This window comes from Carcharhinus amblyrhynchos, chromosome 19 (assembly GCF_965287045.1).
Source record: "Carcharhinus amblyrhynchos chromosome 19, sCarAmb.v2.hapA, whole genome shotgun sequence".
Lineage (NCBI taxonomy): Eukaryota > Metazoa > Chordata > Chondrichthyes > Carcharhiniformes > Carcharhinidae > Carcharhinus > Carcharhinus amblyrhynchos.
Window position 1 is genome coordinate 1 of NC_137342.1, and position 72,089 is coordinate 72,089.

The 72,089-nt window shown below is 44.5% G+C and overlaps 2 protein-coding genes and 2 non-coding genes across 5 annotated transcripts; all 4 read left to right on the top strand.

Annotated features, from left to right (window-relative positions):
• Positions 1-7,850: 7,850 nt before the first annotated feature.
• Positions 7,851-31,841, top strand: LOC145355576 (lamina-associated polypeptide 2, isoforms beta/delta/epsilon/gamma-like; the record flags this gene model as incomplete). The annotated part of the gene is made up of 5 exons (XM_080207826.1): positions 7,851-7,977; positions 10,173-10,292; positions 13,766-13,851; positions 17,554-17,633; positions 30,295-31,841. Coding segments are annotated over 5 exons (702 nt in total), but the record flags the coding sequence as incomplete, so codon positions are not given.
• Positions 31,842-39,923: 8,082 nt separating this feature from the next.
• LOC145355248 (solute carrier family 25 member 3-like) lies at positions 39,924-50,080 on the top strand. 2 transcript variants are annotated; one of them, XM_080207113.1, is made up of 7 exons: positions 39,924-40,150; positions 41,157-41,287; positions 43,635-43,814; positions 45,573-45,754; positions 48,159-48,331; positions 49,550-49,660; positions 49,746-50,080. In XM_080207113.1, the coding sequence occupies exons 1-7, from the start codon at positions 39,979-39,981 to the stop codon at positions 49,898-49,900; spliced, it is 1,104 nt and encodes a 367-aa protein (XP_080063239.1). In that variant the 5' UTR covers positions 39,924-39,978; the 3' UTR covers positions 49,901-50,080. The 2 variants fall into 2 exon arrangements, with proteins under 2 accessions (XP_080063239.1, XP_080063240.1); XM_080207114.1 differs by lacking the exon at positions 41,157-41,287 and adding an exon at positions 41,485-41,609 and having other exon boundaries at positions 39,925-40,150.
• On the top strand, positions 45,793-46,039 carry LOC145355678 (small nucleolar RNA SNORA53). Its single transcript, XR_013889029.1, has one exon. It is a non-coding gene; the product is annotated as a small nucleolar RNA SNORA53 (small nucleolar RNA).
• Positions 50,081-50,352: 272 nt separating the features above from the next.
• LOC145355679 (small nucleolar RNA SNORA53) lies at positions 50,353-50,604 on the top strand. Its single transcript, XR_013889030.1, has one exon. It is a non-coding gene; the product is annotated as a small nucleolar RNA SNORA53 (small nucleolar RNA).
• The last annotated feature ends 21,485 nt before the right edge of the window (positions 50,605-72,089 follow it).

Genomic DNA, 72,089 nt, shown 5'->3' on the forward strand with positions numbered 1-72,089 from the left:
TATATCCCTCCGCCTCTTTAATACATTCAATGTTTTAGCATCAACTACTTCCTGTGGTAATAAATTCCACAGGTTCACCATTCTTTGGGTGAAGAAATATCTCCTCATCTGTCCTAAATGGTCTACCCTGAATCGTGATGTGGAGATGCCAGCGTTGGACTGGGGTAAACACAGTAAGAAGTCTGTCAACACCAGGTTTAAGTCCAACCGATTAATTTGATAGTAAACTCTCAAGCTTTCGAGGTTTCCCTTTTTGTCAGGTGAATGGAGAGCTCTGGCCTCAGACAGAGCATATAACAGTGCAGACAGTTTATAGATTACTGATTAGAATGTGAATCTTTACACCTAACCTGCTATTCAAGTCTTAAAGTGGCTAACAATGTGAGTGGAAGGAGCACCGAGCACAGGTTAAAGAGATGTGTATTGTCTCCAGACAGTACAGTTAAGTGAGGTTTTGCAAACCCAGGCAAGTCATGGGGGTTACCGATAGTGTGACATGAACCCAAGATCCCTGTTGAGACCATCCTCATGTGCGTAGAACTTAGAACATAAGAAATAGGAGCAGGAGTAGGCCATCTAGCCCCCCGAGCCTGCCCTGCCATTCAATAAGTTCATGGCTGATCTGTCGTGTCTCAGTTCCACATTCCCATCCTCTCCCCATAACCCTTAATCCCCTCGCCTATCAACCCGCGTCTTAAATATATTTAGCGAGGCAGCCTCCACCACTTCAATGGGCAGAGAATTCCAGAGATTCACCACCCTTTGAGTGAAGAAGTTCATAAGAACATAAGAAATAGGAGCAGCAGTAGGCCATCTAGCCCTTCGAGCCTGCCCCACCATTCAATAAGATCATGGCTGATCTGTCGTGGCTCAGTTCCACATTCCCGCCCTCTCCCCGTAACCCTTAATCCCCTTGCTTATCAAAACCCATCAACCCACGTCTTAAAAATATTTAGCAAGGCAGCCTCCACCATTTCAACAGGCAGAGAATTCCAGAGATTCACCACCCTTTGAGTGAAGAAGTTCCTCCTCAACTCTGTTCTACACCCCCCCCCCCCCCCCCCCCCCCCCTTTATCTTGAGGCTGTGCCCCCTAGTCCTACTGTCCTTTCTGAGCAGGAAGAGCCTCTCCACCTCTATCCTATCCATCCCATTCATCATCTTATATGTCTCAATGAGATCTCCCCTCATTCTTCTATACTCTAACGAGCACAAGCCTAGTTTATTCAGCCTCTCCTCATAGTTCAACCCCCTCAACTCCGGTATCAGCCTAGTAAACCTCCTCTGCACTCCCTCCAAGGCCAAAATATCCTTGTGTAAGTGCGGCGACCAAAACTGCACACAGTACTCCAGCTGCGGCCTCACCAGTGCCCTGTACAGTTGCAGCAAGACCTCCCTACTTTTATATTCAATCCCCCTCGCTATGTAGGCCAGCATCCCATTCGCCTTCCTGACCACCTGCTGCACCTGCAGGCTGGGTTTTTGCGACTTATGCACAAGGACCCCGAGGTCCCTCTGCACCGTCGCATGCTGCACTTTTTCGCCATGTGGCTAACTTGGCTATCAGTCTCTGCTCAGCGACTCTGCGCTGTCGTGTGTCGTGAAGGCCGCCTTGGAAAATGCTTACCCGAAGGTCAGAGGCCGAATGCCCGTGACCGCTGAAGTGTTCGCCAACAGGAAGGGAACAGTCTTGCCTGGTGATTGTCAAGCAATGTTCATTCATCCGTTGTCATAGCGTCTGCATGGTCTCCCCAATGTACCGTGCTTCGGGACATCCTACCTTGCAACATATTAGGTAGACGACGTTGGCCGAATTGCAAGAGTATGTACCTGGTGGATGGTATTCTCACATGTGATGATGTCATCCATGTCGATGATCCGGCATGTCTTGCAGAGGTTGCTGTGGCAGGGTTGTGTGGTATTGCTGTCACTGTTCTCCTGAAGGCTGGGTAGTTTGCTGTGAACAATGGTCTGTTTGAGGCTGTGCGGTTGTCTGAAGGCAAGAAGTGGAGATGGCCCTGGCGAGATGTTCGTCTTCATCAATGATATGTTGAAGACTCTGAAGAAGATGTCGTAGCTTCTCTGCTCCGGGGAAGTACTGGATGACGAAGGGTACTCTGTCCATCGTGTCCCATGTTTGTCTTCTGAGGAGGTCAGTGCGGTTTTTCGCTGTGGTGCATCAGAACTGTCGATCGATGAGTCAAGCACCATATCCTGTTCTTATGAGGGCATCTTTCAGTGTCTGGAGGTGTCTGTCGCAATCCTCCTCATCTGAGCAAATCCTGTGTGTACGGAAGGCTTGTCCATAGGGGATGGCTTCTTTAACATGTTTAGGGTGGAAGCTGGAGAAGTGGAGCATTGTGAGGTTGTCTGTGGGCTTGCAGTACAGTGAGGTGCTAAGGTGACCGTCCTTGGTGGAGATGCGTGTGTCCAAGTATGCAACCGATTCTGGAGAATAGTCCATGGTGAGTCTGATGGTGGGATTGAACTTGTTGATATCATCGTATAGTTGTTTCGGTGATAGTTCACCATGAGTCCTAAGGAAGAAAATGTCATCGATGTATCTAGTGTATAGCATCGGTTGAAGATCCTGTGCGGTGAAGAAGTCTTGTTTGAACTGTGCATGAAGATGTTGGCATATTGAGGTGCGAATTTGGTCCCCATGGCTGGATGAAAAACTAGTTGTTGAAGGTGAAGACATTGTGGTCCAGGATAAAGCAGATGAGTTGTAAAATTGCATCTGGAAACTGGCAGTTGTTGGCGTTGAGTACTGAGGCAGTCGCAGCAATGCCATCGTCGTGGGGGATGTTGGTGTAGAGCGCCGAGACATCCATTGTGACGAGGAGTGTCCCTGGTTCAACTGCTCCATGTGTGCTGAGTTTCCGTAAGTGTCACGACAAAAGCTGGGGGTTCTTTGTACAATGGGTTTCAGGATGCCCTCGACAGAGCCGAGGTTTGCCTGGGTTTGCAAAACCTCACTTATTGTACTGCCTGGAGACAATACACATCTTTTTAACCTGTGCTCGGTGCTCCTTCCACTCACATTGTCGGCTACTTTAAGACTTGAATAGCAGATTAGGTGTAAAGATTTGCATTCTAATCAGTAATCTGTAAACTGTCTGTGCTGTTGTATGCACTGTCTGAGGCCAGAGCGTTCCATTTACCTGATGAAGAGGGAAACCTCAAAAGCTTGTGAGTTTACTATCAAATAAATCGGTTGGACTTAAACCTGGTGTTGTCAGACTTCTTACTGTGTCTACCCTGAATCCTCAGACTGTGACACGTGGTTCTGGACTCCTCCACCATTGTGAATATCCTCCCTGCTATCTTGTCTAGCTAGACCTGTTGGAATTTTATAAGTCTCTATGAAATTCCCCCCCTCATTCATCTGAACTCTAATGAAAATAATCCTAATCTAGTCAATCTCTTTTCATACATCAGTCCCACCATCCCTGGAATCAGCCTGGTAAAACCTTTGCTGCACTCACTTGAGAGCAAGAACGTCCTTCCTCAGAAAAGGAGACCAAAACTGCGCACAATATTCTGTAGCCTCACCAAGGCCCCGTATAATTACAATAAAATATCCCTGCTCCTGTACTCAACCTATTGCAATGAAGGCCAACATGCCATTTGCCTCCTTTACCACCTGCATGCTTATCTTCAGTGACTGGTGCACAAGACGACTCAGGTCCCACTGCACACTCCCCTCTCCAATTTACAGCCTTCCAGATAGTAATCTGCCTTCTTATTTTTGCTTGCAAAGTGAATAACCTCACATTTATCAAAATTATACTGCATCTGCCATTGATTTGCCCACTCGCATAACCTGCCCAGATCATTCTGAAGTTTCATAGAACCCTACAGTGCAGAACGAGGCCCTTCGGCCCATCGAGTCTGCACCGACCACAATTCCACCCAGGCCATACCCCCATATCCCCACATATTTTACCCGCTAATCCTTCTAAGCTAAGTATGTCAGGACACTAAGGGGCAATTTAGCATAGCCATTCGACCTAACCTGCACATCTTTGGACTGGGAGGAAACCGGAGCACCCGGAGGAAACCCACGCAGACACGAGGAGAATGTGCAAATTCCACACAGACGGTGACCTGAGCCGGGAATCGAACCCAAGTCCCTGGGGCTGTGAAGCAGCAGTGCTAACCACTGTGCTTCCGTGCTGCCAATCTCTTCATCCTCGTCACAGTTCACTCTCCCACCCAACTTAGTATCATCAGCAAACTTTGAGATGTTACATTTTGTTCCCTCATCCAAATCGTTAATATATATTGTGAATAGCTGGGGGTCCCAGCACTGATCCGTGTGACGTCCCACTAATTACTGCCTGCCAATTTGAAAAGCACCCATTAATTCCCACTCTGTTTCCTCTCTGCCAACCAGTTTTCTACCATGTCAATACACTTCCCCCATTCCCACGCACTTTAATCTTGCATGATAATCTCTTGTGCGGGACTTATCAAATGCTTTCTGAAAGTCCAAATATCCCACAGTGGTTGACTCCCCCTTGTCAACTTGTTACATCTTCAAAGAATTCCAACAGATTTGTCAAACATGATTTCCCCTTCAGAAATCCATGCTGACTCTGTCTGATCCTGCCACTGCTTTCTAAATGCTCTGCTATAAAGTCCTTAATAATGGAGTCAAGCATTTTCCCCACTACAGACATTAAGCTTAGTAGTCTGGGACTACTACTGGAATGCCCTGCCTGCTGCAGTTGTAAATGCGCCTAGTTTGGGGGCGTTTAAGAGATTGGTGGATAGGTTTATGGACGAAAAGGGATTGGTTTAGATTAGTGGGTCAATGTTTTTTTTTAAAAATAAGACTGGTCGGCGCAACATTGTGGGCCGAAGGGCCTGTTCCGCGCTGTAATGTTCTATGTTCTATGTCTATAATTCCCTATTTTCTCTCTGCCTCCCTTTTATAATATTGGAGTGACATTAGCTACCCTCCAAACTGCAGGGACTGTTCCAGCGTCTGTAGAATCCTGGAAGATGACCACCGATGACTGGCCATGCTAAAATCATGGGATTATGGGGATACATTTGAGTTTGGATGTGGTAAGATGCTCTTTTGAAGAGTCAGTATAGACTCGATGACCTGAATGGCCTCCTTCTGCATCACAGGAATTTTACTCAAGTTGAGGGTGACTTTGAGGTTTGGTTACCTGACAGGAAGCAGAAGGACAGGGGAATAAATGGGACATATTCAGGTTGGCTAGCTGTAATTAGCGGAGTACCACATGGTATCTGAATTAATGACTTGGATGAAGGAAGAAATAACGTATCTCAATTCTCTGATGATACAAAACTAGATGGAATTGTAAATTGTGAGAAGGACATTGAGCAGCTGCAAAGAGATACAGACAAGTTAAATTAATGGAGAACAAAGTGGTAGATGGTATATAATGTGGGCAAATGAGGTTATTCACTATTCATAAGAAATTAAAAATCAGTAGTTTTAAAAGGTGTGAAACTTGTATATGTTAATATGCAGAGAGAACATACAGTCAGCATGCAGGTATAGCAAACATGCCTGAACGGGAAGCCGGGGTGGTAAGGGAATTGAAGCTCTCGCCAAAAAGATCACCGATATTCAGGTGGTGAAATTCTCCCACAGTTATCAATAGGTTTAATTTCTATAGCTGTTTGCACACATGAGAACTTCGAGTGGAGAAAACATTGGACGTAAAACATGAAGGAAATGAGGATAACAGAACAAAAAGAGCATAAATAAAGGAAAAGTTTTTAGAATCTCCCAATGTGTGGAGGAAGATAGCAGACTGAGGAGAAGGTTTGGAGTGAGAACATAAGAACATAAGAAATAGGAGCAGGAGTAGGCCATCTAGCCCTTCGAGCCTGCCCCGCCATTCAATAAGATCATGGCTGATCTGTTGTGGCTCAGTTCCACTTTCCCGCCCTCTCCCCATAACCCTTAATCCCCTCTCTTATCAAGAACCCATCAACCCGCTTCTTAAAAATATTTAGCGAGGCAGCCTCCACCACTTCAACGGGCAGAGAATTCCAGAGATTCACCACCCTTTGAGTGAAGAAGTTCCTCCTCAACTCCGTTCTCAACCGCCTCCCCTTTACCTTGAGGCTGTGCCCCCTAGTCCTACTGTCTTTTTTGAGCGGGAAGAGTCTCTCCACCTCTATCCTATCCATCCCATTCATCATCTTATACGTCTCAATGAGATCTCCCCTCATTCTTCTAAACTCTAACGAGTACAAGCCTAGTTTATTCAGCCTCTCCTCATAGCTCCTCATAAATGACCTCATAAATGACCTGGATGAGGAAGTGGAGGGATGGGTAAGTAAGTTCGCTGATGACACGAAGGTCGGTGGTGTTGTGGATGATCTGGAAGGATGGCAAAAGTTGCAGCAGGACATAGATAGGATGCAGGACTGGGCGGAGAAGTGGCAGATGGACTTCAACGCGGATAAATGTGTTGTCGTCCATTTTGGCAGAACCAACGGGATGAACGAGTACACTATTAAGGGCAGAAGTCTGAGTAGTGTTGAGGAGCAGAAGGATCTTGGGGTCCGGGTCCACAGGACTCTTAAATCGGCCTCGCAGGTGGAGGAGGTGGTCAAGAAGGCGTATGGTGTACTGGCCTTCATTAATCGAGGGATTGAGTTTAGGAGTCGGGAGGTAATGCTGCAACTTTATAAGACCCTTGTCAGGCCTCATTTGGAGTATTGTGCGCAGTTCTGGTCGCCTCACTATAGGAAAGATGTAGAAGCTATTGAAAGGGTGCAGAGGAGATTTACAAGGATGTTGCCTGGACTGGGAGGCATGCCTTATGAAGTTAGGTTGAGGGAGCTGGGACTCTTTTCCCTGGAGAGACGAAGGTTGAGAGGCGACCTGATAGAAGTTTACAAAATGTTGAGAGGAATAGATAGGGTGGACTCTCAGAGGCTATTTCCCCGGTTTGAAATGGTCGCTACGAGAGGACACAGATTTAAGGTGCGGGGAGGGAGGTTCAGAAGTGATGTTAGGGGTAAGTTTTTCACTCAGAGGGTGGTGAGTGAATGGAATCGGCTGCCGTCAGTGGTGGTGGAGGCGAACTCGCTGGGGTCTTTTAAAAGACTTCTGGATGAGTATATGGGGTTTAATGAGATTGAGGGTTATAGATAGGTCTGTAGGTTGGTAGGTGATGTGGTCGGCGCAACTTGTGGGCCGAAGGGCCTGTTTGTGCTGTAGTGTTCTATGTTCTATGTTCTATAGCTCAATCCCCTCAACTCCGGTATCAGCCTAGTAAACCTCCTCTGCACTCCCTCCAGGGCCAAAATATCCTTGCGCAGGTGCGGCGCCCAAAACTGCACACAGTACTCCAGCTGCAGCCTCACCAGTGCCCTATACAGCTGCAGCAAGACCTCCCTACTTTTATATTCAATCCCCCTCGCTATGAAGGCCAGCATCCCATTCGCCTTCCTGACCACCTGCTGCACCTGCAAGCTGGGTTTTTGCGACTCATGCACAAGGACCCCGAGGTCCCTCTGCACCGTCGCCTGCTGCAGTATTTCGCCACGTAAGTAATAGTCCTTCCTACCATTCTTCCTACCAAAGTGGACCACCTCACACTTGCCAACATTAAATTCCATTTGCCATTTCCTGGCCCATTCACCCAGTGCTCAGGCTGAGCTGCAAACTCGGGTTTAAATGTAACTTCAGCTGATGAAGTGGAGAGTGCAGAAAGTAACCCTGCAGTGGACACTGGGGAGAGGAATACAGCCTGGGATCAGTGCACCAATGCTGGATCTTTAAAGAATCTATGACTTAAACATTTTCATTTATATCAGTTTGTTGACTTTAATGTTGCCTTCCTTACACAGAAGGCAACGAGGAAGACGGATAAAAACAATGAGGAAGAGAGAGATTTCGTAGATGTGACTGAGTTGTCAGATGAAGAGTTAAAAGAGCAGCTTATAAAATATGGATTTTCTGCAGGTCCTATTGTGGGTGAGTATTAATACTGAATTGTGCAGTTATGCAGTGAATGGCTCAAACAGGCTGTCTTTCTCTCTTCCAAGTGTTGAGAGTCTTGACACAGATAGTTGGCAGGAATTATGGATGAGAAAAGCCATCCAGCTGACTTTGGTATCTCCAACAGAAAGTTATCCATTGAAACATCCAGCTCTGTTTTAGATTATTCCAGAGCTTTCAGTTCCACCATCCAGAAACTCTTTCATGATGTAACCTGAATTAATCTTCTGTTTGTTTGAATCTGCGACCCTATTATTCTCTCTCGGTTCCATTTCATACATTACTTGGAATCTCTTTCTGCCATTTCCTTAATTACCTTGTATCCCTGTCTTAAGATCTGCTCTCAGGTTCTTCCCATCAGTGTGAAAAGCTCCTGCCTTTCCTCAACTCAAACTCCAGACACTATCCACTTGGGTGAATTTGTTATTAATTAGTACATGAATTGTGTTTCCGTTGCAAAGCAGTTATTTCCTGTGGGGAAACTGAATGTTCAAATGTTAAATGCTATCCGTGTCAATCCTGTAAATGACCTCTTTGTAGTGTTATTAATGTCAGTAAGCATAGCAGTTATAGTCTGAGGTTACACAACTAAATCACCTTGAATCATTCATTAACAGCTCTCTAAGTAACGCTTTAGAAGTTTTAATTTCTACGTACCACTCCTGTTATAATACATAAGGCATGTATTCCATTTTTACAGACAGGATTTTCCAGCATTCATACTTGTATGCTCATAGAATCATAGAACCCTACAGTGCAGAAAGAGGCCCTTCGGCCCATTTGAGTCTACACCGAACACAATCCCACCCAGGCCCTACCCCCACATCCCTATATATTATTACTCGCTAATCCCTCTAACCTACGCATTTTAGGACACTAAGGGGCAATTTTAGCATGGCCAATCAACCTAAGCGCATCTTTGGACTGTGGGAGGAAACCGGAGCATCCGGAGGAAACTCACGCAGACATGAAGAGAACGTGCAAACTCCGCACAGACAGTGACCCAACCGGGAATCAAACCCAGGTCCCTGGAGCTGTGAAGCAGCAGTGCTAACCACTGTGCTACCATGCCGCCCTGATCATGGCCTGATCCTTTGCAGATGATGGTAGTCACTAGCGGTTAAGGAGTTGTAGAGTAACTCCCTGGGTACCTAGTTCAGTGCTGCTCATGAGTAGGATTGATCCATCTGTGTACCTATTAAGTAACTACTAGCCAAAACCTTGAAATGTGTGGTGAAATTACCATTATTGCAACAATATTTCTTTAAATGCCATGCCATTCCACACAGTGTCAGCCATTTCGCAACATGTACATCCCATTACTTTCATCTTTCTCATATCGTCATTCCATTGATCAGCCCACCCCTTTCTAATTACAAACCCCATCCCGTTCCACCCTTTCTACATATCCTCAACCCCCAGTAAAGATTTCCAATGAGTGGAAAATCTTCCCTCATATCTTCAGTAGATCTTTTTGCTGTTTGGTTGTGTTTGGTATCCAGAAATTTACAAACTTTGTGGGGTAAAAGGCGAAGTGCCCAACATGGTGCATGTCACATCTGACTCTCCGTGCACTGTGTGTTATACTTCGGTCTGAGGAAGCAAGTAACAATGGACTGGTCTTGCCTTCAAGAATACATGTCACAATGCTGGGATAATGCTAAGTTTGAATGCTGTGTTTTAATTACTGCTCAGGAAATCTGTTAGGACAAGCAAATTGTTTAATTCCACAAGCAATACCCCAGACCACAACTGTTGGCAGCTAGCTCTTGGATATAGTTAAACGTAACCTGATGGAAGCAGCCTTTGCCTTTTGTGAAAAATGCCTGATCTCCTGTCACTATCACTTTGTGTTGTGTGGTTGAGATTGGGAATTCTGTTTTTCATCGTGTACCCATGGTTCACTGGGTGAAAACCCAACTGATGTGCAGATAACAAAGGGCTAAGTAAAGGGGAAAAACAGAGTCCCATTCCTGATTGTGCAAGTTATCTTTCCACTTAACACTCCGCTACCGAGCTGAAATAGTGTTACATATACTGATCAGTGTTGTATCTTCCAATAATGCGCTTCTGTGTTGTACAAAGCAGTTTTGTCAAAAGGCCATTTTGCTTTGAAAAGTTGCTGGTGAGTTGAATAACATGTCCTTATTGTCACCCTCATTGTTGTGCAGCTACCACTAGGAAGATTTATGAGAAGAAGCTGGAGCAGCTGATGCACCAGCGCTCAGTAACTGAGGAAAACCAGCCAAATGGGAGCACGGATTCTGATCAATACAGTGACACAGAAGAAGGTGAATAGACCCGGCTTAATGGAAACTTTCTTCTTGTAAATAAAACAGAAAGTTACTGGAAAAACCCAGCAAGTCTGGCAGCATATATGGAGTGAAATAGAGTGGCACAATGGCACCGTGGTTAGCACTGCTGCCTCACAGAGCCAGGGACCTGGGTTCAGTTCATGGCTTGGGTCACTGTCTGTGTGGAGTTTGCACATTTTCCCCATGTTTGCGTGGGTTTCCTCTAGATGCTCCGGTTTCCTCACATGGTCTTTGCTGGTTGGATGCGTTGACCATGTTAAATCCTCTCTGTGTGCCCGAACAGGCACCAGAGTGTGATGACTAGGAGATTTTCACAGTAACTTTATTGCGGTGTTAATGTAAGCCTGCTTCTGACACTATTAAATTAACTTTAACTTTAAAAACTTTTAGACTGCAGTGAAAACAGAGTTAATATTTGTAATCGGTATGACTTTTCAGAGCTAAAGAGAGCAGGGAGGTCAGTGATTGGAAGGATTTCCCAGTAGTCACAGACTTTCTACTCTGTTCCAGCTACTCCACAACTTATTTTTCTCTCTCTTTAACTCTGAAGAAGAGTCACGCAAATTTTAAGTGTTCATTCTGTTTCTCTCGTCACAGATGCTGCCAGACCTGTTGAGTTTTTCCAACATGTTACCTTGCTCATAACTGCCAGTTTATGGAAAGAAAACAAGGGATGCTCTGTGGCACTGCTACAGTGCAACTCGCACTCAATTTAAAGGCTTGGATTCCTGGACTTCCATTCAAAAGGGAAATGTTTACCATGAGCTTTCATTCTTGTATTACATATATTTGAAATATGAATTCCTGATGCTTACAAAAGTACTTGAGAACAGAAAAACTGCTTCTAATACCCATCCCATAACAAAGTTTCCATCTCCAATATTAGTCATACATTTCACTCTGATTCTCTCTCTTCTCCTGTTAATCTGAGTTTGTATTTAACTGAATCAAATCAAAGGGATCTGAATCTTCAGTTTGGATCAGAAGATCATCATGAACCAATCTCTGTTCTAGTGAACGGTGACAGTCCAATTCCTTTTTTCAAAAAAACTTCCGTACTATTCTGTCATCATTGGCTGTTCCATATCTTCCATATCCATATAACAACCCTGTACAGTTAAACAGTCTTTGAACCATTTATTCTTATTTCATACCTGCCTTAAATTTATGAGGAAGATGGAGGAACAGATTTGCAGTGAAGTTACCAAAAGGTGCGTGAGTAATAGGAAATGTGTTGACAGGAGATGTTAACTGCTCCAATAGTGAATGATGGAGTCATTTAAGAGCAGAGATGGGTGCATACATCTCCCATTCTTTTTACTGTTATGAAGAGGCCAGTTTCTATAATCCCTTTTTATAACAAATTAGTTTCACTTCTCCATTTGTCTTTAGTGAGCCTCTGCTGTACTTTTCCCATCTGGTCTGGAGGAGGGGACCGAGTGTAAGGTGTTGAAATTTGCTGATGACACAAAGATTGGTGGAACGGCAAATTGTGCGGAGGGTGTGGAAAGTCTGCAGAGGGATCTAGATAGGCTGAGCGAGTGGGCGAGGACCTGGTAGATGGAATACAATGTTGGCAAGTGTGAGGTGGTCCACTTTGGTAGGACGGACTACTACTTACATGGCGAAAAGCTGCAGCATGCTACGGTGCAGAGGGACCTCGGGGTCCTTGTGCATAAGTCGCAAAAACCCAGCTTGCAGATGCAGCAGGTGGTCAGGAAGGCAAATGGGATGCTGGCCTTCATAGCGAGGGGGATTGAATATAAAAGTAGGGAGGTCTTGCTGCAACTGTACAGGGCACTGGTGAGGCAGCAGCTGGAGTACTATGTGCAGTTTTGGTCGCCGCACTTAGGCAAGGATATTTTGGCCTTGGAGGGAGTGCAGAGGAGGTTCACTAGGCTGATACTGGAATTGAGGGGGATGAGCTATGAGGAGAGGCTGAATAAACTGGGCTTGTACTCGTTAAGAGTTTAGAAGGATGAGGGGAGATCTCATTGAGACATACAAGATGATGAAAGGGATGGATAGGGTAGAGGTGGAGAGGTTCTTCCCGCTCAGAAAGGACAGCAGGACTAGAGGGCACAGCCTCAAGATTGGGGGGGGGCACAGTTTAGAATGGCGTTGAGGAGGAACTTCTTCACTCAAAGGGTGGTGAATCTCTGAAATTCTCTGCCCGTTGAAGTGGTTGAGCTTCCTCGCTAAATGTATTTAAGATGCGGGTAGATAGGTTTTTGGTAGGCAAGGGGATTAAGGGTTATGAGGAGAAAGCGGGAAAGTGGAACTGAGCCACTTCAGATCAGCCATGATCTTATTGAATGGCGGGTTAGGCTCGAAGGGCTAGATGGCCTACTCCTGCTCCTATTTCGTATGTTCTTATGACATCCTTCCTAAAGCAAGGTGCCAGTAATCAAGTGCTGTGTCATAAATGTAGCCTAACCAATAATTTATAAATGTTAATAAAAGTTGGAGTATTTCTGAACTTTAAATTTATTATGATACCACTTTTAATGGAACTCAGTTGAATTGATGGATCGGCACTGAAGCAGTGGTTTGTGTTTAAAGCTGGTTCAAGTACAAATTAACCATTTATTTTGACTCCATAGAATTTTGATCCCTCAAGAAAAAGCAGAACATGCTGGAAATACTCAACATGCATGTTATCTGTAAAGTGAGAAATGGAGTGAACCATAGAACACCACAGCACAGAAACAGGCCTTTTGGCCCTTCTTGGCTGTACCAAACCATTTTTCTGCCTAGTCCCAGTGACGTGCACCTGGACCATATCCCTCCGCACCCCTCTCATCCATGTACCTGTCCAAGTTTTTCTTAATTGTTAGAAGTGAGCCTGCATTTACCACTTCATCTGGCAGCTCATTCCACATTCCCACCACTCTCTGTGTGAAGAAGGCCCCCCTAATATTCCTTTAAACTCTTCCTCCTTCGCCTTTAACCTATGTCCTCTGGTTTTTTTCTCCCCTAGCCTCAGTGGAAAAGGCCTGCTTGCATTCACTATTTATTATACCTATTATAATTTTATACACCCCTATCAAATCTCCCCTCATTCGTCCACGCTGCAGGGAATAAAGTCCTAACCTATTCAACCTTTCTCTGTAACTCAGTTTCTCAAGTCCCTAATATTTTAGGTTGATAAAACCTACCAACTTTTAATTGTACACAGTACACTATAAGCTTTCCCATTGACACAGTTCACATTAGCACTGCCAAATGTGTGTTCAATGTCAATTAAATATTTTTAAATTTATCCTGTCGGTTGCCTAGGTTGGACTGGTTCAGTGCTGTGTAACTGCTGTCTAAAATTCTGCTTGTTTTTTCTCTCCGTGATAGATCAGGTGTGTTGGAACCCAAGAAGATTGTAGATTTCTGTGATCAGAAAGTAGTTCTAAAACTTAGTGAATTACTTAACTTTGTAATAACCTTTTGATATTCAGAGATCATAAATGAAAATAAGGAGCTGTTTACAAGCAAGGTCAAGACTCCCGCAATAACCAGGCATAGAAAAACTGAATACAGTCGGGTAAGTGATTTAGATGGATTATTGCAGAACATTTTCAGCCATGAATCTTTCACTGTCAAAAACCCAAATATAAATTTCAATAATTATATACAGAGTAGAAATTGATAAATAATTTGAATTAAGCCACACAAATAACAGAATGGGATTTATCGCTAAAAACAATAATCTTTCAGGTCATTTAAATTGAGAGAAATACATTCTGATTAGTGTTTTTTAAAATATTTTGTGCACATCTGTGCTATTTGAGAGTGAGTGTAAAATAGCTTGCAGTAGTTTGTGAAACAGAATCATTAAGAATGTTTTATTGATGTCTTAATGAGGCACTACATTCTTTGTGGCTATAATTAAAGCATTTGCTGGAGCAACTCAAGTAGAAGTTTCTAGGGTATCATTTAGTAATTATTATTAGGATGTTTTTGCAGAATTGAACTGCTTTTAATATTAGGGATTTGACTTTTACAGCATACAAGTAGAAGTGTTCCTGATCTGTTATCACTTCAAAGTCTGGAAATGATTCAAGGTGATCTCAGACAGTGAATGTGCTTATGTGGATTCATTTATTTACTTTTGTTAAGTTAGCATCTGCTACAATAGAAGAGAGAAATATCATTAGAATGCTACTTAATAATCAGCTAATTACTAAGACCATATAACCATTTACATGGAATGTTCAGCATGTAACAGACAGTTGGTTAATCCGTTGTTAATGCTTAATATAAGCTTCCCACCACACTATTTCATCTGACTGTATGAACATGTCCTTCTATTCCTTTCTCCTTTGTGCACTAACCTAATTTGCCCTTAAGTGCACTTGCACTTTAAACATGCATAGTGTACTACACAGTGACTAGTAGATTAATTACACATGGAGCGTGGTCTGCTGAATTATATGTAAATATGTTAAAATGTGGAGCACTAGTGCATGTAGCAGGAGAGAGAGCACATTTCTACCAGTAATATATGTATGGGTGTATTTTATATATTGTCTTTCACAACCACCACACATCCTAAAGTGCTTTTGAATTATTGTCACTGGTGTAAATGTAGGAAATGTGATGACCAATTTGCACACAGCACACTACAAGTTTGTGCATTTTATTACTGTTTGTACTATCAGATCATTGTCTAGTTTTGTTTTAGGTTTATGGTGAATAGATAACTATTAATCAGAACAACAATTTGGTTGCAACCAGTTAAAAGGACATTCATGCTTTCTGAAATAAAAATAAAGTACTAGAAATGTGAAGCAGTTCAGGCAGAATCTGTAAAGTAGCGATGTGGGTTACTGACAATTGTAATAGCATTGGAAAGGGCACAGAGAAGATTTACCAGGATGTCCCTTGGGCTGGAGAGCTTTAGTTATGAAGAGAGATTGGATAGACTGGAGTTGTTTTCCTTGGAGCAGAGGAGACTGAGGCAGCGGGTGGCATGTCTGAGATGTGTAAAATATGAGGGGCATAAATAAAGCAGACAAGAAGAAACTTTTCTCCTTGATGGGGGATTAATGACTAGGGGCATTGTTTTACGGTAAGGTGCGGGAGGTTTTGCGTGGTTGTGAGGAAAACATTTTCAGCCAGAGGATGAGGGGAACTTACTGCCTGAAAGGGTGGTGGAGGCAGAGACCCTCACAACATTTAAGTATTTAGATGTGCACTTGCATTGCAAAGGCATGCTATGGGCCAAGAACTGGAAAATGGGATTAGAATAATTAAGCAATTTGTTTTTAACTGGTGCAGATATGATTGGCCTTCAGCCTATCTTTTCTATGCTGTATCATAGGCACCTTACTCATTAACTTACCAAGGTAAATGCTGACTTACTTGGACGTTTCCGGCATTTTGGATTTTTTCCTCTTTGCTACAGTTGAGGGTAGCTCTCACTGAACCAAGCCAGAACTATCTGGAACTTCCTGGTATAAATGTGATATTTAGTTGTGACTTAAACTGGTATATGTACAAATCTTGCACGTCAATTTACCTTTTTGAAAATGAGATCACAGCATCACATTTAATAAATTATCATTCTTTAGATTTGCTTTATGTTTTTTCTCTGTCTCCTGGATTTCACAGAATCCCTACAGTGTAGAAGGAAGCCATTTGGCCCATTGAGTCTGCACCAATCACAATCCAATCCAGGCCCTATTCCCGCAACCCCACACATTTATCCTGCTAATCCCCCTGACACTACGGTCAATTTATCATGGCCAACCAACCTGACCTGCACACCTTTGGGAGGAAACTGGAGCATCCAGAGGAAACCCACGCAGACATGGGCAGAATGTGCAAACTCCTCACAGACAGTCGCCCAAGGCCGGAATTGAACCCTTGTCCCTGGCGTTGTGAGGCAGCATTGCTAACCACTGTGCTGCCCAAGTATAAATTTTTTGTTTTGTTTTGTTAGGGATTTGGGCACTGCAAAGCTTCAAAGTTTATATTTGTTATACTTGAATGATAAACTGCAAAATTTGAGGCTTTTCTGGAAAACGTTCTCTCAACTTTAGGGATTCAAATATTTAACTATGATTGACAGGTGTAACAAGTAGGGAGAGCTGACAGTGATCCCAGTTTCAGGATCATTAGTAACCCTGAAATCATTTTTTTTTGTAAGTACTCCTTTAATCCATTGCTAGTTCGAATGGAGTGTTGGAAAATTAACTGCATGCAATTATTGCATTCTTTACATCTTTCATCATCCATTCCTTTGACCTTGGATTGATTTATTTTAATTTCTCGAATCTTGCTAGTGTGTGTACTCTTGTTTACCTTTTGTTTTGAATGCAGTTTTTCCATATAAACTTATTTAAATCTTGTTGGGATTGGAGATAATTGTGTACAGGACACTGGAACTGAGGTGAAAAATAAACTGAGATCCTTATGTGTAGAATAGTGCATTGGAGTTCAGGGAAAGCAGTATTTGGCAACTAGTGTGAGGTCATGCATTTTGGTAGGAAAAATGGGAAGGTGACTTATCTAAATGGGGAGAGACTTCAGGATGCTCCAGTGCAGAGGGATCTTGTAAATGGGTGACAGAAAACAAGCATACAGGTAGAGTAGATAATAAAGAAAGCAAATGGAATGTTGGCATTTATAGCTAAAAGAATAGAATATAAAGGTAAGAAAGTATTGTTGTAACTATACGAGGCATTGATGAGGCTGCACGTGGAGTATTGTGCAGAGTTTTGGTTCCTTTATTTGAGGAAAGATATAGTGGCATTGGAGGCAGTTCAGGGGAGGTTTACTAGATTGATTCCAGAGATGAGGGGTTTATCATATAAAGAAAGATCGAACAGTTTAGGCCCATACTCACTGGAATTTAGAATGAGGGGAGATCAAATTGAGCTGCCATGATTAATACTGGTCTTGTATCCCAGCCTTGGTAGAGGAAAAGTGATTTAATTTTGTTTTTTTCTTTGTATCAGAATGCTTGAATAGTATGTGGGATAACTTCTGTAAATCTTAACAAATGTTTTCTGCAGGAGAAACAGAGCAGAGGAACTGTTGAACTGCTGTACCGAAAAGCAGCCATTCTGGTAAATGAGAACTCTGAGCAGGGAAGTTGCTAACTCCTGTATCGCAGAGCGGACTCTCTGCTCCTTTAATTGCACCTCCCTGGGGTTGTGGATCTTTTGTTTTTATTGCTTTAAGTTCACTTACTGCATCTAAATTTGCAATGAAAGCTTTACAATCATGTTTCATTTTATAGGTTGAACAAAAAGAAGTAATAAAGGACAATCTGCTGGAAGAAATGTTCCCTAATCAGGCACCAACACCTACTGGAATCAGGTAGGCTAGAGAATAAAGAAAGGATATTACAGCACAGGAACAGGCCCTTAGACCCTCCAAGACTGAACCCGGTGATAGTGAGCAGAGCACTGTGGAAAACTAGTGTCCCATGCTGCCTGTCTTAACTAAATCCCTCTATGCTTCCGGGGACCATATCCCTCTATTCCCATCTCATTCATGTACTTGTCAAAACACCCCTTAAAAGTCACCTCCGTATCCACTTCCACTACCTCCCCTGGCAACGAGTTCCAGACACCCACCACTCTGTGTAAAAAATCTGCCTTATACATCTCTTTTAAACCTCGCACCTTAAACCTATGTCCCCTAGTAATTGACTCCTCCACCCTGGGAAAAAGCTTCTGACTATCCACTCTGTCCGTGCCTCTCATAATCGTTTAGACTTCTATCAGGTCGCCCCTCAACCTCCGTTGCTCCAGTGAGAACAAATCAAGTTTCTCTGACCTGTCCTCATAGCTAATGCCCTCCATGGCAACATCCTGGTCAATCTTTCCTCTACCCTCTCCCTCTGAATGACATTATTGTTACTAGAGAGGCGGTGCTCGACAGACTGGAGGGACTGATTGTGGACAAGTCCCCAGGACTGGATGGAATGCATCCAAGGGTTCTGAAAGAAATGGCGGAGGTGATAGTGGATGCCTTGGTGATTATTTTCCAAACGTCGCTGGATTCCGGGGAAGTGCCGGAAGATTGGAAAATGGCTAATGTTACGCCGTTGTTTAAGAAGGGTGGCAGGCAAAAGGCAGGGAATTGTAGGCCGGTTAGTTTAACGTCTTGTAGGTAAAATGTTAGAATCCGTGATCAAGGAGAAAATAGCGAGGCATCTTGAGGAGAATTGTTTGGTAGAGCAAACGCAGCACGGTTTCGTTAAGGGGAAGTCGTGTCTGACAAATTTATTGGAGTTCTATGAGGATGTGTCGAGGGCGGTGGATAGAGGAGAGCCGGTGGATGTAGTGTTTCTTGATTTTCAGAAGGCGTTTGACAAGGTGCCTCACAAGAGGTTATTGTAGAAGGTTGAGGGACATGGAGTTGGGGGTAGGGTGTTAGCGTGGATAGAGGATTGGCTGTCAAAGGAGAGCATCTTGGGAATGGTGATCATAATTCTATCTCCTTCACGATTGCATTGGAACGAGATAGGATCAGGCAGGCTAGGAAGGCGTTTGTCTGGAGTAAGGGGAAATACGAAGACGTCAGGCAGTTAATTGGACAAATAAACTGGAAGGAGGCATTCTTGGGGAAAAGTACAGAAGGAAGGTGGCGGATATTCAAGGAATGTTTGTCTGGAGCTCTGCACGACAACGTTCCGATGAGACAAGGAGGTTTTGGTAGGTCGCGGGAACCGTGGTGCACAAAGGCTGTGGTGAACCTAGTCAGGAAGAAAAGGAAGGTGTACAAAAGGTTCAGGGAGCTAGGAGATGTTAAGGATCTAGAGGAGTATAAGGATTGTAGAAAGGACTTAAAAGGGAAATTAGGAGAGCCAGAAGGGGTCATGAGAAGGCCTTGGCGGGTAAGATTAAGGAGAATCCCAAGGCCTTCTACAAATATGTGAAAAGTAAAAGGATGAGAAGAGAAGGGATAGGACCTATAAAAGGTGAAGGGGGAAAGGCCTGTGTGGAACCAGAAGAAATGGCGGAGGTGATAATGAGTACTTTGCCTCAGTATTCACGGTGGAAACTGATCTGGGAGATTTTGCTACAGGTTTGCAGCAGATAGAAAAGATTGAGTATGCGGATATTAAGGAAGAGGATGTGTTAGAACTTTTGAATTCTATCAAGATAGACAAGTCGCCGGGACCAGATGGGATGTACCCCAGGTTACTGTGGGAGACGAGGGAGGTGATTGCAGAGCCCCTGGCGACGATCTTTGCGTCATCGATGGAGACGGGAGAGGTTCCGGAGGATTGGAGGATTGCGGATGTGGTTCCTATTTTCAAGAAAGGGAACAGGGATAGCCCGGGAAATTACCGACTGGTGAGTCTGACCTCAGTGGTTGGTAAGCTGATGGAGAGGATTCTGAGGGACAGGATTTATGAGCATTTGGAGAGGTTTAGCATGATCAGAAATAGTCAGCATGGTTTTGTCAAGGGCAGTTCGTGCCTTATGAGTCTAGTTGAGTTCTTCGAAAATGTGACTGAACACGTTGACGAAGGAAGAGCAGTGGACGTGGTTTACATGGACTTCAGCAAGGCGTTTGATAAGGTCCCCCATGCAAGACTTCTTGAGAAGGTGAGAGGGCATGGGATCCAAGGGGCTTTGGCTTGTGGATCCAGAACTGGCTTGCCTGCAGAAGGCAGAGAGTGGTTGTGGGTGGGTCTTTTTCTGCATGGAGGTCGGTCACAAGTGGAGTGCCCCAGGGATCTGTCTTAGGACCCGTCCTGTTTGTCATTTTCATAAATGACCTAGATGAGGAAGTGGAGGGATGGGTTAGTAAGTTCGCCGATGACACGAAGGTTGGTGGTGTTGTGGATAGTCTGGAAGGATGTCAGAAGTTGCAGCAGGACGTAAATAGGATGCAAGACTGGGTGGAGAAGTGGCAGATGGACTTCAACGCGGATAAATGTGTAGTGGTCCATTTTGGCAGGAACAATGGGATGAACAAGTACACTATCAAGGGCAGGAGTCTTAGCAGTGTTGAAGAGCAGAAGGATCTTGGGGTCCGGGTCCACAGGACTCTTAAATCGGCCTTGCAGGTGGAGGATGTGGTCAAGAAGGCGTATGGTGTACTGGCCTTCATTAATCGAGGGATTGAGTTGGGAGGTAATGCTGCAACTTGTCAGGCCCCACTTGGAGTACTGTGCCCAGTTCTGGTTGCCTCACTATAGGAAGGACGTAGAAGCTATTGAAAGGGTACAGAGGAGATTTACAAGGATGTTGCCTGGATTGGGAGGCATGCCTTATGAAGATAGGTTGAGGGAGCTGGGACTCTTCTCCCTGGAGAGGCGTAGGTTGGGAGGCGTCCTGATAGAGGTTTATAAAATGTTGAGAGGAATAGATAGGGTGGATTCTCAGAGGCTATTTCCCCGGGTTGAAATAGTCGCTTCGAGAGGACACAGATTTAAGGTGCAGGGAAGCACGTACAGAGGTGATGTTAGGGGTAAGTTTTTCACTCAGAGGGTGGTGAGTGAATGGAATCGGCTGCTGTCAGTGGTGGTGGAGGCGAACTTGCTGGGGTCTTTTAAAAGACTTCTGGATGAGTATATGGGATTTAATGGGATTGGGGGTTATAGATTGGTCTATGGATTGGTAGGTATTGATGTGATCGGCGCAACTTGTGGGCCGAAGGGCCTGTTTGTGCTGTAGTGTTCTATGTTCTATGTTAAATAGGAGGCAGAGAGTGGGGGTCAATGGGTGCTATTCGGATTGGCGGTTGGTGAATAGTGGAGTGCCCCAGGGGTCGGTGCTGGGGCCTCAGCTATTTACCATTTATATAGATGATCTGGAGGAGGGAACCGAGTGTATGGTGTCGAAATTTGCTCATGACATCAAGATTGGTGGAACGGCAAATTGTGCGGAGGGTGTGGAGAGTCTGCAGAAGGATCTAGATAGGCTGGGCGAATGGGCCAGGAACTGGCAAATGGAATTTAATGTTGGCAAATGTGAGGTTGTCCACTTTGGTAGGAATAATGGTAGGAAGGACTATTACTTACGTGACGAAAAACTGCAGCATGCGACGGTGCAGAGGGACCTCCGGGTCCTTGTGCATGAGTCGCAAAAACCCAGCCTGCAGGTGCAGCAGGTGGTCAGGAAGGCAAATGGGATGCTGGCCTTCATAGCGAGGGGGATTGAATATAAAAGTAGGGAGGTCTTGCTGCAGCTGTATAGGGCACTGGTGAGGCCGCAGCTGGAGTACTGTGTGCAGTTTTGGTCGCCGCACTTACGCAAGGATATTTTGGCCTTGGAGGGAGTGCAAGAGGAGGTTTACTGGGCTGATACCGGAGTTGAGGGGGTTGAACTATGAGGAGAGGCTGAATAAACTAGGCTTGTAGAGTTTAGAAGAATGAGGGGAGATCTCATTGAGACATATAAGATGATGAATGGGATGGATAGGATAGAGGTGGAGAGGCTCTTCCCGCTCAGAAAGGACAGTAGGACTAGAGGGCACAGCCTCAAGATAAAGGGGAGGCGGTTTAGAATGGAGTTGAGGAGGAACTTCTTCACTCAAAGGGTGGTGAATCTCTGGAATTCTCTGCCCGTTGACGTGGTGGAGGCTGCCTCGCTAAATATTTTTAAGACGCGGATTGATAGGTTTTTGATAGGCAAGGGAATTAAGGGTTATGGGGAGAGGGCGGGAAAGTGGAACTGAGCCACGACAGATCAGCCATGATCTTATTGAATGGCGGGGCAGGCTCGAAGGGCTAGATGGCCTACTCCTGCTCCTATTTCTTATGTTCTTAAAGCCTCCACATCCTTCTGATAGTGTGGCAACCAGAATTGAACATTTTATTTCCAAGTGCAGCCTAATTAAGGCTCTATAAAGCTGCAACATGATTTGTCAATGTTTAAATTGAATACCCCAGCCAATGAAGACAAGCATGCCGTATGCCTTCTTCACTAGTCCACCTGCGTTGCCACTTTTAGTGACCTGTGTACCTGTACACCCAGGTCCCTTTGCCTATCGATACTCCTAAGGGTTCTGCCATTTATCGTATATTTCCTACATGTATTCCAAAATGTATTCCCTCACATTTGTCTGGATTAAACTCCATCTGCCATCTCTCTGTCCAACTGACCTATATTCTGCTGTATCCTGTGATGGTCCTCATCGCTATCTGCAAATCCGCCAATCTTTGTGTCGTCCGCAAATTTACGAATCAGTCCAGTTACATTTTCCTCCAAATCATTTATATATATTACAAACAGCAACGGTCCCAGCACTGATCCCTGAGGAACACCACTTGTCACAGCCCTCCATTCAGAAACGCACCCTTCCACTGCTACCCTCTGTCTTCTTTGACCGATAGTAGTCATGATGTGGGTATGCCAGCGTTGGACTGGCGTAAACACAGTAAAAAGTCTGACAACACCAGGTTTTAGTCGAACCGATTTATTTGATAATAGACTCACAAGCTTTCGGGGTTAGTCCCTTCATCACCTGACAAAGGGACTAACCCCGAAAGCTTGTGAGTCTATTATCAAATAAATCGGTTGGACTAAAACCTGGTGTTGTCAGACTTTTTACTGTACCTTCTTTGACCGAGCCAGTTTTGTATCCACCTTGTCAACTCACCTCTGATCCCATGTGACTTCACCTTCTGCACCAGTCTGCCATGAGGGACGTGAAGTCCATGTAAACAACATCCACTGCCCTCCCTTCATCAATCATCTTCGTCACTTTCTCAAAAAACTGTATTAAGTTTGTGAAACATGAACTCCCCTTCATAAAACCATGTTGCCTCTCACTAATACATACACTTATTTCCAAGTGGGAATAAATCCTGTCTCGAAGAATCCTCTCCAATAATTTCCCTACCGCTGACGTAAGGCTTACCAGCCTGTAATTACCTGGATTATTCTTGCTACCCTTCTTAAACAAAGGAGCAACAATGGCTATTCTCCAATTCTCTGGGACCTCCCCTGTAGCCAGTGAGGATAGAAAGATTTCTCTCAAGGCCCCAGCAGTTTCTTCTTTTGCCTCTCAGTATTCCGGGGTGTATGCCATCCGGTCCTGGAGACATGTCTACCTTGATGTTTCTGAAGAACCCCAATAACTCTTCCTTTTTGATCTCAACATGACTCAAACTATCTGCACATCCTTTCCCAGACTCATCATCCACCAAGTCCTTCTCTTAGTGAATACTGATGCATAGTACTCATTTAATACCTCACCCATTTCCTCTGGTTCCACGCATAGATTCCCTCCCTTGTCCTTGAGTGGGCCAACCCTCTGGCTACCCTCTTGCTCTTTATAAATGTGTAAGAAGCCTTGGGATTTTCCGTAATCCTACTGGCCAGTCCTTTTTCATGACCCCTTTCAGCTCTTCTTCCTTAAGTTTCTTTCTACTTTCCTTGTATTCCACTCTTCGTGTGTTCCCAGCCTCCTAGCTTTGACAAATGTTTCCTTTTTCTCTTTGACTCGGCTCACAATATCTCTCGTTATCCAAGGTTCCAAAACTTGCCAAACTTATCCTTCATGCTTACAAGAATGTGCCAGTCCTGAATCCCCATCAACTTAGACTTGAAAGCCTCCCACATGCCAGATGTTGATTTGCCCTCAAACATCTGCCCCCAATCTACATTCTTCAGTTCCTGCCTAATATTGTTGTAATTAACCTTCCCCCAATTTAACACCTTAACTTGAGGACTGCACTTATCTTTATCCATCAGTACCTAAAGCTTATTGAATTGTGATCACTGTTCCCAAACTGTTCCTTTACTGAAACATCGACCACCTGGCCGGGCTCATTCCCCAATACCAGTCCCAGTATGGCCCCTTCCTTAGTTGGACTATCTACATTTTGTTTCAAGAAGCCCTCCTGGATGCTCCTTACAAATCCTGCCCCATCCACGCCCCTAGCACTAAGTGAGTCCCAGTCAATATAGGGGAAATTAAAATCTCCCACCACAACAACCCTGTTACTTTTACACCTTGCCAAAATCTGCCTACGTCCTCAACCTCCTGCTGGCAGTTGGGTGGCCTATAGTAAACCTCCAACATTGTGACTACACCTTTCCTATTCCTGAGCTCTATCCATATTGCTTTGCTACATGAGCCCTCCTAGCTGTCCTCCCGGAGTACGTATTCTTCTTAACCAGTAGTGCAACTCCCCCACCCCTTTTACGGCCCACTCTATCACGCCCGAAACATTTATGTCCCAGAATGTTAAGCTGCCAAGCCTGTCCTTCCCTTAACCAAGTCTCTGTAATGGCGACTACATCATAGTTTCTAGTACTAATCCAAGCTCTAACTTCATCACTTCTCGCATCAAAACAAATGCACTTCACTACCAGACCCTGTCTGATTTGCAATCCCACCCTGCCTGTTGTTTCTCTGAGTCTTACAGGCCCTATTTTCTCGTTCACTTTCAGCTAATTCACCCTTGCTTTGGGTTACACCCCCCTGCCAAACTAGTTTAAATCCTCCCATGTGACACTAGCAAACCTCCCGGCCAAAATATTTGTGCTCCTCCAGTTTAGATGCAACCTGTCTTTCTTGTACAGGTCCCATCTGCCCCAGAAGAGACCTCAATGGTCCAGATATCCGAAACCCTCCCTCCTACACCAGCTGTTTAGCCATGTGTTAAGCTGCACCATCTGCCTATTCTTAGCCTCACAGGCACTTGGCACAGGGAGTAATCCTGAGATTACAACCCTAACTTTCTACCTAACTCCCTAAACTGCTGCTACAGGACCTCATCGCTCTTCCTGCCTATATTGTTAGTACCAATATGTACCATGACCTCTGGTTGTTCACCCTCTCCCTTCAGAAAGCTTTCTGCCTGTTCAGAGATATCCTGGATCTTGGCACCAGGGAGGCTACATATCATCCTGGAGTCTCTTTCACGTCCACCTATCTGCACCCCTAACTATAGAGCCCATAACCATAGAGGTTGCTGTTCTTTTTAAGTCCATCAGTAATGTTTTGGAAGCTAGTTACTGTGGTGTCTCCTCAGTCACATCACAAACATTTCCACCTGTTGTACCTAAAATGGAATATCTTTACAGGGAAATCGTAATAAAAAGCTAAAATTAAAGGTGCTAGATATGAATGCACAAATCACATGTGACCAGATGACTTAATGCACAAGTAGTGATAAATGGACTAATCTACTAGCCTTTACTGAAACATGGTTTTAGGACAATCAAGGTTGGGAGCTAGAAAAAATGGAAAAGGAGAAGGGTAATAAAAGATGAGGTAAAGGCAATATAAAGAAAGGACTCAATGCAGAAAATCAGGATGTTGATTCAGAATGACTGAAGCTATGAAATAAAAAGGCAAGTCATAATACTGGTGGGAATAGGTTGTAGCTGCACATTGCACCCCCGCGCGTGCGCACACACACACACACCACCAACAGACACACACGCACACACACACCTAGCACCTGCAGTTAAACACAGTACAAATGTATAAATCAAGAAATTATTACATTATCCTTGTTGCCCTTTAATCCTGGCGGGTCTTAATTTCATAGACTGGGTGAACCAAATTGGTGAAAGTGACTCCAAGAACACGTCTAAGAATGTCTTTGAGACAGTTTCCTGGAAAAATATGTTGAAGAATGTGTTGTTAGATGAAGGTTTTGTAATGAGAAAGGAGTAATTTGTCATTTTCTCACAATGCACCTTCTGGGGGGAGAGTGATCGTGATAGAATTTCACTTCAAGCTTATGAATGAAGTGGTTAAATCAGAAACTTGTGGCCTTAAATTTAAGCAAAGTCAGGTGTTAAGTTTTAAGAGGTGAATTGGCTAAGGGAAAATGGGGAATTTGAATAAAAGGTATGATGAAATAAAAAATGCCTTCATTCTGTGTTGTGAATCTTTGGAATACTCTTATCTCATGCTCATTTGTCAAATGTATTCAAGACTGAGTTGATTGATTTTAAGCGTTCTTAGAATCAATGAATACGAGGATAGGGTGAGAAAGTGGAGTTGATTCGACCATGATCCAGTTGAATGGCGGAGCAGGTTAGTTGGACCATTTGGTTTACTGCCACTACTTGTATTCTGTACAGCAATCCTACAAATTCAAATAGTGAATGTTGGCTACCATAGATGTTGGTGTATTGGCCAGACTAGAAACTACCCCACCTGACCCACAAACAAAATCCATCCAAAAAAGTATGGAAGTGAACCACTGATCAGGGTGGCTGCCATTTTTGTTATTTGTCAAGTGGCCTGCTCTGCATGGTCGTGTCTTAAACTCCTGTACATTTTTACAACACAGTCGGTACTGCCTGCTTGATCGCTTGTACCCAGTGAGAAGTAAAACATCCATTTGAGGCTGATAATGAATGCAAATAGAACAGGTCATTGAATCATACAATCTCTGCGGTGCAGAAGGAGGCCATTCAGCCCATCAAGACTGCAGTGACAACAATCCCACCTAGGCCCTATCCCCATAACCCCACATAATTACCCAACCAGTCCCCCTAACACCAAGGGGTAATTGAGCATGGCCAATCAACCTAACCCACACAACTTTGGAGTGTGGGAGGAAACCAGAGCAGCCAGAGGAAACCCACACAGACATGGGGAGAAAGTTCACACTCAACACAGTAAACCGAGTCCCTGGCACTGTGAGGCAGCAGTGCTAACCACTGTGCCACCATGTCGCCTCATGAGTGCCATTGGTGAAAAGGTCAACAAAATCCTGATTGTTAGGATTAATAAGAATGGTCTTATATATAGCAATCCACAATACATATTTTGTGATTATTGATTTTAGTACAATAGATATCCATTTTCCTACTTTGTTCATGGATAAATATTTTATGTTTAACATAGAGGGTGAAGTCACAAAGCAGCTAATGAACCATGCTTCCTTGTAATGCAAATTCTGTCAGCTAGTTGTTTTTGATATGTGCCAGTGCTGAATCTCCATTTGGTAACAATTAGGAAGATTAATATTTGCTTTAAAATTTTGTCAGCAAGCAAAAAGTAATTTGAATGAACTGCTAACCTGTACAGAAACTATGATTGATGTACACGTAGTCAAGCTTATTGGTGGATGTAAGCACATAGATCCTGAACATTGCTAAGCAGTTAAATGTCCGGCCTCGCTTTTATCATTCTGAGTCCTGATCTCCTGGAAAACACAGGCCAATGTAAAATCTAAAGTTCATATCAACATGCTAGGGTTTACCCACTCGCATTTGATTTAATTTGATTTGATTCATTATTGTCACATGTATTAACATACAGTGGAAAGTATTGTTTCTTGCATGCTATACAAAGCATATCGTTCATAGAGAAGGAAACAAGAGATTGCAGAATGTAGTGTTACAGTCATAGCTAGGGTGTAGAGAAAGATCAACTTAATGCAAGGTAAGTCCATTCAAAAGTCTGACAGTAGCAGGAAAGGAGCTGTTCTTGAGTCAATTGGTACGTGACCTCAGACTTTTGTATCTTTTTCCCAACGGAAGAAGGTGGAAGAGAGAATGTCCAGGATGCGTGGGGTCCTTAATTATGCTGGCTGCTTTGCCAAGGCAGCGGGAAGTGTAGACAGAGTCAGTGGATGGGAGGCTGGTTTGCGTGATGGATTGGACCACATTCATGACCTTTTGTAGTTCCTTGCAGTCTTGGGCAGAGCAGGAGCCATATCAAGCTGTGATACAACCAGAAAGAATGCTTTCTGTGGTACATCTGTAAAAGTTGGTGAGAATTGTAGATGACATGCCAAATTTCCTTAGTCTTCTGAGAAAGTAGAGGCATTGGTGGGCTTTCTTAACTACAGTGGGGACCAGGACAGGTTGTTGGTGATCTGGACACCTAAAAACTTGAAACTCTCGATCCTTTCTAATTCGTCCCCGTTTATGTAGATAGGGGCATGTTCTTCTCTACGCTTCCTGAAGTTGATGACAATCTCCTTCGTTTTGTTGACATTGAAGGAAAGATTATTGTTGCTGCACCAGTTCACCAGATTCTCTCATTCCTGTACTCTGTCTTTTCATTGTTTGAGATCCGACCCACTACAGTGATGTCGTCGGCAAACTTGAAAATCGAATTGGAGTGGAATTTGGCCACACAGTCATATATGTATAAAGAGTATAGTAAAGGCTGAGAACACGGCCTTGGGGGGCACTGGAAAAGGTCCCTGAATATCAAAAAGTAACCCTCAAAATATATGTGTGTGTGTGTATATTGGCCTAGCTTATGCAACTTGTACTCATTGTTCAGCTCTCTTAGCCCCTACATCATTCTGGTGGGTCTGTGCTATCCTCTCCAAGGCCAATATATCCTCGATGTATTTAAGCAGCTCCAGTCGGCAACCAACACAGCTGTTTCTCTCTTACAAAAGAAGCTCCTCCCTTCAACCTTATGATCATATGACCCTGTGTACCTTAACACACCTTCCATTACTTTAATCAAAAAACCCAGGGATCCCCTCTATTTAAAACAAGAGTGCATTAGCCTTCTGTTAAATAAACACTACACAGCTGAAATGAGTAATTATCCTGCTTTCTCAGCATCTGAGCTGCATTCCTACCAGACATATTGACTGCCTGTAGAAAAAAACTGAATCTTAAAACCGTCTACAGAAACATAACCCATATCATTAGCACAGTATCGTCACAAATATCCACCCACGTTAATGATTCCTCTACTCTGACCTCTAAATCTCTCTGCTGCTCCGCAGTCCCTAGTTTCTCACAGGTTATAATATATTCTGATCTAAATTTCTTGACTTCAAAGCAGATGATATTTTTCCTACAATGAACTCTCATCTACTAGAGTTATCATTTACTCAATCTATCAATGTCCCTTTACAACTTTCTGCTCTCCCCTGTATTACTGTGGTACTAACTTAATGTTATCAAACTTGAAAATGCAGTTCTTTATACTTTCATCTAAGACATTTACAAACATAGTGGAAAATCTGCTGATCTGTAGCCACCAGCTAGGTTTTGCCTGGAGCGTGTATCCCTGTTATCTTCATTCTGTCTATAACCAATTCCCAGTCAGTTGCAATTCAATGTACAAATGTCCCTCAGTCCAGTGAATTACTTTCTGGAATTTGTTCAGTGACGTGTATCGTGCATTGGACTTGGTAATTATAATCCTACACTCGCTCCATACTTTGATGTGAACTTTGTATCAAAGAGATAGACATCAGCATGTGCTGCTACTGCCAGTTCTTTACATTGACAATGTGCTGTGCCAATGAATTTTTGTTTTGATTTTCTCACCACAATGGGTGAAAATTATTGTGGAGTCATCAACTAGCTGCACTATCATTATCTCAGAATCACACACCTTGTTTGAGATTCTGCCAGTATCTGACAGAGGTTGTGTAGTTGTGCTGATAGTCGGTAATTAACTTAAATTTTACTCAGCACTTTAACGTTCTAAATAACGAAGGTCTTTTTTTGCAAGAAACAGACCAGTTATTCTTGTATCCCCAACTTTGTCCACCCAAATCCAGTAGCTTCAACATAACTATTGAGTGGCCATTTGTGATTAAATGCTACAATTTAATGTAATACTTTAAAAACTTTCTCATTCTACACTGTATAGCAGGTATAATTCACTCAGTCAGGAATGGAATCTTAATATTCTAGGTTACCAGGTATTCTAGAATGATAGAGAAAAGGGAGAGTCTGGTAATATTCTAAATATGATTTATTACAGTTGTAGAACTGAATCTATTTGGCAGTCTACTTATTGTGGGAGCCTTCCTAGCTGAGCTCAATTCAACCTTAACAGACATGCATGCTCGCATACTTGCGCACGCACACAAATGTACATTCCCAGCGGATCAAGCTCATCTCAATAATTCTTGGTGTCCTGAAAAAGGATTGAATCTGGAGCCTTTCAGGGCTGGGTTACTACTCACTGGAAACATTTAAGAGATCAAGCAAATATATAAAATTTTTAAATGAGCCCATTGCTCTTAAAAAGCTAAGTGCAGTTGAAAGTTTTAAGAACTGTATCAAATTTAAGATATCCTAATTTTTTATTTGCTGCATTCTGCCTGACTTCATAGTGCCACTTGCCGGAAACCAATCAGAGGGGCTGCTGGGAGACCAGTTGAGTTCATGTTCAAGGATGCACTTCCAAGAAGGCCTGTCCCTAAAGTTCAGCCAGTCACACAGGTCAAGCCAGAGAAGAGTAAAAATCAACGCTCTGTCTCCATTTGGATGCAAATTGTGGTGCTTCTCATTGTTGCTTTCTTCCTGTTCTTGGTTTATCAAGCTATGGAAACAAACAAAAGGAATCCGTTCACTGTCATCCCTGAAGATTCCTCTAAGGCAGCGGCTGGCAGTCACCATTGAGGAAGCTTAATCATCAGTAATATATCCTCAAGTTCAGATGTGAACATACAGTTTTGTTTTTTGTATTGGAACAGAGATTGGGGAGTAGGGGGATTACTGGGAGGAAAGTGAGCATGTTTAATAAAAGCAGAAGAGGAAAATGGACATTTGATTTCTGCTTTAGAGATGGACTGTATCAAATCTCTGTGCCATATAAGGAAAAACATTTAAAAATTACAACCTCAGACTTTTTTGTAAACTATTTTTCTAAACTTAGAATTTCTTTTTTTTAATTGATCATGGCATAATTGGTACAATGAGATGCTACAAAGTGTATTTGTAGCCATTTTAAGTAGTGATTAATGAGGATGGTAAAGTCAATAGTAATGTTAAATCTTTTATACCTTTTGAAATGTGGTTAGACTGGGCACGAGGTCAATGATCTGTGTTCTAAAATTAATGCTGTGATGCAGGTAATGTTGAATTGTGTTGGTCTTGTAGAATGAGGATTGAACTAGAATAAAGGTGTTCTACATTATTACTTATGACAGAAGTACATCCACTTTGACAACATGTTTGAAAAATGTTGCATCTTTCAGTAAAGAATTTAATTGGATCGAACTACAAATTACATCATGAGTCCTGGCACATACCAATCTGTGGCATCAGATATTCTTTATTGTTCATTGCTGTCTTTACTGTGACAATTTCATTATTTAATGTTAGATTACATGAGTATACTTGTGTATTTTAATTGTCTGGAACCATGTCTTTTTAGAAGTCCTATTTATTAGCAATACTAAATGTTCATGTTAAAATAAAATGACTAAAATAATGGTTACCGTGTAGCTCATATACAGTTTACTAATGGCATTTTTCTTTCTGGACAACATTCCAACACACTCTGCTGAGCTCTGACAAAGGGTCATCCAGACTCAAAACTTTGGCTCTATTTTCTCCACAGATGCTGTCAGACCTGCTGAGTTTCTCCAGCATTTTCTGCTTTTGACTCCAACAGTCCTTTGTGATTGACCTCATTGGTCACTATATATTTGCTGGAATCCAGATCGTGTGGATATCCTGCTTTGATGAAGAGTCCTTTGAACTCAACGTGAACTCATAATGTTAACTCTATTTCTCTGTCTACAGATGCTGCCAAACTTGCATGGTTTTTCCAGCATTGTCTATGTTTCTGTGGATAGCCTGGTGTTTCTACCAAGATTACAGTGGCCATTTGGCCAGCCCTTGTCTTTGGTGCTGAATGCTTTGCTCTGTTGAATGTTTGACAGTACTTGGTTTTACAGTCTTTAAATGTGCTTAGCTGTGTGTTGATCAGATCATAGAACCCTACAGTGCAGAAAGAGGCCCTTCGGCCTGTCGAGTCTGCACCAAACACAATCCCACCCAGGCCCTACCCCCCCCCATCCCTACCTATTATACCCACTAATCCACACATCAAAGAACAAAATCAGCCCGGGAAACAGGCCCTTCGGCCCAACAAGCCCGCACCACCAGTCCCCCTCTCCACCCACGATTGCTGTCTAATGTTTTATGGCCATCCAGATTGAGGGAAACTGATTTAGGGACAATTTATTCCTGCCAATCAGCCTAACAGCACATCTTTGGGGTGTGGGAGGAAACCGGAGCACCCGGAGAAAACCCACGCAAGCACAGGGAGAATGCGCAAACTCACAGACACCGGCCCAAATCCATGTGTCTGCACAGCAAGCAGCGACAGTCACTGAGCTGTTGTCTTGCCCAGTATCTTGTCCAATTTAGGCACACATTAACGACATGAAGCACTAGGCCAATCTCGAACAACTAAGAGCAGCCCCAGTACAACCCATCGCGTGTATGCCCCTCGTTGGACTGACTTATAACCTGTGAATGAAAAGGGGAAAAAAAACATTATTATTATACCATATCCATTTACCTTACCAGGGATGCCCCAAAGCTAATGACCCTTATTTAAAACAATCTCCTATATCCACCCATCTCCAACTCAGTCATGTGCCTGTCTAAGTTACTCTTAAATGACTCTAGTGTGTTTGCCTCCACCACCTTACTTGGCAGAGCATTCCATACCCCCCACTACCCTCTGTGTGAAAAACCTCCCTCTAATATCTGTGTTGTACCTCTCCCCCATCACCTTATGTCCATGGCCCCTTGTCCTACGTGTCTCTGTCATAGGAAATAGCTTACCTCTGTTTACTCTATCTATACCCTTCATAATCTTATATACCTCTATTAGATCCCCCCTCAGTCGGCGTGTTTCAAGGGAAAAGAGCCCCAATTTGTTCAATCTTTCCTCATAACCCAGTCCTTCCGTACCAGGCAACATCCTGGTAAACCTCCTCTGCACTCTCTCCAGAGTCTCCACGTCCTTCCGGTAGTAAGGCGACCAGAACTGGACGCAGTACTCTAAATGCGGCCTAACCAATGCACTGTACAACTGCAACATTAGACTCCAGCTCTTATATTCTATACCCCTTCCTATAAAGGCTAACATACCATAGGCTTTCTTCACCACACTCTCCACTTGCACTGCCACCTTCAAAGACTTGTGCACTTGCACCCCCAGGTCTCGCTGCGATTCTATACTCCTTACGGGCTTACCCTTTACCATATAACTCCCCCCCTACATTATTCTGGCCAAAATGCATCACCTCACATCTATCCGGATTAAACTCCATTTGCCACGTAGCTGCCCAATCAACCAGCCTATCAATATCCCGCTGTATTGCCAGACACTGCTCCTCACTGCCCGCCAATCCAGCCATCTTGGTGTCATCAGCAAATTTGCTGATCACACCACCTACTCCCTCTTCCAAATCATTTATATACACTACAAAGAGAAGAGGTCCCAGTACTGAGCCCTGTGGCACACCACTAGTGGCAGACCTCCAGCTAGAAAAGGACCCCTCCACCACTACTCTGACTCCTCTTTGCAAGCCAGTTCCCTACCCATCTAGATACCTGGCCACATATCCCATGAGCTTTAATCTTCTGTACTAACCTACCATGAGGGACTTTGTCAAACGCCTTACTGAAATCCATATAGACGACATCAACGGCTCGTCCTTCGTCGACCGTTTTTGTCACCTCCTCAGAACTCTACCAGATTTGTAAGGCAAGACTTCCCCTTGACAAAGCCATGCTGCGTATCCTTAATCAGATCACAACGCTCTAAGTGCGCATACATCCTATCCCGAAGAATCCTCTCCATCAACTTACCTACCACTGACGTTAAGCTCACCAGCCTGTAGTTACCTGGGCTATCCCTCCTACCCTTTTTAAACAATGGTACTACGTTCGCTATCCTCCAGTCCTCTGGGACCTCACCTGTGTCCAAAGAAGAGACAAAGATTTGCGTCAGAGGCCCAGCAATCTCATCCCTCGCCCCCCTAAGCAGCCTAGGATAAATGCAATCGGGCCCCGGAGATTTATCGGTTTTAATGCCATCTAAAAGCCCTAACACTTCTTCCCTCGTAATCGATAGATCTTTCAATTGGTCTACCGCTCCCTCAATGACCGTACTAGACATCAAGCCCCTCTCCTTCGTGAATACCGACGCAAAGTATTCATTCAGGATCTTCCCCCGTTCCCTCTGTCTCTAAGCACAATTCCCCTTGTCTGTCCCTGAGTGGACCGATTTTACCCCTAGCCACCCTTTTGTTCTTAAGATAGGAGTAAAACGCCTTTGGATTCTCCTTAACCCTACCTGCCAAAGCCATCTCATGCCCCCTCTTTGCTCTCCTAACTCCCCGTTTGAGATCCCTCCTACTCTGTCTGTATTCCTAAGAACATAAGAAATAGGAGCAGGAATAGGCCATCTAGCCCTTCGAGCCTGCCCCGCCAGCCTCCACCACTTCAACGGACAGAGAATTCCAGAGATTCACCACCCTTTGAGTGAAGAAGTTCCTCCTCAACTCTGTTGTAAACCTGAGGCTGTGCCCTCTAGTCCTACTGTCCTTTCTGAGCAGGAAGAGCCTCTCCACCTCTATCCTATCCATCCCATTCAACATCTTATACATCTCAATGAGATCTCCCCTCATTCTTCTAAACTCTAACGAGTACAAGCCTAGTTTATTCAGCCTCCCCTCATAGTTCAACCCCCTCAACTCCAGAATCAGCCTAGTAAACCTCCTCTGCACTCCCTCCAAGGCCAAAATATCCTTGCGTAAGTGCGGCAACCAAAACTGCACACAGTACTCCAGCTGCGGCCTCACCAGTGCCCTATACAGCTGTAGCAAGACCTCCCTACTTTCATATTCAATCCCCTTCGCTATGAAGGCCAGCATCCCATTCGCCTTCCTGACTACCTGCTGCACCTGCAGGCTGGGTTTTTGCGACTCATGCACAAGGACCTCGAGGTCCCTCTGCACCGTCACATGCTGCAGTTTTTCGCCACGTAAGTAATAGTCCTTCCTACCATTATTCCTACCAAAGTGGACCACCTCACATTTGCCAACATTAAATTCCATTTGCCAGTTCCTGGCCCATTCGCCCAGCCTATCTAGATCCTTCTGCAGACTCTCCACACCCTCCGCACAATTTGCCGTTCCACCAATCTTGGTGGATTCCTCCAACGCTCTCTCCGTTCCCAGCTGCTTAGACCTGACATACACCTCTCGTTTCTTCCTAACCAGGTCTTCTATATCTCTAGTAATCCACGGTTCCCTAATCCTACCTTTCCCATCCCTTCTCCTAACCGGCACATGCCTTTCCTGCACCCTTTGCAGTTTTCCCTTGAAAGACTCCCACATGCCTAACGTGGACTTGCCTTCCAACAGCCTATCCCAGTCTGTATCCCTCAGCTCCTGCCTAATCCAGCTGTATCTAGCCTTCCCCCAATTTAGCACCCCTCCCCTTAGGACAGCTCTCGTCTTTTTCCATTCGTGTCCTAAAGTAGACGGAGTTGTGGTCACTATTAGCCACATGTTCGCCAACCGCAACCTCAACCACCTGACCCGGCTCATTGCCCAGAACTAAATCCAGTATCGCCCCCTCTCTAGTCGGGCTATCTACATACTGTTGCAAGGATCCTTCCAATACACATCTTACGAATTCCTCCCCATCAGAACCCCCAGCTCTAGGCACCTTCCAATCCACCCCAGGGAGATTAAAATCTCCCACAACAACAACCCTATTCTTCCCTCACTTATCCAAAATGTCCCTACATATACCCTCTTCCACTGCCCGTGGGGTATCAGGTGGCCTATAGTACACTCCTAGCATAGTAATGGCCCCCTTCCTATTCCTCAACTCCACCCACAGAGACTCAATTTCCAACCCCTCCATGTTATCCTCCCTCTGCACCGCTGTGATCTGCTCCCTAACTAAGAGTGCCACTCCCCCTCCTCTTTTCAACCCTCCCCTATCACACCTAAAACACTTATACCCTGGAACATTTAGCTGCCAGTCCTGCCCCTCCTTTAACCACATCTCTGTCACTGCCACCACATCTAAATTCCTCACGAACATCAAGGCCTTAAGTTCATCCATCCAACTTTCCCGTCACACTCCTCGCATTAAAACAGATGCACCTAAGACCCTCAGGCCCTCTCGGATCCTCCTTCTCCTGGGGGATTTTCCTATCATCTAGACTTACCCTGACCTCCAACTCGCTCCCAGTGAGTGAGCTGTCTCTCTCCTCCCCACCCCCCCTCCATACTAGTTTAAACCCTGCCTAAACACTCCAGCCAACCTCCCAGCTAAAATATGTGTCCCCTTCCCATTTAAGTGTTCCCTATCCCTCTTATACAAGTGCCCTTCCTTTGCAAAGACTTCCCAATGGTCAACAAAACTAAAACCCTCTGTCCTGCACCAATCCCTTAGCCATGCATTCAGCTGCAGGATCTCATTATTCTTATCCCTGCTATTGCTGGGCACTGGCAGCAGCCCAGAGATCACCACCCTGGAGGCCCTACACTTCAGCCTGGCTCCCAACTCTCTGAACTGCGTACGTATTTCCCCCCTACTCTTCCTTCCTATGTCCTTCTCTCCTACATGTATAATTACATCCGCCTGGGTCCCTTGGCCCTTCAAGATTCCCTCTACCCTCTCCGACACATCCTGTACCCCAGCTCCAGGAAGGCAGACCACCATCCTGGACTCCCGCTTTTGCCCACAGAACCACCTAGCAATTCCTCTAACCCTCCCATCCCCCACCACTATCTCACATCCAGCCCCCTTCCTTCCCTCTGAGGCATTTTCCTCTTCCCCTCATGCCCTTTCCACCTCAGTTGGTGCCTTACCCCTGCTATCTTGAGAGACTACCCCTGGGGTAGCCTTTGGAACATTACTCTTCTTTTTCCCCTCCCTAACTGTAACCCACCCATTCCCCCCTCCTTGACTCTGAGGTCCCCTCCTGAATCTGGTTCCTATTCATTAATGCCTCATTTTCCCCTCACTAAAAATAAATCCTCCAGCCTCAGCTCCAGTTGCCTAACCCGGGCCCTCAAACGTTGCAACTCCAGACATTTGGTGCAGATGTGGACTCTCTGGAGATGCTGTGTCTCCAAGAACTCCCACATATTGCACCTTACACAGCTGACACATCTCCCCATGGTCCCTGCCATTTATTTGACTACCCTTAGACCTATGGACACAGTTAGAAAAATTTGACCAGTATCTCACCTTGCCAAAGCCCTTACAGTACTCACTCAGCAATCGCCTCACTCCGCTGCCCGCTGTCTACTGTGGCCTTGTTTTTATACTCACACGCTCCCTTCCCAACAGCCCTTGCACCTAGGACCCGCTACGGAAAGCACAAAAGGAAAAAAAAACCCACGACCCAGCAATGCAATTTAAAAAAAAAAGTACACTCGCCAGCCACCAGTACACTGCTCCAGAGAACATCCCTGGACACTAAGGGGCAATCTCTTGACACGGCCAATCAGGCTAACCTACACATCTTTGGACTGTGGGAGGAAACTGGAGGAAACCCATGCAGACACGAGGAGAATGTGCAAACTCCACACAGACAGTGACCCGAGTCAAGAAACGAACCCAGGACCCTGGAGCTGTGAAGCAGCAGTGCTAACCACTGGGCTACCGTGCCGTGTTGGGGAACAATTAACGGTGATGTATATTTCTACGTTGGAACTTTTCATTGTAATGATTTGTCCAGTATTCATACAAGTATTTTGTCAATTTACCTATAAGGGCAACTAGGGGTGCATGAAAGCTGAGCTACTGAATTGAACTGTGATATTAGGCTAGTGGATAGATCAATAGAGGTGAGGGGTGTTCCACTTTCCTCCCATAGTCCAAAGATGTGCAGATTAGTGGAGTGAATACAGGGATAGGGTGGTGGTGGGGCTGGACCTGGATATGATGCACTTTGGAGATATGGTGCAGACTCAATGGGTCAAATGGTATTCTGTGGCAATGTCATAAAGTAGTTTGAGACCAGCTTTATCTGTAAATGTAACCACATGGCTAGTGGAGTAAAAGAAGCAGTAAAACAGCTGTAATGGAGAAACAGCCAAAGGACCGGGAGTGGGCTGAAGTTATTCTGAAATTTTTACTGGTGCAAGGTAAAATGAGAAATTATAATAATGGGACATGTAAAGAAAAATATTAAATCTCAGTATCTACTAACAGCTGCTGCCAACAAACTGGAACGCACTGGTTATGATCTGAAATTATTGAACAGTGTTGAGTACAAAGGCTGTAAAGTGCCCAATCAAATGATAGGATGCTATTCCTGAATCTTCTACTGAACTTCATCAGAGCAGTGTGGGCGGTATGGTGCTGCCTCTCAGCACCATCGGAACCGGGTTCAATTCTGGCCTCGGGTCACTGCTGATTTTGCACGTTCTCCCCTTATCTGTGTGGGTTTCCTCTGGGTGCTCCAGTTTCCTCCCACACTGAGGTAGGTGGATTGGCCATGCTAAATTGACCTTTACTGTCAGGGGAACTAATAGGGTAAACGTGTGGGGTTATGGGAATAAGGCCTGGGTGAGATTGTGGTTGGTACAGATTCGATGGGCTGAATGGCCTCCTGTACTGTATGATTCTGTGACATACCATGGCCTTCAAAAGGCAACTGTGAGACAAAAGAGGAAAAAGCAGAGTGGAGCTAGTTGAGTTGCTCTTGCGGACAGCTGGTATGGATATGATGGATTGAATAATTATAGCACAGAAGGAAGCCATTCTATAAACATTTCCTGCATCTATACTAATGCCTTTACATCCTGGAGAACGGTGGTGGAGGATGCAGACTAGTTGAACCTCAAAGGAAGGACAGCACCCTCAGGCTGCTCATGATGGATAAGAGGTGAAGGGGCATGAGACATCCGTCACTAAAAGGAATATGCTCAGGACAGGAGAGAAAGAAATTAAAATGGAGAAAAGTAGTCCCAAAGAGCAAGAGCAAGTTCAAAGAGCTATCTGCATTTAATAACCCAGGCTGGTCTGAAGGAGATGGGACATCTGCTAAGATAAATATCCCACAACCTTCCTTTCCATTGCTCAGGGCTAAGAGATTTAACAGTGTTTGGAATCTAGACAATGGATGCACGTCCTTTGTCAAAGAATTGGTGAAGAGGTGGGAGTCATGTGACATGGACCTCTGGCTTGTAGAACAAGTAACAAAAGTTACCTTTTACCACAGTCCCAGATCACCATAGACTGCTATCCCTCTTGAGGGTGGAGAGCTGACTGGTGATTTAACCTGAGGATCACCAGACCTCAGGCTAGGGGCAAGGTTGAGAAGATAGGAGAAGATAGCCGGTACAGGAATTGAACCCAAGCTGAATGTAAAGTGTCAACAGGCTGTATAGCAAATGAAGGGATGACCTAAATTGTGATCATTTAAGGTGGAGAGATAATTACAAATAGAGTAAGATGGTGCTAAACAAACAAATTCAGGAAATTACCACTTAAACATTCTACAAAGTCATCTCTTGCTAACCCCTCTTGGGCAGCACAGTGGTTATCAGTACTGGGTGCGGTTCCTGGCTCGGGTCAGTGTGTGCAGTTTGCACGTTCTCCCCGTGTCTGCATGGGTTTCCCTTGGGTGCTCCGCTTTCCTCCCAGAGTCTGAAAGATGTGCTGGTTGGGTACGTTGGCCATGCTAAATGCTCCCTCGGTGGAACGCGAACCGGCGCCGGAGTGTGCTGACGCGGGGATTTTCACAGTAACTTCACTGCAGTGTTAATGTAAGCCTACCTCTGACTCTGCGCAGGGTGGCCATGTGACAGGCACTGGGACTGCCTCTGCGGCTGCGCACTGAGCTTCCGGTCCACGTGCTCTCCCTCCCCGCAGCCAATCAGAGGCGGTGCCGGGCGCTGCGTCGCTGTGACGTGTATAATCACGCCCCCGGCCGCCGCCATTTTGTTCCGCGGTTGCTGCAGGTTCCCGGTTCTGTGCACCGTGCCGCTCCGGCTCCTGGTCACCCCCTCCCCGGTATGATCTCCTCAGCCCTGCTCGCTGTCGGCGCGGCTAATCCCTTCAACTCGCCCCGTTTCCAGCTGCTTCCTGACACCGGAGCAGCTCCCACGGCCCAGGCCGCAGGCTCCAGCCCCCTCACCGCGGCTCCCGCTGGCCGCCGCCGCCTCGCTGCTGCTGCCGCTGCTACAGGTAAGGCCCCCCACCGGGGGGGAGGAAGGGAGGCTGGCCTACCGCTCCGGGCCCAGCTCAGTCCCGCTGGCGGTGGTGAGGGTCCCGCGGCCTAACATTAGCGTCAGGCCTGGGCTGCCCTTGGCCGGTGACCTCTGCGCTAGGCGGCTCCTCCATGGTGAGAGAGCCAGAGCGGGTGGGGAGGAATAAGACTACCCCTCACCCGGGGAGGTGGAGGGGGGGTTAGTAACAGGGGGACGGGGCTGGAGATTGTGAGGAAACTCTCCGGGTGGTGGGGCTGGAACTCTGTCTGAAAGGCTGCTAGAGAGAACTTGGGATAAATGTTCCTAACCCCCGCACAAGCCAGCAGGACACTATAAACAGATAAGGTGGGTAAGGTAACATGATACTCCCCCTTTATTAACCAAAGCGTTGACTATAAGAGCTGGGAGGTTGTGATGGATCCGTCTAAAACACTGGTTAATCCACAGCTAAAGCACTGTGTACAGTTCTGGTCACCACACTACAGGCTGGAGAGGGTGCAGAGGAGATTGACCAGGATGTTGTCTGGATGGAACAATTCTTTATGAAGGGAGACTGGTTAATCTGAGATTGTTTTCCTTGGAGCAGAGAAGACTGAAACTGGAAGCAGGTGCACAAGATTGAGAGGCACAAGTGGAAAGTAACCTTTTCCCCTTGGTAAGGGACTGAAGATTTAAAGGAGATTTGCAAAAGACCTCTTTCATCCAGAGGTGTTGGGAGTCCATAAATCATGACCTGAAAGACTCATTGTGGCAATGGTAAAGATCACTATGGTGTACAAGGCTACGGACCAAGTGCTGAAAAGTGGAATTAGAATGATGGTTGATGGCCAGTGCAAACGCCATGGGCTCTTTTTTATGTACCATAAAGCTTTCAATAGGACTGTTTTACTCTACCCCGGCTTTCTCTCCTCTTTCCTGCCCCCTCCCCACCTCTATCTCACCTTTGCATCCCCTTTATTTTCATACTCTTCTTTCCCACACAGAGCAGGAAGAGTATAGCTGTGAATATGGCTCCGCTCACTTCTATGCCCTGTGTGGTCTGGGTGGGATCCTCAGCTGCGGCACAACCCACACAGCTGTGGTGCCTTTGGATCTGGTGAAGTGCAGAATTCAGGTTTGTGGTATGGTGCATGGTCTCCTGGCACTGGGGTTGGAGGAACTGGAATGCCCAGCTTGGTCTTTGGACATTGGGTTCAGGGCCTCCTCTGCTAAAGATGCTGCTCTTCTGATGCCAGAAACCCAATCCTCCTGTGTGCTGCATGTTGAGGTAACTAACTGCATGGTGTGTCTTTTGTTTTATTATAACTGCAGAAGAATACAGCTGCGAATATGGCTCCGCCAAGTTTTATGCTTTGTGTGGATTTGGAGGTATCCTGAGTTGTGGTATAACGCACACAGCTGTTGTGCCTTTGGATCTGGTGAAGTGTCGCATTCAGGTGTGTATTTCATTTTAACGTGAGCGCTCAGACCAAAGCCTGTCTTTCTAGGGAAAAGTATGAGTATCACATGATTTGATTTTGCAATCATTTTGATCCCTACATCGTTTGACTGGTGGTGTGATTTTTGGAAAAATTGCTATTTAGTTATAAAAATGATTGTTTTGTTAAGTTGGGTAACTTATGACTCACTTGTAATAATCAAATATGTGGAGTTGCTGACGTTGGACTGGGGTGGGCATAGTAAGTAGCCTCAACACCAGGTTAAAATCCAACAGGTGAATTTGATAGTGCAAGCTTTTGGAGCACTGCTCCTTCAGGTGAGTGCAAGATTTGTTTTACAAACAGGGCATGTATAGACAAACTCAATTACAAGATAATGGTTGGAATATGAGTCTTTACAGGTGCAGACAGTGAGAGTGGAGAGGGGGTTAAGCACAGGTTAAAGAGGTGTGAATTGTTAAGACTTGCATTCCAACCATTATCTTGTAATTGAGTTTGTCTATATATGCCCTGTTTGGGAAATAAATCCTGCACTCACCCATTAATCAAATAGCCCCTGTGATTTTTATTAACTGTGCATAAGTTATGCTGTGGATGTGCCAGCATTGGACTGGGGTAAACACAGTAAAAAGTCTGACAACAGGTTTTAGTCCAACCGATTTTATTTGATAGTAAACTCACAAGCTTTCAAGGGGACTCCTCTTCGTCAGGTGAATGGAGAGTTCTGGCCTTGGACAGAGCATATAAAACACCGACAGTTTAGAGATTACTGATCATTTGAATCAGTAATCTCTAAACTGTCTGTGCTTTATATCCTCTGTCCGAGGCCAGAACTCTCCATTCACCTGACGAAGAGGGCGTCCCCTCGAAAGCTTGAGTTTACTATCAAATAAATCGGTTGGACTAAAACCTGGTGTTGTCAGACATAAGTTATGCAGCAGCCCTTAATGCATTCTGCGTTTTTGATGAGTTGCATGCTGTTTCATTTAATATTACTACTTCGAGTTGTTGTGGAGTTGCGTCTGGAGGTTTGTCAAAGTTTTCTTCTGGGCGGATGTCCGTTTTGTGACTTGTTTTTTTTATCCAAACCGGAAACTGAGTGGAGGCTTTAGAGGGAGTCTGATCCAGTTTCTCTTGGGTGACCTTATGCAGTTCACCTTGCATAGAATTTATTTAGAATGAACTAGTATTTGTACAGTGTACCAACGTCATTTGCAGGTAATAAATTAGATTTTGAATTGGCATTGAGTGCATATTTTGTCCACCGCAAGGTCCTGCAAGCAGCAGAGATGATGACCTGTATGACCTTGATTTTTAAAAAGACGATTGTTTGAAAAATAGTCCATCCAAGCTTGTTGAAAAATAACGAGCTGCCTGAATATGTTTAAGATCTTCCACCCATTGAATACAGCAGACAGTCTCAATGTTGGGTTTGAATCCAGGCCCCCCTGAATCATGATGGTTCTCAGTATAGAGTCAAGCTGACAGTAACAGCACAATGTGACTATTCAGGCCATCCTACCTTGATTTGATGGGTATAAATGCATGACATTCTTCATCTCTCTAAGCTGTTGTTTGTTAAACTTAGCAAGTTTTCTAGGAGCAGAGTAAAGTTTGCAACCTGTTGAGTGAAAATTTTGTTTTTGGAGCTGCACAAACAGCCCATTTAGCCTAACCAGCATATGGGCAGTTATTTGTGCTCTGTCCAATCTCTTTGCCACTTTTCTTCAGCTGTTCTCAAGAACCTTTGAAATTTTCTTAGCATGAGATGAAATAATAGTAGAAGGCAGCTGCAGTTCTGAGATGCAAAATGAGTTTTAATTGATTCACATGATATATCATGCAGACATTTGGCTGATGACTGGTACATCAATATGTGCGTGTCAGTTAATCTCGTTTTGCCAGATTGGGTTGGAACCTAGTTCCTCTACAGAATCTGGACCATATCACCAATTGCCACAGCAATGTTCTGTTATAGGGTGAAGAATGTAGACTTTATTTTTTTTGCATTAATGTGACCAGGTGGATCCTGCAAAATACCAGAGCATCTTCAAAGGATTTGCTGTCACTCTGAAAGAAGATGGTGTTCGTGGACTGGGGAAAGGATGGGCTCCAACATTCATTGGCTATTCGATGCAAGGACTGTGCAAATTTGGTTTCTATGAAGTTTTCAAGAACATCTATGGTCAGTTATTGGGTGAAGTAAGTATTTTCCGAATGTTCTGTCTAGCTTCTAACAGTGTGTAGGGTTGTATTTTCCTGCTATAAATTAACTATAGTTTGTGCTACAAAGGTAGAAATGTGAGTACTTAAGAGAGGGAACCTGAACGCAGATGTATTATTGGGTGTGTTGGATGCCGATAGTAACCGTAGGTCAGGAGAATTATAAGCAGTCACAATAGAGAATAGGAGTTCTCTATTCTCCTATGTAGGAAAATGTCATTGTGTCAACGCCTAATGTGCTTTTGGGGGGGAGGGGGCAGAGGTTTTAAGTCTGGATGATTTTGTTATTGGGATGTGGGTCTGGGCTATAGATTTGTATTGATCTATGGTGAAGAATGCTTAGAATTGTAACAATGCGTCGGTGTGATCATGCATTTCAGGTGACATTGCATGCTTCATTTCCTCCATGACATCAGATATCTTGGCTTAGGCTGTGTTGTTTCTACAATGTGATCTAGAAAAGGGATGATTAGTCAGCTTCCTTTATGACTATGCCCCATCCTTTTTGCTCTCGATAGGATGGAGGGATGGGGTCATGTTCGCTTGCAAGACATCTGTCCCAATTCACCCCCTCTGCTTGCTTAACTTGGGGATGTCTAAGCATTGTATATTTAACTTTATAATCCATATTGTTTATTTCACATTCCATTACTTGTACGCATCCCAAAGATGATACCAGCAGCTTGTTTTGAATTGAGATCTACCTAACTGGAGGATTAGTCCTAAGTGAATATTCAGGCAAACAAAGGTCGTTGAGGGAAAAGTGGCCAGTTAGGTGAATGTTTTTTGACTGTGAGATTCTCTGAACTTGGCTGTGATTTGCACATTGGCATCTATCCAAGCTTTCATACAGAATCAGCCCTGAGATGTGATGTTTGAGCTGTCCCTCCTTGTGTTGAGGGGGTTGAGCTATGAGGAGAGGCTGAATAAACTGGGCTTGTACTCGTTAGAGTTTAGCAGAATGAGGGGAGATCTCATTGAGACGTATAAGATGATGAATGGGATGGATAGGATAGAGGTGGAGAGACTCTTCCCGCTCAAAAAAGACAGTAGGACTAGGGGGCACAGCCTCAAGATAAAAGGGGGGCGGTTTAGAACGGAGTTGAGGAGGAACGTCTTCACTCAAAGGGTGGTGAATCTCTGGAATTCTCTGCCCGTTGAAGTGGTGGAGGCTGCCTTGCTAAATATTTTTAAGATGCGGGTTGATGGGTTTTTGATAAGAGAGGGGATTAAGGGTTATGGGGAGAGGGCGGGAAAGTGGAACTGAGCAGCGACAGATCAGCCATGATCTTATTGAATGGCGGGGCAGGCTCGAAGGACTAGATGGCCTACTCCTGCTCCTATTTCTTATGTTCTTATATTATGTTATGTAATGCAGTTCCAGACTGCTTTCTGTCCAGTATGGGTTTTGGTAAGACCAGTGAATAGAATTACTAAAATAAATATTGATCATTTCAAAATTTCCCTTTAGCATTGATTATGTTTGTAGTCTTCAATTAGATGACTTTAATTTCACTAGTAAAATGTACTTTTAAGCCATTCCCAGATGTTCAGGACAGCAGATTGCTGATTTATAGCCAGTAACTGTGCAGTGACTGATTTTGCTCTTCATCTGACAATTAAGGGAATGGAAAAGTGTTGATCAGTCTTTGAAGTACTCAGCAAATGTAGTTATCAAACTAGAAATCTGATTTAAGAATTCATCCAGAAAGGTATAATCTTGCTGCTTCTTTTTAGGAAAATGCATACCTCTGGCGCACATCCCTGTATCTTGCTGCATCTGCCAGTGCTGAGTTCTTTGCTGATATTGCACTTGCTCCAATGGAAGCTTGTAAAGTCCGAATTCAGACGCAACCTGGTTACGCAAACACGCTGAGAGAAGTTTTTCCTAAAATGCATGCTGAGGAGGGGATTTGGGCGTAAGTATGGATTGTATTCCTTGAATAAAACTTGACCAAACACATTTCTAGATCCATCTTTGGGGTATATCTGTTTTGCTACGCTGGCAGACTTCATGCTTCATGGGTACTCCAGTATGCTTATCAGATAATCCGCAACTTTTTTGGTTGTATAGTCAAAGATGCTTGAGTCATTGATGTGTGAGAATAATATACCTGCATGTTAGTCATTTATGTTCCAATGTGAATAGCCTGTATTAAGCACGCTGTTTTCTACCATTGGAACTTGGCTGGTTTGCGGACATAAACTATTTTTGCGTATTTACGTGGGTATATATGAAACAGGAGTGGGCCCATTGAAGCTGCACTTTCTCTATATCCTTTGCTGTCTTTACTTAGAAATCGATGTGTGTTTAAAAACTTATGGACAGCCTCTACAGCCCTCTGGGGCAGAGAATTCCAAAGATTTACTATCCTCGAAGTGAAGAAATTCCTTCTTGTTTCTGTCCAAAATGGCTTAATCTGAAACCGTTCTTACTACTACTACTACCACCCACCCACCCCGGCACCCAGTACCAAACGGTCTTTTTTTTTTTGCATCTAACCTATCATGCTTTGTAAGACTTTGGTATGTTTCAATGAGATCATCTCTTCAAAATGCTAGGGATTATTGTTCCTGTCTCCTCAATCTCTTGTGGGGCTACCCCAGGAATCCGTTTTGTGAACCATTACTGCACTCCCTCTATATGCTCCCTTGGAAATGGAAATCAAAACGGTACACAGTACCCCAGGTGTGGTCTCACCAAGGCTGTATACAGTGCAAGACTTAGTTTGGTGCTCCTGCATGTTTGCTGTCTGATTTATGAACACGGGCACCAGGTCCCTTATGACGCCTCCAGTCTCTCAACAATTAAAATATATCATGCATTTTTGGTTTTTCTTGGTAAATTTTTCAATGTGTTCCATCTACCATATTCTCTTAGCTTGTCAGAATCCCCTTAAAGTCCATACAACTCATGTTCCACCTACTTTCGCAGTCAACAAACTTGGATATTCCTAGCATTATTTTCTAAAAGTTATCACAACCTTTATGAAAGGTTCTAGTATTTCCCTACTTCTGGTGTCAGGCTAATTTTTTTTCATAGTTGCCATTTTCCTGACCTTTGCTATATCCTTGTAAATCTATTCTACCCTCTACAGCAATTACATACCTCTGTAAATGAGGTGACCAGGATTGCACACGGTATGCAAACTGTGGCCTGACAAATGTTTTATGTAGCTCCGGCATAACCTTCCTGCTTGCTTATCCGTATACCTTATTGACCTGTTGTATCTTCAGGAATCTGTGGCCAAGGTCCTTTATGTCCTTCTGTTTATTCTGTATTCTTGTGCATGTTTGGCCCGCATAACCCCTCACTTCTAAGGTGCATTCCAATTGCCACTTTTCTGTCCACTTGACCAGTCTATATATTGTGCTTTGTTACCACCTCTATTTGGTGGCCTATGAACAGTGTTTGCTACCCACAGCTGCTGTTTAGCTTCACACAAACTGTTCTATATCTTGACCCTCTCTTTTGTCTTGTGATGAATGAATCCTAGTATATGAATCAGAATTTCAAATGGTCTACTGCAGGTGCCATTCCCGAATGGAATCCGACACAGTTGGGATTCCAGAAGCCTTGTCATTCTGACAGGAGAAAGTGCTTGGTAGATGCATCATTTTACCCTTTTGTTTTGGGGCTTCACTAATCAGGTGCTTGAGCCTGCTGTTAAATAGCCAATGTAATAGTTTTTAAATCAGCTAATGTTTGGAATACGCTTCAGTTGTCGATGATGCAGCAGTAAAAGAAACAGACTTGTATTTTAAAGCTCATGCATAGATATGTGATGTCAGTCCTGTTACAAATTAAAATCTTGCAATGGAAAGATAACTTTGAAACATTCAATGGAATTCTACTGCCCCAACTGGCACAGGAATCAGAGTGGGCGAGGGGTGGACAATGGGAAGGTCCGTTGACCTCTGGTGGGATTTTCCAGTCTCAGATCGGACAAGGCCATGAAATCCCACCCGTTGTTTTAATATCCAGCAAAAAGCACAGCAAACCTGTACAAGTTGAACAAATTTATCTGCAATTCTACTGGAGCAGCTTCTGAGCTGCCTTTGTGCAAGCACAGGCTCAGACTTGTTCATTTTGAGAATTGTACTCTCAAACTAGGCAATGTCAGTATCTAGAAATATTTAAGACGTTACAGCTGTTGGAGCTTTTGAGATATTCAGGTTCATCCAGAAATGCTGCACATTAAAAATTATTTGCAGGAGAATGGGTTAGCATTTAATTTGCAGTCTTTTTATTTCGTGAGTTCTTGCCCTGGATGACGTGAAAGCTTCTGTAAACAGCTTTTTTTCATTTATTTTGTTCAACAGATTCTACAAAGGCGTTTCCCCTCTGTGGATGAGACAGATACCCTACACAATGATGAAGTTTGCTTGCTTTGAGCGTACAGTTGAAGCACTATACAGATATGTGGTGCCCAAACCTCGTGCTGATTGTACCAAAGCTGAGCAGCTGGTGGTGACTTTTGTTGCTGGTTATATTGGTAAGATTGGATTGTCTCTGCTATGAATTTATAGCTATATATTAAATATACTGTTGGTACATTTGTGCCACTTTGTAAATAAGTTCATGCCTAGCACCCAGTTGCTCTATTATGACTTCTTTACCAACATCATTGTTTGTAAACACCCTCAAATGTTTGAGTCTCCTCCAGGGCTTAGGCTGTGAAAATCAGCAATTCATTTCCATGTCCTCATTTTCAGATTTGGGAAAATCTCCTGCAGTGTCACTCCATTCACTGGTTTTGGGTCTGCATTCCTAACACAAATCGATCACTGTTAGAAATTTTCAATTGAACTTCATCAGTAGCTTCTTTGTCGATAAGTCTCTTGAGTCTGTTACTTGAATGTATTGGAATAAAGAACAAAGAAAATTACAGGACAGGAACAGGCCTTCCAAGCCTGTGCTGATCATGCTGCCTGACTGAACTAAAATCCCCTATCCTTCCGGGGATCATATCCTTCTATTCACATCCTATTCATGTATTTGTCCAGGCACCCTTTAAAAGGTACTATCGTATCTGCTTCCAGTACCTCCCCTGGCAGCGAGTTCCAGGTACCCACCACTGTGTTTTAAAAAATAAACTGCCTCATACATCTCCTTTTAAACCAATGGCCTCTAGTAATTTTCTCTTCCACCTTGGGGGGGGGGGGCGGGGGGGGGGGGGGACTTCCGACAATCCACTCGTCCATGCCCCTCAATTTTGTGAACTTCCATCAGGTCACCCTTCAACCTCCATCGTTCCAGTTTAGAGATGGGGAAAAAAAGACACACAGGTTGCATGACAGTTGCCAGGAATCCAAGGGCATACCATTAGTCAGGTGTATTCTGGGCTGTCATTCTGTTAATTCAGTCAGTATTCTGTTTGATCTTGGGCTGAACAGAATGTGGGTTTGGTCATTTTGGATCAGGCATTGATGTTGGTTTAATTTTGAAATTCACACTGAATAATGCTGTTCTAGAGTCCTGATATAGTTAATTGCAAATGGCCACTCACTGGTTCAACCAGATTGTGTTATCTGATAATGACCAGGTCCCATCTCCTCCACTGGTGGCTTCTGGAGAAGTTTTGTACTCAAATATTCCAATCTATTTGAAAATAATTGGTTCATGTCCTTTTGAATTTAGATCATTACAGATGGGATAATTAGTCAGCCTCTTTTTTTTGTAGAATTGACCACAATGTATGTTTGTTTTTCAGCTGGTGTGTTTTGTGCTATTGTGTCTCACCCTGCTGACTCTGTGGTGTCAGTGCTGAACAAGGAAAAGGGTAGCTCTGCAGTGCAGGTTCTGAGAAGGCTTGGACCTATAGGTAGGCCATATTCTAGATATGTAGCACATACAAATTAAACGCAATCAGAGACATGATGGCTCCATTAATGTTTTCTCTTTTGCAGGAGTATGGAAGGGGCTCGTTGCCCGTATTATCATGATTGGCACTCTGACTGCCTTGCAGTGGTTTATCTACGACTCTGTTAAGGTGTACTTTAGGCTTCCTCGCCCACCTCCTCCTGAGATGCCAGAATCACTGAAGAAGAAGCTTGGGTTGTAATAAAATACATGGACTTGATTTGTTAACCCTGATTCAGTCAGATGTGTCACTTCATAAAACATTTTAAAAAAAAAAGCTATTTAATACTGAAAGTATCGTGCCAGTAATGTAATTTTGATGAGCTGTGGCAGTGAGTGCAGAGTATTAATCTTCAATTCTGAATAAAGAACTATGACCCAAGTTATAGGTGTGTAATTTTATAAATTAGTTTATTTGCAGGATCTACTTCATAAACATGGATGAGATTTAAGCAAATTTTGTTTTGGTATTTAGTATTGATAGAGTTAAACACCTTTATTGAATTTATTTCACCACATCTTATCACTCCAATCAGCAAATGCAAAATGTTTAAAACTTTTTAGATATCAGTGTTTGTCTAAATTATTGGAGTTTATAAATTTAAATGCTAGTAGGTGGAGATTTGTTTGGGTCAGTTTTATGTAAAAAAAAATTACACGTTCCTTAGATCCACCTTTGGGATGTGTCTGTTCTGTCTCACTGGTAGATCTCTGCATCCTGGTGTTGGGTTCTCCAGTAGGCTGGCAGATGACGTTCATCAACTTTACCGGTTGTACAGTCAAAGGTGCTTGAGTCATTAACGTGTGAAAGTAATATACCTTCACAGTAGCCCCTCTGTTCTGATGTGAATAACCTGTTACTTCAGGCTGTTTCTGCCATCAGGACTTTGCTGCTGTGCGGACATGTTTATCAAAATCTTATCTGATTTAAATCTTGCAATGAAATGTGAAATGTTTGCAAGCTATTCTGGCTGCTTAGTGACCCCATGATAATTGCCAATTGTTCTAAATCACCATTTGATATAGAAGCGCTGGCATCAGGAAGTGCCTGCATATTATCTTAATTGATAAAATGGTGGAAATGTTACAGGTAATTGCAAAATGTAACTGATAATTAAATGGAACCAGGACACTCCTCTGTATATGTTAGTATTCGTGTATTACACTGGGCTTTTGTTATTGGGTCAGTAAGCATTAAAGAATGTTTGCAACAATAGTTTTTTTTCTCCCGTTTACAGGTACTCCTTTAGCTACTTTGAGCAGTATGTGGCCTCTTATTTCTCCTACCAAAAGGCATTGTCATGTTTATATTATTCATCTGCCTTTTCTCCAATCTTGTCAGTCTTCCTGTTTTTCCAAATTCCCACAGTGATGGCTTAGTGAAGAATCTCTACTATGTATATTGCAAACAACAAGGGTCCAAGTCTTTAATATAAATTGTTAATAGTTCAGGCCTCAAGTGCTGATTTGTGGCAGTTTTGTCAACCTGAAAATGACCCATGTATCCCTACTGTTTCCTGTTAAGCAATCCTTTATCCATGTTAGTATATTACTCCATGCACAGCTAACTCTGCATTGTGATATGCAGCACTCCTAAACCTTTCCTATCCACGCACCTGTTCAAGTGTCTTTTAAATGTTGTAATTGTATCCACGTCTATCACCACCTCTGGCAGCTCAGTCCATATTCGCACCATCTGCTGCGGAAAAAGTTGCCCCTCAGGACCCTTTTAAATCTTGCCCCTCTCTCCTTAAATCTATGCCCTCTAGTTTTGGACATCCATTCCCTGGGGAAAGGATCTTGGCTATTTACCTTATTGATGCCCCTCATGATTTTTATAAACCTTTACAAGATCACTCCTCCTCCTCCGTTCCAGGGAAAAATGTCCCAGCCTATCCGGTGCCTCTTTATAATTCAAACTTTCCAGTCCCAATAACATCCTTTAGCAGGGACACAAGAATTGTGCTCAGTACTCTAAATGTGGCCTTACCAATGTGTTGTACAGTTGTAACATAACATCCCAATTCCTGTACTCAATGCTGTGACTGATGGAGGCAAGTGTGGCAAATGCCATCTTCACCACCTGTGAAGATGTAACACCTTCACCTGTGACACCATTTTCAAGGAACTATGTACCTAAACCCCAGGTGTCTTTTTGTTGATGCTCCCTATGGCCCTACCATTAACTATAAGCCCTGCCCTGGTTTGCCTTACCAAAATACAACAGCTCACATTTATTGGATTAAATTCCATCTGCCACTCAGCCCACTGACCCAATTGATCAAGATCCCATTGTAGTTTCAGCCTGTACTGTCCAAGACACCACAAATTTTGGTGTCATCCACAAACTTACTAATCTTGCCTCCTATATTTTCATCCAAATTGTTTTTATAAATGACAGATAACAGTGGACCCAGCACCGATTCTTGTGGCACATTGTTTTTAGACTGGAGGCCTATGACCAGCAATCATCTACTGCCACCCTCTGTCTTGTACTGGCAAGTAAATTTTATATCCAATTGACTAATGCTCCATGGATCTTGTGATTTAGCCTAACTGACCAGTCTACCATGCAGTACCTTGTCAAAGGTGTTGCTAAAGTCCATATAGACAACGCCTACTGCACTGCCCTCATCTATTTTCTTGATCATCTCTTCAAAAAACCTATCAAATTTGTAAGAGATGGTTTCCCACACACAAAACTATGCATGTAGATTTTGTCTCAGAATCCCATCCAAAACTATCAGCATCACTGACAGGCTTACCAATCTGCAGTTTCCTGGCTTTTCCCTGCTGCCTTTCTTAAATAATGGCACAACATTTGATTCCCTCCAATCTTCCAACACCTCACCCTTGGCTATCAACGGTACAAATATGTCTGCTATGGGCCAGCAATTTCTTCCCTATCTTTCCACAATGCCCTGGGATATGCTTGATTAGGTCCCTGGAATTTATCCAAAAGAGAAAATGCTGGAAAATCTCAAGTCTGGCAGCATTTGCAAGGAGAGAATAGAGTTGACGTGTCAAATCCAGATGACCTGTTGTCAATGCTGTCCATCCTCACCCCTATTGGCCATTTTGTCTTCACCTACACCTGGGATTCCTCTGATGCTCTGCATCATATTGACAGCTTCTAGTTCCCAGACCCTAACTGCCACCTAATCACCATGGATGTGCAATCTCTCTACACCTCCATCCCACATCAAGATGGCCCAAGAGCTCTTTTGCTGCTTTTTTGAAAAGAGGCCTGAACAATTCTGATCCACCGCCACTCTCCTCTGGCTGAACTCACTCTCTCAGCAACTTCTCCTTTAACTCATCCCATCCTCTTCAAATCAAAGATGTAGCAATGGGCACCTGTATGGGTCTGTGGAACATTTCTTGTTCCAGGCCCCTGCCCACAGGTGCTTCACCGGTACATCGATGACTACTTTATGCTGCATCACGCTCTTGTCTGGATCTGGAAAAATTCATCACTTCCAGTTTCCATCACGATCATCTGGTCCATCTCAGACACTTTGACCTTTCTGTCTCCATTTCCAGCAATAGACTATCTACAAGCCCATTGACTCCCACAACTATCTGGACTAAGTTCTTCACATCCTGCCCTGTAAGGACTCCATTGCTTTCAGCTCTTTCATTTCTGTCGCATTTGGTGAGTGGTGTTTCTAATAGAGTGGTGGGAGTGTGGAATGAGCTGCTAGGTGAAGTGGTGAAAGCGGGCTCACTTTTAACATTTAAGAAAAACTTGACAGGTACGTGGATGAGAGGGGTGCGGAGGGATATGGTCCAAGTGCAGGTCAGTGGGACTAGGCAGAGAAATGGTTCGGCACAACCAAGAATAACCAAAAGGCCTGTTTTTGTGCTGTAATGTTCTGTGGTTCTAATATGTGCTTTTTCCTCAACTATAGCCCCTCAGCTTTGATAAAGGGTCATCTGGCTTCAAAACATCAGCTCTCCTCTCCTTACAGATGTTGCCAGACCTGCTGAGATTTTCCAGCACTTTTTTTCTTTTGGTTTCAGATTCCAGCATCCACAGTTTTTATCTTGGAATTTATCTATCTGTGTACATATGCATAGCTCCCTGAAAGTTGGCACCCAAGTTGATAAGGTTGTTAAGAAGGTGTACGGTGTGTTAGCTTTTATTGGTAGAGGGATTGAATTTCGGAGCCGTGAGGTCATGTTACAACTGTACAAAACTCTGGTGCGGCTGCACTTGGAGTATTGTGTACAGTTCTGGTCACCGCATTTTAAGAAAGATGTGGAGGCATTGGAAAGGGTGCAGAGCAGGTTTACCAGGATGTTGCCTGGTATGGTGGGAAGGTCTTCTGAGGAAAGGCTTGAGGTTATTGTCATTAGAGAGAAGGAGGTTACAAGGTGACCTAATTGAGGCATACAAGATGATCAGAGGGTTAGATAGGCTCTCACTGTCCACCCTTTTTCCTCGGATGGTGATGGCTAACACGAGGGGACATAGCTTTAAATTAAGGGGTGGTAATTATAGGACGGATGTCAGAAGTAGGCTCTTACTCAGAGGGGAGTAAGATTGTGGAATGCCCTGCCTGCAGCAGTTGTGGACTCACCAACTTTAAAGGCGTTCAAATGGTCAGTGGATAGGCATATGGATAACATTGGAATAGTTTAGGTTAGAGGGTCATTAGATTGGTTCCACTGGTTGGCGCAACATTGAGGGCCGAAGGGCCTGTACTGTGCTGGAATGTTCTGTGTTTTAAGACCTCCAGCACCTCCTCTTCTGTAATGTGGACACTTTTCAAGATATCAGATTTTATTTCCCTGAGCTCCCTAGCTTCCATATCTTTCTCCACGGTACATACTGATAAATGTGTGTTTGGGATCTCACCCATCTCCTGTGGCTCTGCACATTGATGACCTTGTTGATCTTTAAGGGGCCTATTCTCTCCCTACATACTGTTTCGCCCTTAACATACTTGTGGAAGCTCCTGGATTCTCCTTTATCTGCTGGGTAGGTGTATTAGCCGTGCCAAATTCTCCCTGTGTACCTGAACAACAGGTGCTGGAGTGTGGTGACTAGCAGATTTTCACAGTAAGTTCATTAGTGTGAATGTAAACCTACTTGTGACTAATGAATAAACTACTTCACTGAGCCATATGTTTAATTCTCTAATCAGCTTGACTGTGCCATTAGGTGCGTTGTTAACGGTAACAATCCAGTAACTATTACCTTTTGTGTTTCTGATTTTACTTTGAATCCTAACTTTGGTGTAGATATGAAGGGCCCCTTTCCTGTTCTGTATACTTATCAGTTTTACCTGAGCAGTTTATCACTTCTAGTTCTATCAATGTCATGGGCTTCCATGTGGAGCACCACAACTGGCTCCTTCCTGCACAAATTCATCTCCAGCTACAAGGTGCAGCACTTAATTTTAAAAAAAACACAGCCTACTCGGGTAAGGCAACATCTGTGGAGAGTAAGAGAGTTAATGTTTCAAGTCAATCTTAGACAGAGCTATGTTTAACCCTGACAGCAGGAATAACCTTTGGAATTCCCAGCTGAATCGGATCAATTCCTCAACTGTACCGTTTCCGATCAATATCACCTTTCTTTTCCCTGTGGTTGGAAATCGGGCTGTAAGGAAGTCAATTAACGCTTCCCAAAAGGAAATAACGACGATGGCTACATTTCATTCAGTATAAGTGTTGAGGTGTGCTGAACAATGATATTAAAGTTCTGTAGAAGGATCATTTAGATCTGAGACATTAACAGTTTGTTTCTCCACAGATGCTGCCAGAACTACTGAGTTTATCCAGGATTTTCTGTTTTTATTTCAGATTTCCAGCATCCACAGTTTTTATATATTAAAGCACGGCTCCATTACTCTTACACCCTGGATAGAAACTTGATCTCCATGCAATCATTCTGGCTGCACTGGCCAATCTGACATGTCTCTGTCTCTGGTTCCTTTGCAGCCCTATTAATTTGTGAGGGTCTATCTGGAATCTGTTCAAATATTACCCACAAAATGTTTTATTTATATTTTCACAGCAGTGTCTATGGAAACTAACCCAATTACTACTTCATTATATTTGAATGTTCCAGTTGCAGAATATAACTGAAAATTTGTGCCCAAACAAAGCAAGGTCAAATTCTTCAGATCATTGACTCACCATGTTATGTTCACTCGTGATGAGCATTCCTTTGCTGGTACCTGGCCAAGTGACCCAGTTAATGTGCCTCGATATAGCTGTATCTCAGCTGCTAGAAGGTGATTAGCTTTCCATTGCCACACAGTAAGCCAAACATGTTCGCACTTCACTGCAGGACAGCTGAAGAGTTTTTTGATAATTGATGTCCAACCTTTTCAGGTCAATGTAGGCCCAGGCTCCAACTTCTCACCAAGTGCTTTTACCCGAAGTGTATCACAAACGGCTGAAATTGTTCAAGACAAGATTACATGTAACAATGAAACTAAGGAAGTGTACAAGTCAGTCATCATATATTGGTTAGTTTGTGTATGTTAATAACCTCAAAGTAGGGATTCTGCAGGATTCTTACTCTTCTCACTTGAATGGCTTCCTGTACAATGGGCTATGGTCAGTTATTCACCCTTATTCTTACATCTGTTGGTCAAGTACGTTAATCACTACAGCCTGGATTCCCCCCCATACCTGGTCAACTCAGTCACACTTTCTTGCTCCTGAGCATTGACCAACTCAATATAAGACGAGTGTTTCTAACATGACCCATTTTAACTTAAATGATCACAACCCAACAAAAAAAAAGCCACGAGGCAGCTTAGTACTGTAAATAATCAGGAAAGGTTATACCTTATAGATCAACATGAATACATTAAAGATGAAACCCTATTCTTTATAACATGTACTGCAAGGCCCCACTGAGACATGGAATGCATGTTGCAGACTATTCTAGCAGGTCTTGCCTGTACAACTGCAAGTAAAGCTGCAGCTTGGGGCAAAACCCTAATGACATTGTCAAATCATGTGATCAGCTCTGAGAGCAACCATTTAAGTACAACATCCCTTCCCCTTCTGTGGTCATGAGAACAAATTATGATGTTGTACACATGATCAGTAATACTTTCCATACAGTATGATGCATCATTAATCATTTATTGACACAGTCAATAAGAGGTAATCTTTTATAATGAAAAAGACTTTTATATGTGATTCAGCCACTACGTGTATCTGTAATTATACAGGGAAGTGTTAGGGTACCAGAGCAGAACCCCCAAAGTACATTATGAAGTCCGACTAGACACCAACAGCCAACAAGACGTACACCAATAGCTTATTTTTAACTGTGGCACAGATGTGAGGATAAGATGTTTCACTATGTGTGTGATTCTATTGACACACTAGAAAGCTCTCATTAAAATAAATTTTATTGAGCAGTATAGCTGCACTATAACCAATGAATTAGCTTAACTTTTACCAAGTAACTTCTTGAATACGCTCTTGTATTTATCCAGAATGTGCTGTAGAGGTTTAGATAGGGTGGATAGTGATAGTTTTGGCATTGACTTATCTTTTGACAGCATGAGTTTTATCTGCTCCAACCATGTTCTCCCAAATGTGGAAAATTACAATAGATCACATGGAGAGTTATTCACTCAACTCTGATCATTTTAATAGTATAATCTCTTCTGTGTATGTCCTTAAAATTATATCTGCTGGTTTTAAAGGAAGCTTTTGTTGGCGTGTAGTCTCAGGAATTACATAATAAGAACTAGGAGCAGGAGCCTTCCACCCTGCTCTGCCATTGAATAAGATGGTGGCTGATCTTTTCGTGGACTCAGCTCCTCTTACCCACCAGCTCTCCATAACCCTTAATTCCTTTAGTATTCAAAAATTTATCCTTAAAAACATGTAATGTGGAGTCTCAACCGATTCACTGGGCAGGGAATTTCATACTTTTGGGTGAAGAAGTTCCTTCACAACTCGGTCCAAAATCTGTTTCCCCTTATTTTGAGGCCATGCCCCCCCTAGTTCTAGTTTCATCTGCCAGTGGAAACAACCTCCCTGCTTCTATCTTATCGAGTCCCTTCATAATCTGATGTATTTCTATAAGATCACCCCTCATTCTTCTGAAATTCCAATGAATATAGCCCCAGTCTACTCAGTCTCTTCATGAGCCAAACCTCTCAACTCCGGAATCAACCTAGTGAATCTCCTCTGCACCCCCTCCAGTGCCAGTATATCCTTTCTCAAGTAAGGAGACCAAAACTGTACACAGTACTCCAGGTGTGGCCTCACCAGCACCTTATACAGCTGCAACATAACCTCACTGTTTTTAAACTCCATCCCTCTAGCAATGAAGGACAAAATTCCATTTGCCTTCTTAATTACCTGCTGCTCCTACAAACCAACTCCTTGAGATTCCTGCACAAGGACACCCAGGTCCCTCTGCACAGCAGCATGCTGCAATTTTTTACCATTTAAATAATAGTCCATTTTGCTCTTACTCCTATCAAAATGGATGACTTCACATTTACTAACATTGTCCTCCATCAGCCAGACCCATTTGCTTTGATTTATTATTATCACATGTATTAGCATACAGTGAAAAGTATTGTTTCTTGTGTGCTATACAAAGCATATCATTCATAGAGAAGGAAACTAGAAAGTGCAGAATGTAGACCCTTGCCCACTCACTTAGCCTATCTGTATCCCTTTGCAGACTTTCAGCGTCCTCTGCACACTTTGCTCTGCCACTCATCTTAACATTATCTGTGAATTTTGACACACTACACTTTGTCCATAACCCTTAATTCCCTTGCGTACCAAAAACCTATCTACCCGTGACTTAAATATATTTAGTGAGGTAGCCTCCACCACTTCAACGGGCAGAGAATTCCAGAGATTCACCACTCTTTGAGTGAAGAAGTTCCTCCTGAACTCTGTTCTAAACTGTCCCACCGCCCCTGCCCCCTTATCTTGAGGCTGTGCCCTGTAGTCCTGCTGTCCTTTCTGAGCGGGAAGAATCTCTCTACCTCCACCCTATCCATCCCCTTCATTATCTTATACGTCTCTATAAGATCCCCCCTCATCCTTCTAAACTCCAACGAGTACAGACCCAGTCTATTTAGTCTCTCTTCATAGTCCAACCCCCTCATCTCCGGTATCAGCCTAGTGAACCTCCTCTGCACTCCCTCCAAGGCCAATATATCCTTCCGCAAGTGCGGCAACCAAAACTGCACACAGTACTCCAGCTGCGGCCTCACCAGTACCCTGTACAGTTGCAGCAAGACTTCCCCTCTTGTATATTCTATCCCCCTCACTATAAAGGCCAGCGTCCCGTTCGCCTTCTTGATCACCTGCTGCACCTGCAGACTGGGTTTTTGCGACTCATGCACAAGGACCTCGAGGTCCCTCTGCACCGTAGCATGCTGCAGCTTTTCACCCTTTAGATAGTAATCCCTCCTACTATTATTCCTGCCAAAGTGGATAACCTCACACTTGCTAACATTGTATTCCATCTGCCAGGTCCTCGCCCACTCGCTCAGCCTATCTACATCCCTCTGCAGACTTTCCACACCCTCTACACAATTTGCTTTTCCACTCATCTTTGTGTCATCAGCAAATTTTGACACCCTACACTCAGCCCCCTCCTCCAGATCATCTATATAAATGGTAAATAGCTGAGGCCCCAGCACCTGTTCTGATGAGAGTGTCTCGAGGTGTCTGTCACGATCCTCCTCATCTGAGCAGATCCTGTGTATACGGAGGGCTTGTCCATAGGGAATGGCTTCTTTAACGTGTTTAGAGCAGAAGCTGGAGAAGCGGAGCATTGTGAGATTATCTATGGGCTTGCGGTACAGTGAGGTGCTGAGGTGACCATCTTTGAGGGAGATGCGTGTGTCCAAGAATGCAACTGATTCTGGGGAATAGTCCATGGTGAGTCTGACGGTGGGATGGAACTTGTTGATATCATCACATAGTTGTTTCAGTGATCGTTCACCATGAGTCCAAAGGAAGAAAATGTCATCGATGTATCTAGTGTATAGCATCGGTTGGAGTTCCTGTGTGATGAAGAAGTCTTGTTCGAACCTGTGCATGAAGATGTTGGCATATTGAACATAGAACGTTACAGCGCAGAACAGGCCCTTCAATTATTATTATTATTATTGAGGTGCGAATTTTTCCCCATGGCTGTTCCGTGTGTTTGGATGGAGAACTGGTTGTTAAAGGTGAAGACATTGTAGTCCAGGATGAAGCGGATGAGTTGTAGAATTGCATTTGGAGATTAGCAGTTGTTGGTGTTGAGTACTGAGGGAGTTGCAGCAATGCCATAGTCGCGGGGGATGCTGGTGTAACTGCCAAGACATTCATTGTGACGAGGAGTGTCCCTGGTTCAATTGCTCCATGTGTGCTGAGTTTCTGTAGGAAGTCCATAGTTTCGCGACAGAAGCTGTGGTTCTTTGTACAGTGGGTTACAGGATGCCCTCGACGTAGTTGAAGTTCTCACTCAGGGTCCCATTGCCTGATACAATGCGATGGCCGAGTGTATTGGTTTTGTGTATCTTTAGGAGGTAGTCGGGATCCCCAACGCGAGGAGTATGTGGGATGAGAGCATAGAGAGTGCTCTGAAGGTCCGGATCAAAAGTCTTGATTGGTCTGTTGATTTGACGGGTGTGTTGTTTGGTCGGATCTCTGGGTAACTCTTTGTTCTTCATTGTTCAGTTGTCGGTACACTTCTTTGCAGTAATCTCTTCTGTTCAGTATGTGACTCTGTCTGCTGGTTAGATGACAATGTTGTGGTTGGTCTTGAAAGCATGGATGGCGTTGCATTGCATTTGGGGGCTGTCTTGTGAGTGCGGTTCAACACAGAACATAGAACACTACAGCACAAACAGGCCCTTCGGCCCACAAGTTGCGCCGATCACATCAATACCTACCAATCCATAGACCTATCTATAACCCCCAATCCCATTAAATCCCATATACTCATCCAGAAGTCTTTTAAAAGACCCCAGCGAGTTCACCTCCGCCACCACCGATGGCAGCCGATTCCACTCACTCACTACCCTCTGAGTGAAAAACTTACCCCTAACATCTCCTCTGTACTTGCTTCCCAGCACCTTAAACCTGTGTCCTCTCGTAGCGACCATTTCAGCCCTGGGAAATAGCCTCCGAGAATCCACCCTATCTATTCCTCTCAACATTTTATAAACCTCTATCAGGTCACCTCTCAACCTTTGTCTCTCCAGGGAGAAGAGTCCCAGCTCCCTCAACCTATCTTCATAAGGCATGCCTCCCAATCCAGGCAACATCCTTGTAAATCTCCTCTGCACCCTCTCAATAGCTTCCACATCCTTCCTGTAGTGAGGCGACCAGAACTGCGCACAGTACTCCAAGTGGGGTCTGACAAGGGTCTTATAAAGTTGCAGCATTACCTCCCAACTCCTAAACTCAATCCCTCGATTAATGAAGGCCAGTACACCATACGTCTTCTTGACCACATCCTCCACCTGCGAGGCTGATTTAAGAGTCCTGTGGACCCAGACCCCAAGATCCTTCTGCTCTTCAACACAGCTAAGACTCCTACCCTTGATATTGTATTCCTTCATCCCATTGGTCCTGCCAAAATGGACCACTACACATTTATCCGCGTTGAAGTCCATCTGCCACTTCTCCGCCCAGTCTTGCATCCTATCTATGTCACGCTGCAACTTCTGACATCCCTCCAGACTATCCACAACACCACCAATCTTCGTATTGTCGGCGAACTTACTAACCCGTTCCTCCACTTCCTCATCCAGGTCATTTATGAAAATGACAAACAGCAAGGGTCCTAGAACAGATCCCTGGGGCACTCCACTGGTGACCGACCTCCATGCAGAAAAAGACCCATCCACAACCACTCTCTGCCTTCTGCTGGCAAGCCAGTTCTGGATCCACAAGGCAACACCCCCTGGATCCCATGCCCTCTCACCTTCTCAAGAAGTCTTGCATGGGGGACCTTATCAAATGCCTTGCTGAAGTCCATGTACACCATGTCCACGGCACTTCCTTCGTCAATGTGTTCAGTCACATTTTCGAAGAACTCAACTAGGCTCGTAAGGCACGACCTGCCCTTGACAAAACCATGCTGACGATTCCTGATCATTCTAAACTTCTCTAAATGCTCATAAATCTTGTCCCTCAGAATCCTCTCCATCAGCTTACCAACCACTTAGGTCAGACTCACCGGTCGGTAATTTCCCGGGCTATCCCTGTTCCCTTTCTTGAAAATAGGAACCACATCTGCAATCCTCCAATCCTCTGGAATCTCTCCCGTCGCCATCAACGATGCAAAGATCATCGCCAGGGGCTCTGCAATCACTTCCTTATGAAGACAGGTTGAGGGAGCTGGGACTCTTCTCCCTGGAGAGGCGTAGGTTGGGAGGCGACCTGATAGAGGTTTACAAAATGTTGAGAGGAATAGATAGGGTGGATTCTCAGAGGCTATTTCCCCGGGTTGAAATGGTCGCTACGAGAGGACACAGATTTAAGGTGCGGGGAGGAAAGTACAGAAGTGATGTTAGGGGTAAGTTTTTCACTCAGAGGGTGGTGAGTGAATGGAATCGGCTGCCGTCAGTGGTGGTGGAGGCGAACTCGCTGGGGTCTTTTAAAAGACTTCTGGATGAGTATATGGGGTTTAATGAGATTGAGGGTTATAGATAGGTCTGTAGGTTGGTAGGTGATGATGTGATCGGCGCAACTTGTGGGCCGAAGGGCCTGTTTGTGCTGTAGTGTTCTATGTTCTATGTTAAATAGGAGGCAGAGAGTGGGGGTCAATGGGTGCTATTCGGATTGGCGGTTGGTGAATAGTGGAGTGCCCCAGGGGTCGGTGCTGGGGCTTCAGCTATTTACCATTTATATAGATGATCTGGAGGAGGGAACCGAGTGTATGGTGTCGAAATTTGCTGATGACACCAAGATTGGTGGAACGGCAAATTGTGCGGAGGGTGTGGAGAGTCTGCAGAAGGATCTAGATAGGCTGGGCGAATGGGCCAGGAACTGGCAAATGGAATTTAATGTTGGCAAATGTGAGGTTGTCCACTTTGGTAGGAATAATGGTAGGAAGGACTATTACTTACGTGGAGAAAAACTGCAGCATGCGACGGTGCAGAGGGACCTCGAGGTCCTTGTGCATGAGTCGCAAAAACCCAGCCTGCAGGTACAGCAGGTGGTCAGGAAGGCTAATGGGATGCTGGCCTTCATAGCGAGGGGGATTGAATATAAAAGTAGGGAGGTCTTGCTGCAGCTGTATAGGGCACTGGTGAGGCCGCAGCTGGAGTACTGTGTGCAGCTTTGGTCGCCGCACTTATGCAAGGATATTTTGGCCTTGGAGGGAGTGCAGAGGAGGTTTACTAGGCTGATACTGGAGTTGAGGGGGTTGAACTATGAGGAGAGGCTGAATAAACTTGGCTTGTACTCGTTAGAGTTTAGAAGAATGAGGGGAGATCTCATTGAGACATATAAGATGATGAATGGGATGGATAGGATAGAGGTGGAGAGGTTCTTCCTGCTCAGAAAGGACAGTAGGACTAGAGGGCACAGCCTCAAGATAAAGGGGGGGTCGGTTTAGAACGGAGTTGAGGAGGAACTTCTTCACTCAAAGGGTGGTGAATCTCTGGAATTCTCTGCCCATTGAAGTGGTGGAGGCTGCCTCGCTAAATATTTTTAAGATGCGGGTTGATAGGTTTTTGATAGGCAAGAGAATTAAGGGTTATGGGGAGAGGGCGGGTATGTGGAACTGAGCCATGACAGATCAGCCATGATCTTATTGAATGGCGGGGCAGGCTCGAGGGGCTAGATGGCCTACTCCTGCTCCTATTTCTTATGTTCTCCCACAGTAACCTGGGGTACATCCCATCTGGTCCTGGCGACTTATCTATCTTGATAGAATTTAAAAGTTCCAACACATCCTCTTTCTTAACGCCCACATACTCAATCTTTTCAGTCTGCCGCAAACCTGTAGTACAACCTCCCAGATCACTTTCCACCGTGAATACCGAGGCAAAGTACTCATTAAGCACCTCTGCCATTTCTTCCGGTTCCACAAAGACTTTTCCCCCTTCACCTTTTATAGATCCTATCCCTTCTTTTCTCATCCTTTTACTCTTCACATATTTGTAGAATGCCTTGGGATTCTCCTTCATCTTACCCGCCAAGGCCTTCTCATGTCCCCTTCTGGCTCTCCTAATTTCCTTTTTAAGCTCCTTTCTACAATCCTTATACTCCTCTAGATTCTTAACATCTCCTAGCTCTCTGAACCTTTTATACACCTTTCTTTTCTTCCTGACTAAGTTCACCACAACCTTCGTGCGCCACAGTTCCCACAACCTACCAAAACCTCCCTGACTCATCGGAACATTATCGTACAGAGCTCCAGACAAACATTCCTTGAAAATCTGCCACCTTCCTTCAGTACTTTTCCCCAAGAACACCTCCTTCCAGTTTACTCGTCCAATTATCTGCCTGATGTCTTCATCAGGAGAAAGCTAGCACGAGGGGGCATAGCTTTAAATTAAGGGGTGGTAGTTATAGGACGGATGTCAGGGGTAGGTTCTTTACCCAGAGGGTGGTGAGGGATTGGAATGCCCTGCCTGCTGCGGTTGTAAATGCGCCTAGTTTGGGGGCGTTTCAGAGATCCGTGGATAGGTTTATGGATGGTAAGGGTTTGGTTTAGGTTAGAGGGTCATTGTTTTTTAACTGGTCGGCGCAACATTGTGGGCCGAAGGGCCTGTTCTGCGCTGTAATGTTCTATGTTCTATGTTCTATATTTCCCCTTACTCCAGACAAACACCTTCCTAGCCTGCCTGATCCTATCTCTTTCCAATGTTATCGTGAAGGAGATAGCATTATGATCTCCATCCTCAGGATGCTCTCCTACCGAGAGATCCGACACCTGTCCTGGTTCATTAGCCGGCACCAAGTCAAGTACAGCCTCTCCTCTCGTAGGCGTATCCACGTACTGTGTCAGGAAACCTTCCTGAACACACCTAACAAACTCCTCCCCATCCAAACCCCTTACCCTGGGGATATTCCAGTCGATGTTTGGGAAATTAAAGTCTCCCATCACGACAACTCTGTTATTACTGCATCTCTCTAGGATCTACTTCCCTATCTGCACCTCAACTTCCCTGTCACTATTGGGCAGCCTACAGAAAACACCCAAAGTTATTGACCCTTTGCTGTTCCTAACTTCCACCCACAGAGACTCTGTAGATAGTCCCTCCACGGCATCCTCTTTCTCTGCAGCCATGACACTGTCCCTGATCAACAGTTCCACTCCACCACCTCTTCTGCCACCCTCCCTGTCCTTCCTGAAGCATCTGAATCCTGGCACCTGAAGTACCCAGTCCTGTCCCTGAGACATCCAAGTCTCTGTAATGGCCACCACATCACATTCCCAAGCAGCAATCCACGCCCTAAGCTCATCTACTTTATTCACTACACTCCTGGCGTTAAAATAGACACACCTCAGACCCTCGGTCTGGGCGCTTCCCTTCTCCATCACCCGTCTAACCTCCCTCTCATACTGTCTACAGTCCTTCTCTACCTGGGAGCTAACCTCCTCGCTCTCAGCCTCCTCATCTCTATTCCCTCCCCCCAACCTTTCTAGTTTAAAGTCCCCCCAGTAGCCCTAGTCAGTCTTCCCACCAAGATATTGGTCCCCCTGGGATTCAAGTGCCACCTGTCTTTACTGAACAGGTCACACCTGCCCCTAAAGAGGTCCCAATGATCCAGGAACCGGAATCCCTGCCCCCTGCTCCAGTCCCTCAGCTAAGCATTCACCTTCCACCTCATTCCATTCCTGCTCTCATTCTCCCACGGCGCAGGCAGCAATCCTGAGATTACTACCTTCATGTTCCTCTTTCTCAGCTGTCTACCTAAATCCCTATAATCCCTTTTCATGACCTCTTCCTGCCTATGTCAGCGGTACCTATGTGAACCACAACCTCCGGCTCCTCACCCTTCCCTTTCAGGATGTCTGGGACGCGTCCAGAGACATCCCAGATCCCAGCTCCAGGGAGGCAAACCACCATCCGCGACTCCCGTCTGCATCCGCAAAAACGCCTGTCTGACCCCCTCACTATGGAGTCCCCTATTAACACTGCCTTGCTGCTCTTTTTCTTACTTTTTTGAAGTACTGGGTCAGGCTCACCTCCAGAGACCTGGCCACCGCTGCCTCCCCCAGGTGAGCTGTCCCCCCGCAGCAGTACTCAGACAGGATTACTTATTATGAAGGGGGACATCCACCAGCGTGCTCTCCATCACGTGAGCTTTCCCCTTCCTAACACTTGCCTTCTTCCCGTTACCCCGGTGTGACCACTTGCCGGTAGCTCCTGTCAATTACCTCCTCATTCTCTCTAATGAGATGAAGGTCCTCGAGCTGCATTTCCAGTTCCTTAACCAGGTCCCTTAGGGACTGCAGCTCCACACACCCAGCACAGATATGGATGTCTGGGAGACCAGGAGCCTCCAGGACCTCCCACATATTGCACTGGCAACAACATACTGGCCTCACACTCGTACTTGCCCTTTTTAGAAATACAGAGGAAAAAAAAGTAATAAAAACTTATAAACTTACCTTGCCTCGCTGTTTTCGCTTAGGCCCTGTGAGTCAAAGCCCTTCCAGCTCATACACAAAACAAACTTACCTGTTCTCACTCCGAGCCCCTCTCTCTCTCTCTCTTTAGGTTAGAGGATGTGGGAGGGTGGGATACTCTCCCTGTGTAGTGTATCGGGATTCCTCACCAGTCCAGTTTATGGTAAGGAAAAAAAAACTACCCAAGTCCCTTTGCAAACTACTTCCAGCTTCCAGAATAAAATTTAAAAAAAACTAGCAAAGTTAATTTTAAAAATCGCTTTAACTTACCCACAAGCTCTCCTCTTACAAATCACTGCCTCTCTTCAGTGCTTCCAAGGAACAATGAACTTTTTCCAAGGTGGCCTTCATGGCACATGACAATTCAAAATCGTGGAACAAAAACTGATAGCCAAGTTCTGCACACACGAGGACGGCCTCAACCGGGATCTTGGGTTCAGGTCACACTATCTGTAACCCCCACGACTTGCCTGGGCTTGCGACAGCTCACTTATTTATTGGTAGGGGGATTGAATTTAGGAGTCGCAGCGTCATGTTGCAACTGTACACAACTCTGGTGCGGCCGCACTTGGAGTACTGTGTGCAGTTCTGGTCCCCACATTACAGGAAGGATGTGGAGGCTTTGGAGAGGGTGCAGAGGAGGTTTACCAGGATGTTGCCTGGTATGCAGGGGAGGTCCTATGAGGAGAGACTGAGGGATTTGGGGTTGTTTTCACTGGAAAGAAGGCGGCTAAGAGGGGATCTTATAGAAACATATAAGATGATTAGAGGTTTAGATAGGGTGGATGGTGATAGCCTGTTTCCTCGGATGGAGAAATCTAGCACGAGGGGGCATGGCTTTAAATTAAGGGGGGGTAGTTATAGGACGGATGTCAGGGGCAGGTTCTTTACCCAGAGGGTGGTGAGGGACTGGAATGCCCTGCCTGCTGCAGTTGTAAATGCGCCTAGTTTGGGGGCGTTTAAGAGATTGGTGGATAGGTTTATGGACGAAAAGGGATTGGTTTAGATTAGTGGGTCAATGTTTTTTTTTAAAAAATAAGACTGGTCGGCGCAACATTGTGGGCCGAAGGGCCTGTTCCGCGCTGTAATGTTCTATGTTCTATGTTCTACTGTCCTGTCTGGAAACAATACACATCTCTTTAACTTGTGCTTAATGCTCTCTCCACTCACATTGGCATTACTTGTAAAGACTTGATTACCTGTAAAGATTCACATTCCAAACATTATCTTGTAAATTAAGTTTGTGTCTATGTTTGTTGGTAGGGGGATTGAATTTAGGAGTCGCAGTGTAATGTTGCAACTGTACACTACTCTAGTGCGGCCGCACTTGGAGTACTGTGTGCAGTTCTGGTCCCCGCATTACAAGAAGGATGTGGAGGCGTTGGAGAGGGTGCAGAGGAGGTTTACTAGGTTGTTGCCTGGTATGGTGGGGAGGTCCTATGAGGAGAGACTGAGGGATCTAGGGTTGTTTTCGTTGGGAAGAAGGCGGCTAAGAGGGGATCTTATTGAAACATATAAGATGATTAGAGGTTTAGATAGGGTGGATAGTGATAGCCTTTTACCTCGGATGGAGAAAGCTAGCACGAGGGGGCATGACTTTAAATTAAGGGGGGGTAGCTACAGGACGGATGTCAGGGGTAGGTTCTTTACCCAGCGGGTGGTGAGGGATTGGAATGCCCTGCCTGCTGCAGTTGTAGATGCGTCTAGTTTGGGGGCGTTTAAGAGATCTCTGGATAGGTTTATGGACGAAAAGGGATTGGTATAGGCTAGTGGGTCATTGTTTTTGTAACTGGTCGGCGCAACATCGTGGGCCGAAGGGCCTGTTCTGCGCTGTAATGTTCTATGTTCTATGTTCTATGTTCTATGTTTGTGAACACAACTCCCACTCACCTGAGCAAGGACCAACACTCCGAAAGGTTGTGATACCAAATAAATCTGTTGGACTTTAACTTGGTGTTGTGAGACTTGTTACTGTGCCCACCTCGGTCATCTCCACATTGAGGCTGTTATGCTAAATTTTAACATCATTGAGGCTGTTATGCTAGATTTTAAAAGCGTCAAGGAGACGAGGCTACATTTTAAATTCTTAAAGGCACTTGTGCTAAATTTTAAATTTGTTCTGCCTTCAAACTCCAGGACACTAGTGGAATGGACACCTCTTCAGGTTATTACAGACCGACTCCAGTGCTATTTGAAGGCATGGGGCTAATGATGACTGCTGCTAGAATAAAACTGATTTTTCTGGCCAGTTAAACAAGCTCTTTTCTGACTATTCCACAATTCACACATTTATTGATCTGAACAAAATTTTGCTTGGAGTGGTTCATAATTAGAATTTAAAAATCTATGACACGCAAGTGACAATTGATATATCCAGATCCTTCTGACCACTGTCGATAGTGTTCAAAGAGAAATATATGTATCTGCAGGTGATCAAAAAGGTGGAATGTTGGCCTTTATAGCGAGGGGGATAGAATATAAAAGCAGGGAGGTCTTGCTGCAACTGTACAGGGTACTGGTGAGGCCACAATTGGAGTACTGTGTGCAGTTTTGGTCCCCTTATTTGCAAAAGGATATACTGGCCTCGGAGGGAGTACTGAGAAGGTTCACCAGGCTGATACCGGAGATGAGGGGGTTAGCCTATGAAGACAGATTGAGTAGATTGGATCTGTACTCGTTGGAGTTTAGAAGGATGAGGGGGGATCTTATAGAGATGTATAAGATAATGAAGGGGATGAATAGGGTAGAGGTAGAGAGATTCTTCCTGCTTAGAAAGGAAACCAGAACTCGAGGGCACAGCCTCAAAATAAGGGGAGGTCGGTTTAGAACAGGATTGAGGAGGAACTTCTTCACTCAAAGGGTAGTGAATCTCTAGAATTCTCTGCCCATTGAAGTGGTGGAGGCTACCTGGTTGACTATGTTTAAGTCACAGGTAGATAGATTTTCGATAGACAAGGGAATTAAGGGCTATGGGGAGAGCGCGGGAAAATGGAACTGATCCACTTCAGATCAGCCATGATCTTATTGAATGGCGGGGCAGGCTTGAAGGGCTAGATGGCCTACTCCAGCTCCTATTTCTTATGTTCTTATGCATCAACTATTGGATGTGATAACAGCAGAATTTACATTGATCGCCTCGGGACAATGATGGACAATGACAGAGATGCAATCTATGATCTACCTCGTTGGACTCATCATCAGGATAAGCACACAGGACACTCCAAGAAGATGAACTTGTGGCATCCCGGTTATTTATGGTTTGCCCCACCTAATTTGTGAGGCAGAGAGAGACATTGATAGGAGTTTTAAGGAAATAGTCACTCCTAGTAATCAGTCTTGGGTCAATGTCAAGAGGAGGGGAAAGAAGCATGTGGGAGGAGAATCCCCTGGGGCTGTTCCCCTCCAAAATAGGTTTTCGGTCCTGGAGGCTACAGTTGAGGAAGCATCAACTGGGGATAGCCAAAGGGAGCAGGACTCTGGGGGTGAGCCTATTGTAAAAGCTCAGGTGTCTAGGGGATGCAAGAGATTGGGCCTCGTGATTGGGGACTCTACAGTTAAAGGGACGGATAGGAGAGTTGGTAGTAAGGGTAGGGACTCAGGGCTGGTGTGTTGCCTACCAGGGGCTGGGGTCCGGGATGTGTCAGAGAGGATATTCAAGACTCTTAGGGGAGAGGGTGATCAACCCCAAGTTATAATTCATGTGGGGACACATGACATAGGGAGGCTAAGGGAAGGGGATATTAAGCAGAGTTTCATGGAGTTGGGATGGAAACTAAAGGCCAAGTCAAACAGAGTGGTTATCTCTGGACTCTTGCCTGTGCCACGGGATAATTTAGAGAGGAATAGGGAGAGGGAAAGTTTGAACTTGTGGCTGAGGGGATGGTGCAGGAGGGAGGGGTTTAATTACTTGAGCAATTGGGGCTCATTCTGGGGAAGATGGGATCTCTATAAGAGTGATGGTATACATCTGAACCAGAGGGGAACAAATATCCTGGGGGGTAAATTTGTGAAGGCTATGCGGAGTGGTTTAAACTGATTCAGAGGGGGGGTGGGATCCTGGGTAGAGGGGGTGAAAGTGAGGGGGGCATAGAAGGGGACGGCATTGCACGGCATTGTGGGGGTGGGGCAGAGCGAGGTTTGAAATGTATATACTTTAACGCGAGGAGTATTCGCAATAAAGTGGATGAACTTGCAGCGTGGACCAGTACCTGGAACTTTGATGTTGTGGCCATTTCAGAGACGTGGATAGAGCAGGGTCAGGAATGGATGTTGCAGGTGCCGGGGTACAAGTGCTTTAGTCGGAGTAGAGAAGGAGGTAGAAGGGGGGGAGGGGTAGCATTATTGGTCAAGGACTATATCACAGTGTCAGAGAGGAAGTTTAATGAGGACTTGTCTGTTGAGGTAGTATGGGCAGAAATTAGAAATAGGAGAGGAGAGGTCACCCTGTTGGGAGTCTTTTATAGACCTCCAAAAAGTCCTAGAGAGGTTGAGGAAAGGATTGCAGAGACGATCCTGGTTAGGAGTGAAAGTAATAGGGTAATTGTTATGGGGGATTTTAACTTTACTAACATTGATTGGAATTGCTATAGCTCTAGCTCGTTAGAGGGGTCAGTTTTTGTTCAAAGTGTGCAGGAAGGTTTTTTGACTCAATATGTAGATAGGCCAACTAGAGGTGAGGCTATATTGGACTTGGTGCTGGGAAATGAGCCAGACCAGGTGCTAGACTTGGAAGTTGGTGTGCTTTTTGGTGATAGTGACCACAATTCGGTTACGTTCACCTTAGTGATGGAAAGGGATAGGCATGAACCTCGGGTCAGTAGTTTTAGCTGGGGGAAGGGTAATTATGAGGCCATTAGGAGAGAATTAGGAAGCATTGGTTGGACTAGGAGATTACAGGGACTAGGAACGTCTGAAATGTGGAGTTTTTTCAAGGAGCAGCTACTGTGGGTCTGTGATAGGTATGTCCCTGTCAGGCAAGGAGGAATTGGTAGGGCTAGGGAACCGTGGTGCACAAAAAAAGTTGATTTGTTGGTTAGGAAGAAGAAGGAGGCTTATGTTCGGATGAGGCTTGAGGGCTCGGGTAGTGCAGTAGAAAGCTTTAGATTGGCTAGGAGGGAGTTGAAGAGGGAGTTGAGAAGGGCTAGAAGAGGGCATGAGATGACTTTGGCTGATAGGATTAAGGAGAATCCTAAGGCGTTCTATAGGTATGTCAAGAACAGAAGGTTGGTCAAGGCAAGATTAGGGCCAGTTACAGACAGTAGGGGGAAGTTGTGTGTGGAACCGGAAGAGATTGGAGAGGCATTGAACCATTATTTCTCTTCGGTGTTCACGCAGGACGATATGAATGTAGCTGAGGAGGTCACTGGGGTGAAGGGGTGTAAAATAGAAAGTATTGTAGTTGATACAGAGGATGTGTTGGATATTCTAGATGGGTTGAAAATAGATAAGTCCCCTGGTCCAGACGGGATTTACCCTAGGATTCTATGGGAGGCAAGAGAGGTGATTGCAGAGCCACTGGCTCTGATCTTCAGGTCGTCGTTGGTCTCTGGTATAGTACCGGAAGATTGGAGGACAGCGAATGTTGTCCCATTGTTTAAGAAGGGGAGCAGAGACTTCCCTGGGAATTATAGACCAGTGAGTCTTACTTCTGTAGTGGGCAAGGTTTTAGAAAGAATTATTAGGGATAGGATTTATAGTTATTTGGAGAGTAATGAATTGATTAGAGATAGTCAGCATGGTTTTGTAGCGGGAAGGTCATGCCTTACTAACCTTATTGAGTTCTTTGAGAAGGTGA

Excerpts from the sequence above, each read along its gene's own strand:
- LOC145355248 (XM_080207113.1), top strand. The coding sequence starts at position 39,979 with ATGATCTCCTCAGCCCTGCTCGCTGTCGGCGCGGCTAATCCCTTCAAC. Across the intron at positions 40,151-41,156 it reads TGCTGCTGCCGCTGCTACAG|AGCAGGAAGAGTATAGCTGT; the intron begins GTAAGGCCCCCC and ends TTTCCCACACAG. Across the intron at positions 45,755-48,158 it reads GCTGAGGAGGGGATTTGGGC|ATTCTACAAAGGCGTTTCCC; the intron begins GTAAGTATGGAT and ends TTTGTTCAACAG.